Below are 69,023 nucleotides of genomic sequence, written 5' to 3'. Positions count from 1 at the left end.
CCTTTGTTCCACATCTCAATCTCCGCTGCATTAAACGTTTAGCACTCTCTTCTGTGCTCATCATGGTGTTGTTTTGGGGCAAGTCAGGAGCACTCAGCGTGCTGTAGCATTTCCAAATAAACCAGAGTCAAGGGTGTGGACTGCAGTAAAGAAATGTGTTACTCTGCACCGTGCAGGCATGTGGGAGTTGGGCAGCGCTCGGTACTGAAATGCCTTGTTTCACTTTTCTTAGGAGCCTCTTTAGATGTTTCTCAGTTTGTGAGAGCTTGTTTCCCACTTATATGCGTTTTATTTTTTTTCAAAAGCGAAGTACGCATGCCATAAACGATCCCTGAAGCACAGTGAAGGTGCTTGTACGTTCAGTTGGGTGTGCAAGGACAAGGGCAGCTCTTTGCCCTAACTCTGGGAGTGCCATCGGTTTGCACAGCTGAAAGCAGAGCGGGGAGCGCGCACACAAGCTGCTGCTTCTTAGGGCCAGGTGTAACATAAACATTTTATTTGCTTAAGAATGAGAAGCAAGACAGATTGGTATTGAAAGCTGCTAGATAACGATAAATGCATGAAAATAGCATAAAACTATTCTACACAGACTCTTACTACATGAGTAGTGCTGAACTAAAAAAAAAAACAAAACCCTTGCCTTCTTGTCTGTCCCATAGTGTAAAACGTAGCTGCATTGTTATAAGCAGTTGCTCAAATGCCCTGTGAGTCTTAGTGCTGATTTTTTAGCACAGACTGTTTATTCCAGTGCTTCCTATAGAATGTAAACTTGATGTAAAGCCTGAAGTCCCGAGCACGCGTAGGTATAGCGCTTGCCCACCCACAGAGCTGCAGACCAGCACGTGCACATGCGTGTGGATGTCTCACTGACAAGTTCAGACAGCTGCATTCTGCAAAAAGCACCTTCATTCCAGCTGCAGAATTTGGTTTGCTTACTCCTTATTAACTACTAATATCAAAAAGCCTGTGTGTTGTCAAGTGTCAAAAATAGCAAGTCCTCAGAAAATGTCCTGTAACAGCAAGCAGTTGTACTTCTCCACTAAATGATTTAATTCGCTGCTCTGTAACAAATTACCACTATGAGGCTTTCTTCTAGTTTCTCTGGGCTACAGAAGCTCTCTTTTCATACCTTTTAGTAAAAATCTTTAATAATAAAAAAAAAGCTTTAATAAAGCAGCGTAGTTGACTTAATGGTCAACTAGTTTGGCCTTCTTGAGCATAAATCCTGACTCTGCAAGCTACCAGGGTGACTGCTGATAATTCTGACAGCACGTTAGATAAAAGGCTATATGTGGGGTGAGTGGGTGTAATTTGGTTCTACTTTCAGTGGAGTAGGCTTTAGAACCTTACCAGTTGCTTGCAGACGATTATTCTAGGCTTTAATCTGGCTGGGATATTTTGTTGTTTTGGGGAGCATTGCTGGAATGAGGGCAGTGTGGTCCCCACGTGCACTGTGCAGCACGTCGGGGCGGCACTGAGCTGCGGGACGTGGCTGCTGGTGCAGGGCTCTGCCAGGGCACTGCCCAAGGCCCTCGAGGGCTCTTGGGTTATGGCACTGAGAAGTCAGAGCTCTCAGCTGTAATCTGTGGAAAAAGGGGTCTTGGATGTCATGCCGAACCCCAGCGGTGCGGTGGGGTAGTATCACTGTCATCTCCGTGTCGGGTACTGGAGGGTGTAGGGGTTGGGGCTCTTCTCCATGCTGGTCTTTGTAGGCTAGGTGTTCAGCTTGTGCCTGGCTGATAACCTACCCGGTAGTTCACCAAACAGAGATGTGGAAGTGTTGGGCAGTGAGCTGATGATAGCAAAGAGACACTTAATTAATAACTCCATCCCAGTTAAAAAAATGTAATTTCCTCTCTCGTACCTCAAGAGCTATTAGGCTTTGAATTATCCTTCACTGCCTCTGCCTGCCATGCAGAGAGCAACATCCTAACCGAAGCCCAAGTTAGATGCTTAAAATTAGATGTCATGAATACCTTTAAGGGACAAAAACCACAGCTTGTACTGACAACTTTGGACATATGCCAATGAATCCGAGCATATGCAAATCACTTTGGTACAGCTGGCAGTGTCTGTCCCTGCAGCACACCTCTGCTGTCCTGAGTGCTGCCGGTGATGCTGCAAGCCCAGTGTCTCCCAGAGGTGCAGTTTGTTCCCTTCCCACAGAAGGGCTGGATGTAGCTGCGGCTGTGCTCAGCTCAGACTTCACACAGATGCAGCTGCCTTTTGCTGCTGGATGTAACTTCGGAAGCGCTCCTTTCCAGAATAAACGGTCTTTGCAAGTTATGTTTTTCTTATGCAGTCAGCATTTTTATCTTTCTGTTGTTGGTTCATCTTCTGTTTGGTGATGGCAAGAATAAATAAAGTACATTGAAAAGTCGATGGTTATCTTGATTCCATTTTTATCAGGAAGCTGATTCTAGGTAATCAGAGCAGTGTTTGCAGAACTCACATCCCATTTACTTCTCTAGCAGCAAACGTGTCGTCAGAATGACATGGAATTGTGCAAAACCAACGGCAGTTAAGTAAAAGAGACATTTTAGTATTCCAAATGTTGTTTTGAAATGCTTTGTTCTTCTTATTTACAGCAACTTTGAAACATTTATATTTTCATCTTCAAAAGTCAGACTTCTAGGGACGTTCATTCATTCTCCAGCAACATCTACTCTTTGAGAAGAAGCACGCTGCATTTGACTGGAGAGGAGCTGTGTGGCAATAGAGAGATCAGTGTGACTTCCTGAATGTGAAATACCTTTTCAAGCTGTTTTCACGCACTGGTTGTAGTTGCCTTTCAGTGCCACCAGCTCTCCATCATGGACAGCACCTCAGCCCGGTCCCACAGCACCCTTCAGTGCCTTGCAGGCTGAGCAGAGGTTTCTGCCTCCGCTTTTGGCCTGTGCTGTATTGCACCAGATCTTGCCGGTTACCTTAGTGTTGTGTCGCATAGCTGGTATTTCACAAAGAATAACATTTCAAAGGATGCCTTGTCCATTTGAAGCTATTGAGAAGTGAATGAATGTCCTTTCACAGCTTATTGCAGCAATAAATAATTTCACTGGGCTGCCCTCGCCCTGCCCAGCTGATATTAATTTTAATGCATGCCCTCAGTTTCTGTCCACTGTGCTTTGTCATGGTTGCTAAGCTTTTCTAGAGTGGGGACTTGAGCACTCAGTATCCTGCTTCCAAAATCAAGATACTTGCACGTACTACTAAAAGCACTTCCATACCTATTTTTCAGAAATGGAAACATTGGGACTATTTAATATCCCTCATTCTAGGACATTTCCCTCCGTTCTGGAATAATTAATTTTCTTTTCCCAACAGCTTTCTATTTTTTTTTTCTAGTCTGATATCAGTCCTTTTTGCAGGATGTTTACATAATGGACCTTTAATCTACACTTGCTCCTAATGTTTTATTTCTAGAGTCCTCTCCAGAGAGAGCACTTTTCCATATATTTCATAGCAGTCCAAACAGCAAGACTTTTTAAAGAGCTGTCATTTTTCAAGGCTCTATTTTCCTCTTCTGAAGAAACAGTTTCAAGAAAATAAACTGACAGCATCGCGTTATCGCTTCCATCAGTGCAGCTTATTGTAGGAAATGGAGAACTCTGCCCTTAAGAGCAGGCGCAGTGCTCTGGGAGGGAAATAAGCATTTCAAGCTGCGTGTAAAGACTTGCAGATTTCGGTCAATATTTGCACGTTAATTCTCCTCCAGCCGGAGCTCACGGCGGTGCGTGGGAAGCATGATGTTGGCCGCAGCAGGCTGGCCCAAGGCAGCAGGTGGCCACCGCTGCTCCTGCGGCAGCCACAGCAGGAGAGGAGGGGACGCACTCGCAGCTGGCACCCACAGCTCTCACAGGTCAAGGACTGCAGGTGCCATACCGCTGTGCATAGCAGTGTCTGTGAAACTGTTGTTTGTGGAAGTGAATTTGTCTAACAACTTGTTTGAACAGGCCAACACTGCCTCCCAAATGTCGGCAATAAGACCTCTTGGGGAAGGGGCAAGGGGGAGTGGAAGGGAGGAGTGCTTCTTGCTTGCTGTAAAATTGCTGTCCAGAACATCTGTGGTGCCCGGAGCTTTTGAGGTATGGGAAACAATAATCAGCTGATCCCATTCGTCTTCTCAATACGATGCAAGGTTTCTGCATGAAGCTACACAGAAGAGCCTAGTTTCTAAATTCCTCGTTCCCCTTGCCACCTGCCCGGTGCCTCCTCCCAGCTCCCCGGTGCCCTTCGGAGTGGAGCTGGGGCTGCCCCCAGGTGCTGGGCGGTGGCGGTGGGTCTGCTGGCACCTCCTGATGGCCAGCCTTCCCTGTGGCAGCAGCAAGATGCTGTACAGCCCTGGTCCTCTCCCCTCTGGTTTCACTCCCCTCTGGCTGCGGGTTGCTTGGCATGGTGAGGTTCCTTTGCGATGCTCTGAAGTCAGGTGTAATTTTTCTGTCCTCAGCAGGTCTTACTGCTTCATTATCAGTGCCCCTTTCCAGATCACTGGAGCACGCTGAGCACCACGCATTTCTGCAGAGATAACAGCCTCTTGCTGTGAAAACTGACAGCTTTTCTCCCTACCTTTTATCTTGGCTGTTACAAGATAAACAGGATAACACCCGGTTAAAAGATGGAAACAACTCTGCCTCATGGCAGCAAAGTTCCTTTTCACGTAGTCGATGTTTGTTTTCAAATTTCATTTTGATATGCTCTCCTGCCCTATAGTCACAATGTGAAACTGCTGACTTTTGTGGATAGGGATGGATTATGACTTAATGGAAGATTAATGCTGCATTAATCTGTACAGTAAAGAGTCAGTATTAAATGTAAAACCTGTGGTCCAGAGGAGGCAGCAAGTTCCATCTTCCCTGTAGTTCTTAGCTTATACTTCTAGCCCCACACTATTAGTCAGTTTATGCCAAATATGTGCTCTATTTTTTCCCTTTAACTTTTGAAGTTGCACTACATCCATCTACTTGTTTCAATTGTTAGCTGCTTTCATTAAGCTGGTGCCTAAACTCTTTCTTCCATCTGTTGTTTACGTGTAACATCATTCTTGTTCCTTAGATATCTAGTGATTCATGTATTTGAAGCTGACACTTGAGAGAAAAAAGCCTTTTGTGCATCTTTGTGTTAATTTGTTCGGAATCCAATGCTGGTTCAGTTCTTCCTGCTGCGTAAGTTAGGTTCACAGGGTGTTTGCCTGTTCTGTGCATTTTCTAAAGGTTGCCCTGAAAACTAAAAATAAAAAAAAATAATGTTTTTTTCTTATATAAGTCATGTAGGTTACTTTCTGCTCTGATGAGCAAATAATTCTGTCTTTGATTCACAGTGGGTCTCATCCAAGAAATTACTGTATAGCCTCAATTCCTATTGCAATAATGGGAGAAAAAAAAATCCTTAAAAACTACTGATGGCTTAATAATTCTAAAAGAGGGGACACCTGTTCTGTGTGGTCTCTGTATCTAAAACTTTCTTTCCTTGTGTACTTGGTGGTCTGTGAACCAACCTGCCTGTTTGTCCTGCTGTTGGTGTGGGTCTGGACAAGCACCACACTTCTCTGCGGAGGGCAGGAGGAAGCACGTGCCGCCGTCGGGATCCCTGGCTCTGCTTCCCTGCCCATGGGCACAGGGGGACTGGTGGTCCAGGGAGCCCCGGGGAGCTCCCGGTAGCCATTGGCAACCCTGCCTGGATGCCTGGCATAGCTCTGCGAGGCTGGGAAGTGTTTCAGTTGTCCACTTTCTCCCAGTTTCTCAACAGGAGAATGCAATGTGTTAAGGGAAATGTTGTCACGCTTGAGTAAATAACGGAGTCACGTTCGCTACTGCGTTGAGTGCCTTATTTTGGAATGTTGGGAACACATTTTCCTCCTGCCTCTTTGATCCTTTTCCTTTAACTCCTTTGCCATCCCCTTGTCCCACCTCTCACTGGTGTGGCACCCCGGCAGCACCCCAGCAGCACCGCGTGCCTTCCCCGGGCCTTCTTGGCAGCCCTGGCACTGCTGTGCCATCAGCTGGGGGCTTGGAGGAGGGAGCACAGCTCAGGAGCGAGGTCAGCTCGAGCACTGGGTGTGATGGGCAGGGCAGGTCTGTGGTCTGCTGCCCCTAGTCCATGGGCTGTGGTGAGCGTCCTGCCAGCCCATCTGGGACAGCCGCGGGGCAAAGGAGGGCAGAAACTGCATGGATGTGTAACGAGAGAGCTTGACTTCATGTAGCCACTGAATATGGACATTTTTTTTTTCTTCTCATAAAAAGAGAAGGATAATAGAGGAGGTTGTCACAAACAGAGTGGATCAGCATGGATAGCTCACGAATTCCAGCGAGTCGCCTGTCCCTGAGCGTTGGTGGGGGGGAGGCTGAGGAGGCTGCACGAGGCTGTGACAGACGTGGTGAGGGCTGAGGGCTGCTGCTCTGCCATGCACTGCTGTGGTTGTATTTTAAGGTGATCTTTCTGCTCTATTAGCAGTGGATTCTTGGTGTACATAAATGTTGGAAATGAGGTCAGATACTTGAGTCTACTCTGGGTATTCTATCCTGATCTCTAAAGGAGAAATTAGCTAGTAGTACAGGCAGGTATCTGGGGAATCTTGCATGTCTTTTTCCTCTTCTCTTCTCTTCTCTTCTCTTCTCTTCTCTTCTCTTCTCTTCTCTTCTCTTCTCTTCTCTTCTCTTCTCTTCTCTTCTCTTCTCTTCTCTTCTCTTCTCTTCTCTTCTCTTCTCTTCTCTTCTCTTCTCTTCTCTTCTCTTCTCTTCTCTTCTCTTCTCTTCTCTTCTCTTCTCTTCTCTTCTCTTCTCTTCTCTTCTCTTCTCTTCTCTTCTCTTCTCTTCTCTTCTCTTCTCTTCTCTTCTATCAGTTTTTGAGATATTTATTCCTTCTTCTGTAAACGTTATGGATGACTGTTCAAGAGATCAGTGACATTATCACTTTCCTATAATTTCAGACTGTTACACTTGACAGGCACTTCTTATTGTAATGTGTGCCAAACACAAATTTCTTCTCAGTTTCCCCATGTTGGATACCTGCTTCTGGATGAACTACATTTAAAAGTGATCTATGTATATTTTCTAGGAAGAAAGAATATCATCTTGCTCACAATTCAGACTCTAATCTTGTCTCTGAATAGATGTATCTGGTTTGGTTGTTGTTTGAGCAATGGCTTGAAATTGGGCAGCATTTAGACTCAGGTGAGCTGTGGCAGAAGACATAACACCAGGGAAAGTTGAAATGCAGGCAGGAGGGAGGAGGCAGTGCAGATTTCAAGCCTCAGTAGAGCCCCTTTGCATCTGGTCAGTAACAAAGATGTGCAGAGCCTTCGTTCTTGCTGACCCCTCTGTTGCTCCAGTTCTCACCCAGGACATCCGACAGCACAGACTTGCTCCATCCTGGGGCACCTGGCTTTAGGGAGCCTCGGCTGGAGGAGCTGGCCTGCAGGCTGGTGCAGAGCGGCAGGACGTCGCTGAAGGCAGGGAAACCTCTCCCTGGAGCCTGCCAGCACATCGCTCTGCTGCCCTGCAGGGAGAGCACCAGACCTTGTGTGGTGGGGAGTGATGGGACTGGGCCTGAAGAAACGGGGGCTGACAGGTCGAGGAGGCTAATGCTGCAGCTGGCAACCTGGAAGGAAAGAAAGAGTGACTGAGAGCGGGGAGTAGAGCCGGAGCTGGGAGATGGTGAAGGAAGAGTTGGACTTGATGATCCTTAAGGGTCCCTTCCAACTCAGGATATTCTATGATTCTATGATTCTAAGAGACGTGTGGACTGGGAGGATGCTTCGATGAGTCTCTGGGAACTGGTGGGGTGTGAGCTGTGAGCGTGAGCCCTCTTGGGAGGAGCAGAGGTGATCAGAGGGTGCCACGAAGGGGAGCTGCAGGCAGTCCCTTGACAAGGTCCCTGTGACGAGATGGCAGTGGGGGCCTGCAGCTGTCTGAGGGGGGTGAATGGGACAGGGAGGTGGGGATGGGCATGGGCTGAGAGTCGGGACCAGAACAGAGAGCTGGAAGGAACTGGGAAGCACTGGCTGGAGACTGCTCTTGCTAGAGCAGCGGTTCACAGCTTTTTCCAAAGGAGTGCTGAAAAAGGCAGCAGTGCTCGTGTGGCAGGACACACGCATGTTGTAATGTTTTTGTAGGATGTAATGTTTTGGGTGTGGACAAGTTCTGCTCTCTGTGTGTCTCTTCCAAATTGAACTTAGTGTTCCCATCAAACCTTCGTGTGTATCTTCCGTGACTTCTGCATGCTTGGTATTTCTGAATGAGGAGTGCTGGTAGAGCTGCCTCAGGCTCCAGGACTTTGTGGTCTCCAGAGAGCAAAAAAATGCTCTGAAAGTATCGAGTTCCCTGTGCTCCTTTCCCTGTTCCTCCCAGCTGGTCATCTGCTTTCACTTTCAGAAGCAATGACATTGTGGTTGGGCTGTACTGACAATATTTACCAAAAAGCTTTTTCTTTTTGTTCTACTTAGTATAATGGCTTCTTGCAGAAGCAGCTCTGTGGGGAATAGCCCTTATTTCCATAGGTTCGTGAACTTTCAGTTGTGGGCAGTAAATTGGACAAGTCAGTTTCAAGCAAAATATTCAGAAGAAATAGGAAAAATGGGCCTAGACTCTTTCTTTCGGGCAGTCTCTGAATACAGCAGGAGGAAATACTGATCTTGTGGTGGCACTCTTTGCTTTCCCTGCAAGCAAGCTGACCGTCAGACTGGTCTGCACGTGTGACTTCCAGCCACCCCTGGTTGCAGACAGGCTCGAGAGAGAAGAAATAAAGACCTTTTATTCAGGAAATAGGAGACAATCTTAGCTTGGTCAAAGTGGGGCTGCAGAGCCTCTTAGACACTCTTTTCTCATCCTGTGTTCATGGTGCTCAGAGGAATGCCCTTGGAGCTGTTCAGGAACCGCAGTGACAGTTTTGATTAGCTCTCCTTTCAAGCAATCCACAAAATGTCAGGATATAGATAAAGCAGTTATCTGCTGTGGATGACATTGGAAAGACCGTTTCCTATTTTATTTTTAGCCCATGAGAAGGTGGGGGAAAAGAGCATAATGGCATATCTGAATCACTGAAGACACTTGCAACAGTCATTTATTTTCATTTCCTCGAGTAATCCTTTTATTTTGCAGCATTGATGATGATGTCTGTTTCTCTTCTGCCAGGTCTCTTATTTCTTTGGACCTGATGAGTCTTGCTCCTGGCATCTCTTCCAGGACTATGTCTTTACCGAAGATTCACCTGTTCCTGTTGCTGGGTGATTGTGCTCACTCCCCTGCACAGAGAGAACACTGAAACAGACACGCAGTGATACGGTTCCTGGCATACCCTGCATCCAGGATAAACATGAACATATGGTGCCAAGGAAGTTTGTTGCAGGCCCGAGATGAAGATAAACACTACAAGCTGTTATTTCAGAAGGGTAGCATAGGATGAAGATTGTTGTAAAGAAAACAAATAGTGTTACAGAAACAAAAATGGGATTCATACTGACATCTGTCAGGGCTTCTTGGCTCACCCGAAGAGGCTGCTTGAGCTGCGAGTCCCTGTTAGTCCTGCTGCAGCTGTAGGTCACCTCGCATTCGTCCTCACACATGAATGTGGGACACTTATCCACATATCCATATTGCACAGAGGGCTGGGGCACTCTCATAGAAATTAATCTTTTGTCAGCTGCCAGCTTGGGGCAATGGCAGAGTCTGATTTAGCTCCCAGTTTGGACAGGGAAATGCAACATAATAAAAAATGCATCATCTGTTAGCCTGCACTGGCTTGTTGAGCGCTAGTTAGCAATCAGAGAAAGCCCTTCTGTTCCTGGTGGCCCTTCTAGATTCTAGTCACCTCATGACTTTCCTTTCTGAGATGTCTGTTATTGTTCAGTAGAAGAAAAAGTGTTCCGTACCCCCACCTAGTTCCCAAAGAAACAGAATGGATGCTTGGATATATATATATATATATATTTTGTAGACTTTGTCTCCTGTCGGTAGAGCAGTGTTTGATCTTGCAGAGTGAAGATGGTGGCCTTCCTGGTGAAGGCATGCAGAATGCATTTTGGGGACCCTGTGGTAGGGTAGGAATTAAGTCAAAAGAAGAGATCAAGTCTCTGTACTCTAATTTTTCTTTTCTTTTCTTTTACCACAAACAAAATAATCATATGAAGTGCAGTTAAGGAAGGGTTTCCTGTAGAAACTGCGTTCAGCCCAAGATTAAGATGCGTTGCTTGCCATATCACTGCTAATATGGGTTCCTAACCTTGTCCTGAAGAGAGCAAAATTTGTTTGTTATTAAGCAATTGAAGAAAACAAGGAAGGCAAAAAACCTGTCAGCATCTGGTGTTTCATTGAGATGATGTGGTTTGGGTTCCCTGCCCTTCCAAGAAAGAGCCGATAAAGCCTGAAAATCACAGAATCACAGAATTTCTAGGTTGGAAGAGACCTCAAGATCATCGAGTCCAACCTCTGACCTAACACTAACAGTCCTCCACTAAACCATATACCTAAGCATCTTCAATGTGGTAGTTACTGATTAAATGTTTTACAAAATCAGATAAAAACTCATGAAGATATGGTTAAAAGCACGTAATACTTAGCAGACACCTGACTTCTTCACAAACAGAAATTGGGCAACTATTTGCACGTTTGAAAAAAGTGCATCGTTTCAGATGACGTGGGGGAGAAAAGTCTGTCATTGCTGCCTGTGTGTGCCTGTAGGGAGGTGCATGCCAGAATGTCCTGTTGTGCCTCGGTGCTTCCTTCGTCCCATTGCTCCGAGCCAGCCGGTTCTCCATCAAGACTGTGTGTTGGAAGCCCACAGGTGCCTGGCTGGCACAGAGGAGAAATGAATGCTTTTTTGGGAAGTCCATAGTTACATAAACAGTGGCTGTTGATATTATTTAAAGTTCAGTACCTAATGCTGTGTCTAAATATACGTTCTGAAACTGAGCAGTGTGTACATGTGCTTGTCGTGAGACTTATAGGAGATGTTGCACCAAGTCTGTAAGAGCTGAAGACTTGAATCTTTGTCTCCCCATCTAAACAGAAGACAGCTTCCCCTGAAGCTTGTTCAGAGGTGTCAGTCTTCTCCACCATGCGGGAGAGATGCTGTAAGCTCTCCTGTGACTGAGGGCACATGGTTCAAATGCTGCTCAGCAGTGGGTACTGGAGACATCTGCTGTTGGGCGCCTCCTGCTGCCCCAAGCCCCTTGACCAGCGTGGGCTCCTGCTGGTCGTGCTTGGCCCTGACCACCCGTGGGTGCTCCTGACCAAAGGGCCAGCCTTGGTGAAGTGACCCCAGTCTTCTCATGGAAAATTGAATTGTATTTTTCAGGTCTCAAGTGTGTGTGCCAGCTGTGCGAGCACACAAACTTCACCTGCCAGACAGAGGGAGCGTGCTGGGCTTCGGTCATGCTGACCAACGGGAAGGAAGAAGTGGTCAAGTCCTGTGTCTCCCTCCCGGAGCTGAACGCTCAAGTCTTCTGCCACAGTTCCAAAAACATCACAAAAACCGAGTGCTGCTACACAGACTTCTGCAACAACATCACCCTCCGCCTGCCCATAGGTACGTACTGCCTGAATGCAAAGTGATATGCAAGTGCTTTGTGATGGCATGGGAGCTGCAGAAACACTGGGCAGAGAGCACAGCTGTGAGAGCAGCTAATTAAGATTTTAAAGGCTAGCTGTAAAGCAAAAGCTGTTTTTTTTTTTTTTTTTTTTTTTCCCAACTGAGGAAAAACTAAATTGTGACTATGTTTGGGGAAAAGGAAACTTCTTGCATTGCCTAAATTTTCCAGACACTGTCTTTTGCATCCCAGGAGCTGTTAACCATGAAGACAAAAGGTGTGTGGAGGAAAAAGCCTTATCACCTTACAGATCTTTATAGGCTGGGGCATCTTAAGTGAGTTTGTGGTTTGAATTGGCATTAGTTTAGATCTTGGGAAGGTTTTGGCTGGTATACAGGGGCTTCTCATGTGGCATGGATCAGCAACCCACTGCAGCTGCAAACTGGTGGTTGTGGGGAGCGGAGCACCGTGCGCTGCTGAGTGAGTGGATCATGTGTTAACTGGTGCTTTGCCAGGAGATAATGAGGACCTTACAGCCTAAGATTTACAGCCTAAACTGTCTCTGCAGCTAATGTAAAAGATCTGCATTAGATGGGTTGGGTAAGAATTCAGACTAGGGAGGTGTGGAAAGAAGGCAATTGTAGACGCTTGTTGTCAATGGCATGTGGGAAACCCAGCCCATGATTTTGGCCAGATGAGGATGTCGATGCTTGGTGAGCCTGCACTGGGATGAAGCAGACCCAGCATGTGGGGAGCTGCTCTCCCCGTTCCCCTTGCGCAGTCTGCATCCTGCTTCCTGGCCTGGACCGCCCAGCAGCTGCTGCAGGTTGTGCAGGCACATCGCTCTGCTGGAAGCCGTGTCTGCAGCTCTGTTGTGATGGGCAGGAGTGACATGGGCTTGTGTGGTACCTGGGGCTGGCTTGGCGGGGGCGAGGAGGGACACAGGATACAAAGTCGTTGCTGGGGGAAATACTTATGTTTCAGCAATTTTGTAAGTCTGTCTTCAGCTTTTGGCTTCTGCAATTCATTTTAGCAGCTTGTAGTGCAGCTTTTGTTCTGTGTTAAATCAGTATCATTGATTTTTGCCCAGCAGACACAGGAAGGTGTGAGATTCCTGGTTCCAATGAGAGGGAGGAAAAAGATTTATGCTTCTGGGAGCTCTGTATATTACACAGTCAGTGCAATACTCAAGTCTGGCAGATTCAGAACTGTGTGGTGAAGTTGATTTGGTCCGTTTGAAAACATATATTTATGCTATTTTTAGATTTAATTATTGATAATATACTTCACCCTTCTCTCCAGTAAAACTTGTGCTTCATCCAAGCTTTTTGAATAAGCTGTCAACTCTACTACTTCAACAAATTATACCTTTTTATGTATAGTTCCACTAGTGAGAGATGTTACAGATAAGAAAGATGTAAAGTAATACATAATTTACAGTTGTAATTTGCACTTCAGCTGCTATTGTAGAGTAGCTAACAGAATTAAAACCATCTGTTTCTGTGAGCATTTGATACTTAAGATACAGGAGGGCAGACTCAGCTGTCAGGGAGGGGAAGGACTCCTGAAAAGTCAGTTTCTAGAGGGGACACTGAAGGGATGGGTTTGGGGAGGGAGGGCTAGGAGACTGCAGGTAGGGTGGGGAGAGGGGAAGTGATGGTGTGTGAGGAGACCCATTTAGGGGACACTTAATGCCATGTCAACAGAGACACTTGCTACTATGCGAGTAGTGGTAGTACGAGTCGAGTCGACTGAACGGTGTCTAGATGGATGGATGAGCATTTCAAATCTCTTATCCATGGAGATGCAATCCATTCTGCTTTTTCAAGCCCATTCACATGCTGTGCTACTTCTCTTCTTCGGTTCATTGTTGCCTTGCTGTTGTCTGCATGCTGAAGATGTTTTCAGGAACAATTTTACCTCAGGGCCTGCAGACCCCACAGGACAGTGCCCGTGCCTGCTGCAGGTGATGTGTGTGTCCCAGCTGCCCGTACCTGAGGGGAGCGGTGGTGGGAGCCTACAGAGCACTCTGTGGGATCACCCAAAGGGAGTGTGGCTGGGCTGGCCCTGGGGATTGTTGGAGTCTGGTGCTGACTGAGGGGCCAGGCGCTGCCAGAGGGGGCTTGGCCCCTGCGAGCATCCCCTGAGCAACCTGGGCTGGGTCATGGCCTCTTGGCTGGGGGGCTGCTCCCCTGTGTCCAACCTGACCTAAGGAGTAAGGGTTTTTTGGGTATGTGTCTTTTGGTCAACAACAGAAGGGAGATACTAATAGTAGTTACCCTCTTAGTAGTTACCCTCTAGATACGTAGAAGCAAAAGCCACACCTGTTCAGGTTGGGATGCTGGAAACTTGGGAGACAGCTGCAATTTTGAGATGGAGTGGAGGATTGTCTGTCTTCCTAACACTTGAACTGGTAGTTGCAAAACCTCCGGTTATGTGTTTCAGTACCAGCAAAAGTTACTTAATTTTTAGCCTGAGCCCTTTGCTCTAAACATTTGGGGGAATTCACGTTAGTCAAAAGTTTACAGTGCCAATGTTACTTGCTTGCTGGTCTTGCTGGACAGCCCTTTTCCAAATAATTAACATTATTTGAAAGCTTTATTTAGGCTCCAGCAGGAATAAACTTTCTTAGGGGTATTGCTGAGTATGTAGGTGAAAGAGCTGGGCAGCGGGAGATGGGGTTGTGCCGGGCCTGCTGTGCTGCAGGAGGCCTTCAGCTGGAGGGAGGCCCGCGGGCGGCGGTGAAGGCTTTGGCTGCTGCTACCTCTGCTGCCTCGCTGGGGGGGGTCCTTCGCTGAGCGAGGTTCTGTGTCCAAAGCAACTTCTAGGCTACTCCTTGCTCAGCTTGCATCTCTTCTTCTTTCATTCCAGTCCTATGTGATACTTGGACATTCTAACTGAGGTCTTGGACTCATCACTGAGGAAAGAAATGTAAAATGGAGGCACCGTAGCAAGTAACCAGTAGGCACTGCAACTATCAGCTGGTGTGATTAAAAAAAATAAAGCAAACCAGAGACAGTTCTAGGTTTGGTAATCAGTCCAGGATCTTGCTGAAGTGGTAAAAGTTTCATTCCCATTGCTGTGTAAGGATGAGGCCAGGATTCATGCAGCTGGGACTTGTGAAAGGACTCTGCTCAGGGTGTGCTCATAACAAGTCCCCAGGGAGAAGTGGTTGGTCCAGCAGCCCATGTGCAGTGTCACTTCATCCTCTGGCATGTCACCAGATACCTCCTGGATGGCTGTTGTCATGTTGGCTGTCAGTGATAGCAGGTAACCAAGCCACAGTGTCTGTCCATTGGTGCCTCACTTGGCCACACAGGCTCTCTGGTCTTTAACACATACCTGCTTTGTCAAGATGCTAATTTAGGCCAGCCCACCTACAGCCACCCTTTTTTTAAAAGCGTAATAGTTGGGTACTTGGTGCAGGCATCTTAATACGGGAGTTAAATGTATATCAACATATGTTTCCACTATGCAGATCCTAGTTTAAAAGTAGAGTGCATGGATATGGAAAATTTGCCATTAGGCAGGATTGAATTTCACTGAGAAGTGTTGGGAAGGTCCAAGGCAGGGCACATCCCTGCCAGAAGGCAGGAGCTTCTGCAGGCTCTTGCCACCCGGTTCCTGCAGCCCCCGCCAGCCTGGGGGCCCAGGCCTCTCCAGCAGCTCTTCTTTGTGCCCACCCGCTTCAGCTCAGCTCTGTGTTAATTACCAAGGGCTCACGGTGTGTAATACCAAGAGTGACTGGGAAACAATGAAGTGATGTGCACTGTGAGGATCTCTGAAGCAGAAAGCAATTTGTTTTTTATGATTGCCCATGCATGAATTTCCACGGTAAGGCTGCAGGTGGCATTGCGTGCCTCATTCAGCAGCAGAGCTGTCCTTGCTGTGTCGTGTGCAAGAGGAGGTTGCTCTTGTTCTGAGTTGGGTTTTTTACTATGTGTGAAGAAAATAAACATCTCTAAGGGCAGATGCGACCTTCATATCTGCTTTTGATATACTTGTCGTGGATTTCATCGCAATTTTTTTGCGTTGACAGGTCATATGTTCCAAAGTGCAGGACTGGTTTTCAATAATTATGGTTTTTCTGTTACCCTGAATTTATTTCCAGTTTTCTACTATTTAATCTACAACACTTTCTGCCCAAGCCAGTGACCTGAGAGGACCTTTCTCTGTCAGTGTGGTGTCATATCAGGTCTACAGAAAATGGCCTGCATGCTGCTTCCATGCTGGTTCTTTCGATGAATGTGTGTGTCTACAAGAAATCGCATGTGTTCACCTCAGCATGTTGCAGAGTGTTTTAAGGGCTTGCTAATAAGATCTTGAAGATTTCCTCAAGTTGTAAACTGGTGCTTCACAGGGCTATCAGACTGTATTTCAGATTAGGGAGATGGTCCTTGTGATCTGTCCCCACCCCACTTGTGAGAGGGTTTTGCCCCCTCACAAGCCTATTTATAGCTGACAGACCTCTACCTGCAGCCCCAGGGCAGGTGGCTGGAGGTTCTCATAACTCAATGCTTGCATTTGGTTATGGTGGAGGGCGGTGTTTGAGCTTAGCATGTCTCAATACAAACAGGCTGGGGAACTTCTTTCCCATCTCTTCTCCAAAGCAGCAATGTTGGTGTTGGCCTCAGTCACCTCCTTCGGTGGAGGCAGTGACTCAACAGCTGTTGAACCCAAGCCTGAAGGTTCAGACTTCTTAGGCTTGTTACCAGGTGCAGTAATCAGGGCCTTCTTAACCTCGCATATCGTCTGTTTATAGATGCGTGGGAAAAGTTTGTGTGACTGTCATTCTAAACTCTTGATCTCAAAACACCTAGTGATGCCAAATATTAAGTCGCTGTCTTTACAGATACTGAAAATTGAGGCTGGATGGGTGCTGGTAGGTTTGCTAATGTGTCATAGGGCTATGGGCTTTCAGAGCAGCCTGCTTTCAGTGACTGCCTAAAGAAAACCTTGACCTCTATGAGAAGGAAATTGGTGATGTGTTCAGACTGTACAATAATGCACCTGTGAGTTAGTGGGAAAATCCAACACAACAAAAAGTCTTTGTAAAAGCTTTAGTTCTATTTTTTTTTCCACTTTTCCTCTTCAAATTTACCCCCATGATTCCACCAAAAAGCACCACACTGCTAGAAAGGTGTCTGCTCACTCTGGGGTCCTGGTGGTGCAGCATCTCTAGAACTTGAGATGAAAAAGTTATTGTTCTGTATTTATATGATGGAAAATGAGTCAGAGGAGTGAGGAGGCTTTATGGAACAAGATTAAGATAGCAGTGGGATTAACAAACTGTATTATAAGTAATTTGCCAGCTCTTCTCTTTACTGTCATTGCCTAAACTGTGCAGTCACAAAAGGCACTCATATCACCTACAGAGGTACACAGCAGGATGAAAGAAAGTGGAATATAGAACAAATCCTAAGAACAAAAAATCCTTGGACATATTCATATTGATAAGAAAGATGATTTATACTAGGTAGATTAACTACCAGGCAATATTTTCAATCTCTCTCTCTCTCTTTTTTTTTTTTTTTTAATGAACAAGTAATTACTTTTCACTATATTTACCTCTTTGAAAATCCCTAAAAACATTAAAGCCTTTTTAGGTGAATGGAATGCACAGATTTATTAATATTCAAGAAGTCAGATACTGCTGTTCTAGTTTATAAGGCACATAGTAATACAGAAAATTAGAAGAATCAGCCTTCAACTAATAATTTGTGGAATGAAATCAAGTGTTTGAAAATATATTATAAGGGAAATACATTCAATTGTTTAAATGTAAGAAAAAGTAGTAACTGTTTTCTGTAATTTAAAGCAGGGGAAAAAAAAAAAGGAAAAAAAGATCCATATTAAGGAACATGATTATAAAGGATCCTGAAGGGCAGATGGGTGAGCAGGCTGCCCTGCTGGTCAGGGTTCAGGGTAAGGCTCTGGCTTTCCCTTTTCTTTATTCTTGGCATTCATTGTCTCTTATTGAACACCATGTAAAGGTTTCTTTTTGTTTTCCCAGTACTAGCATCATCAAGAATAGCTTAGAAGGAAGGTACAGAGAGAGTGAAGAGAAAAAAGACAATTATTTCACTAACTTTTCTAACTTTTCTAAAATGTTTAGTGATGGATAAAAATAGGGAGGATGGGGAATGCGACAAAAAGAAAAGAGGAAGTGAAATATTTTGGTATATATTTTTGCTATTCTTTGAGGCCACTTTGTTTCTTCTGAACTGGTGGGTTTGGAAGCCAGTGCCAGAGTCCAGTGCCAACACTAACAGCTTGCGTTACTACTCTGCTGCACTGCAATAGTAGAAACTTCATTTAGTTGATTGTTTTCTGCTTTGAGTTTTTGATGAAAAAGATGATGTTATGGCACGGATGTCAGGACAGAGGTTAAGACTGGAAAACGAAGGGGGAAGAAGAGCTGCTGCTGACCAGCTTCCACCTGGACCCGGGGTCCTGCAGCCTGCTAGTGGCCAGCTGAGCTGGCCAGGAAGCTCTGGAGCAGATGTGATCAGTGGGACCTGTTTGGACCACTGTGAGGAGTGCCACATCCAGTAGCAGCTGTCCTGAAGACCTTAGCCTCTAAATTACACACATTCTATGCCTGGCCATTAGGAGGTTAGCTGCGTGTGACCCAATGACAGGTTGTCAGCATGGGTTGTAGCGTGGTGCAGAGCTGCTCAGAGGTTAAAATAACTGTGTGAGCTGTACTAAACCTGTTTCCTTTCCATGTTCACCCAGTTTGGTGCTGTACCACTGATGCAATTCTTAGGATAATCTCCCACTTGGACTGATCTGAAGTTCTCCTTGAAAAAGGTTCTGTAGGCAGAGCTGCAGCCTGTCATAGCTGCTCTGTGAATGTGTAACTCGGCAAATATTTCACATACTGTTGAACATCTTGGCTGTCCTAGGTTCGTGTTCTCCAGAGGAATTTGTAAGAATACAGCCATTTGAAGAGAAGGCAGGGGAAGGGACAGGGAATCGGGGAAATAGGAATTTAGGTAATGTATCTGTTTATCTTGCAGCTGTATCCCTGATGGCTTTGCTTGAACCTCCAGATCCTTCAGCAGGCCTTTCCCAGATGATTTCTGAATGTCCTGAAGGGGATGGTGGAGTCTGCAGTCATGGTGGAGGCTGGAGAAACTTGATTTTAGTCTCTAGTCCAAATTATGTGTTTTTGAAATTGTTTAAAAATATTCTGTACATCTGATTAGAGCTCTGCATTAGATACAATACATTTTCTTACAGCATTGGAAAGGATACATATTTTTTTTTCCCCCTAGGTAGTTTAGGAACTTAAATATGAATAGTTTAGGACTTTTATAAATCTTAAGGTTGCCATTATATGTTAAAAAACAGGCAAATGCCGTGTGTGAGAATGTCTTTTCTGTTGGAGGGAAAATAAATTTTTTTTTTTTTTTTTTTTTTTTTTTTTTTTTTTTTTTCTCCTGCCTAAAAGCACTCTTCTATTTACACAACTTGGAATATAACTGTACCATATTGTGAAATTGCTAAAGATTGCCAGATGTGCTATTTTTGTTTCATACATGGCAACATGTCTTCAGGGTCTATTCTTGATCAGTAAGACATTGAATAATACATTAGACATAAGATTGCAAAACATTTTGATTAATGGTGTTGATTTAATAGTTTTAGGTAGTCATGAGAGATTTTCTTATTTCCCAAAGTGTTTAACATTGCTCAACTGCCGTAAACATTACCACACTTATTTGGTGCTTTTGTCTCAAATTACTGTTTGTACCTTGTGTGCTGTGTGTTTTGCTCATCCCTCCTCCGGCACACGGCGTTGCTGTGGGAAGCCCCAGGGGCTCGCGGTGTCCCAGCCCACAGCAGCACGCTGCAGTGGTCGCGGTGCTGCTGCAGGATGCCATGTGGCAAGGGGTCAGCACGTGAAGACGACCTGCAACAGAACGCGAAGCAGAAAGCACAAGGCTGGTAATTCCCAAGGCTCCCGTGTGTGCTCTGTGAAGAACTGGAAGGGGTTTGAGTAGTTGCCAGCAGCCTCGATCTACGCTTTGGTACAGCCAGGAGACTAAGGGAGGACAAGTGTGGTCTCCAGCTGACTCCTTCCAAGAAACTTCTCTAGACAGTCAGGATCTCTTCATTTCCCAGGAACTTGGTGGAGACCCCATGCAAACCGCCCCGGATGCCTCAGCTCCCAGTCTCACTGCTACCTCGCCTCCTGCATCTGAGCGCTCTCAACTTAAGCAGCATCCCAGAGGAGTCCTGTAAGCATCACTGAACTTGATTTTATTCTGAACAACTGTTACTGCTTAAGTCATAAAGTTGGCATCTGTTTGTATTCCTGATTCTGGATGTTACCTTCTTGAGTGGATGTGAGTGTTTGAGCTTTGCTTCTGCCTCACTGATGTCCCACTCTGAGTCCCCAGCATGACCCCGAGTGTCTTTGTCTCTGTGTCCCCTTGCCCATCCTCCTGTGCAAGGCAAGTTTTCTTCTGCTCTGTGCCCAAGGAGTTAAAATGTGCCTGTTGGCCTGCTGTACTCGCTATGTCCCTGCTAAACCTGCTAGCTTCTGCTTTCCTGGCTCCCAAAGCACCATACTGAGAGGGAAATGTCTTTAAAAATTAAGTTATGCAAAGTTCTCTCAGCCTGCACTGCTATTGTTTAACAATACAAATTATGCTTTATATTCAGTAAAAATGTCTGATCACTTTGGTGCTACAGTTTGAGACTTTTTTTTACCGATAATCATAGTTTTTTTTTTTTTTTTTTTTTTTCTTAAAGACATGCTGAGTGTTTTTTTAGTGTCCCAAAAATCTGCCATAAAACCTCTTTCATCAGCACAAACACTTGTACAATGTACAACCCGTGCACTGAAAGTTCAGAAAGTTTCATGTCCCTACTCCAGAAGCCCCAGGTGGATTGCTGTGCCATTTAATTCTGTTTGCAAATCCGTGCACCAAACCTAGATTTGCAGAATGTATGACATAGAATCGTAGACATAGAGACTGCCGTAGTATGGCTTTAATATTAAAATCCCATCAAAATGGGTGCTTTCTTTTAGGTTCATTGGGTGAGTCAGGAGCATGCCCTGCAATGAGACAAGTGGCTGTGGGTGTGCACGTTTCACCACTTGCCTTGCTCAGACATCAGTATTTTGTGCTTGTTGTCATCACCCAGTTTCAGGAAACCACGGAAAGTTTTTTTTTTATATATACATAGATAAGTATATAATTTTAAGATTAAAAGAAAGCCAGCAGTAACTGTTATCCTTTTTGCTTGTACAGGTTTGCCACCTGTGACATCCAAGCTTGCAAGGGAACTCACAAGGCTTGAAAGAAAAATAAAATAAAAAGGAACCAAATGGAAGATTTTGAGGAAGTTTGCTTCTGGCAAGCATGGTGCTCTAGAATGGAGGATGCTGTGAAAATGGACAAAAGGGAAGGACCAGGAGGGGGATACGTGGGAGCAGTGAATGTACTTGATGGAAAGGGGCAGAAGTGGGCTGGCAGGAGACCATGTGGTGATGAAGTAAAACGTCTGTCTGGCAAAAGCAGGCGTGTGCATGCGATGGAGATTTGCAGACAGGAACAGGAGGCGCAGGTGAAGAACGTCCCATCAGGACTACTGCTTGCTTTGCCTCCCGTAGCCATTCCACGTGGGCAGCACCCACAAGCATGGCAGGTGCCTAAGGTCACTTTCAACTGGAGCAAATATGTCATAGGAGGACCACCTGTCACCGCTTCTTGCAGGAAGGGAGCATTGCCACTTCAGCTCGTGGGCACTGAGTTTGTGTGCCCGTCTCCAAAGACCGCACATGGAAACGCCTCCTTGCTGAAACGCTTCTCCTGCTGCTCGACTGTTGCTGTTCAAAGCCTCATGAGTTGTTTTTTTTTTTTTTTCTTTTTCTTTTGATCTTATTTGCATGGGCCTAAGGACAATAAAGTTGTATGTTTTCTCATTTTATGTTGTTTTTCAGCAGTTGGTGAAGGAATGGGTATCTCAAAGTGCCTTGTGCATGTTTGTCTTTACCAGCCCCCGCTGACAGACAGTGAATGTGCCTAGGTCTGTGCGTGGGGGCATCGATTCGGGCAATGCACTGGAAGTCCTGTGTTTTGTATGCCAACCACCCAAGTCACTGCTCCTTGCCCTGGCTCTTTGCACCAGGTGCACAGCTTTCTGTGCAGCTGGGCAGCCCTCGCCAGGGCCCAGCACACACAAAGTCATACATGGAGCAGTGTGCCTGAGCAGCAGGAATGGCCCCACAGTGCCCAGAGCCAGCTGCGGCACCAAAGCTCATGAGATAAAGGATACCTGCTTTCTGCACTTCAGCAGTCCTCCGGAGGAACTTTCTGGCATGTGGATGCAGTCAAAAACAGCTTAGGAAATCACAGCACATCGGTTAACAAGCAGCAGCCACAAGGAAGCATCCTGCCTGCAAATCCTCTTATGAATCTGCCAGCTAACCCTGTGAACATCCTGTTGAAGACTATTAAAGGAAAAGCCCGTGGGCGAGATGTAGTGACTTTGCTTTCAGAATGGTTTGAATTGTATTCTGTGAATAGACACGGGTCTGTTGTTAACTTTTTGTTTATTTTCTTTTCTTTTCTCACTTATTCAAGTGCATTGTGTTAAAAATGTAAGGGAGAGAAGAAAAAGGACCAAATTAACTTTGCACAGCTAACTGCTGATCCTGGCACTTCTGAATCATGGAGTGCATGCCTTGAAACTGTCTTTTGAAGAAAAACTGCTTTAGTCATAGTACTAACTGGAGGAAAGTAAGTGTCCGTACTGAGAGCCAGGGAACTCGTCAGGCTTCTGAGACTCCAGAGCAGTGAGTGAGCTGCAGAGTGCTTCTGTGCAGTGCCTCAGCTGCTCCCAAACTGCAGCACACTCACTGCCTAGCACTTTCTGAAAGGGAAATAGGGCCTTTTTTTTTCTAGAAATACTACAGGAGTGACGTTGTATGGTATGAGGTTGATTATTCTTGAATCTTCTATAACCTTTAGGCCCACGATTTGGAACTTGTGATTCGGTGTGCTTTGATTAAGTGGTTGTTTTTTTTTTTTTAGCTTACTCACAATTTTGTGGGCATTAGGGAGACCATGTACAAGTAAACACCGTAATAACGTATTCCTGCAGCATCTTGGTATGTTTTTTACCCCTGTAGTTTTAAATGGAAATTGATGCAGAACAGTCCCTTTCCTTGACACTTGTAAAATATAACTTTGTGAACACAAGTTTCAAAAGCGTTCTGTCTTAGAAATCCTTTTGTTGCCTCATTACTAGATCTCTGTATTCCCCTATGCATTCAGTATTAGGGAAGCAGCTTTTCCAAGGATTCGGTTTTGGCTGGGACAGTACATTGAGAAATCTGTACACGAGCTGTTAGGAGAGGGAAGGGCATGGTGCTGCTGGCAGTGGAGCCAACAAGCTGGTCTGCCCTGCTGCCAGCTTGTTGGGCCAGTCCTGTCTCCTCATCCATAGTGTTTGTGGTGGTGCTGGTCAGTGGTAACGCGGCATTGGCCTGAGCCCGAGGTACACGCAAAGATGTGTGCAGGGAAAGCCTCAGTAGCGTGCAGAGCCTTGGTCTGTCCTGCTGCCAGCAGGACTCGGGGAAATAATTAAACCTCGATGTCTCATCTGCTCAGCAGTCCCTCACTCACTGTCTGTTTTCCCCCACCCTTTCCCTTGTCTCTCCCCAAAGCGTCCGAGTCCCCCAGCCGTGCCAGCGCAGGGCCCGTGGTGCTGGCGGTGACGGTGGCCGTGCCCGTCTGCGTCCTGTCCCTCGTGGCGGTGCTGGCTGCCTGCGCCTGCCAGGGCCGGCGCTGCGCCTACGGCAGGAAGAAGCAGCCCAACGTGGAGGAGCCGCTCTCCGAGTGCAACCTGGTCAGCTCGGGCAAGACGCTCAAGGACCTCATTTACGACATGACCACGTCTGGATCTGGCTCTGGTACGGGGGTGTCCCTGGGTGCACCACGTCTCGTGTCCACCAGCACCGTGGGGAGCAGGGCTGCCGTGCTGGCCCTGTCTCTGGCTCCCTGTGGGGCTTCAGAGCAAACGCTGGTGATACTGAGCCAAGTGCTCACCTGCACTGTAGAGCGGTGGCAGACGTGCTCTGAGCGTGGCTGCCTAGGATCTGCTGCAGGGGCACCCACGGGCTCCCATGCCTGGCACACGCTGTGCTGGGGGGAGGCCAGGAGGGCTGGCCAGGCTTTGGTTGCTCTCCTTCTGTCAAGTAGCAAAAGCTCAATTCCTTCCTCCGACGCAAAGGTTAAGAAGGTGACTCAGAAGTGTGTTGCCTGTGCTAACAGAGCCATTGGTGGCTAATATGTCCTAGCTGGCTGCAGGAAGTACTGCTGTTAACTGGATGAAGCAGAAAGCCACTGCTGACGTCCTCCCGACTGTGCCAAAATACAATTACTCCAAATACTTATTTTGAGCAGTATACTAACATTTTTAACGTTTTTCCCATTTGTAATATCCTTTCTGCTATGAGGCCCCCACAGCTATTGAGAACTTGCCTAATCACAGAATCACAAAATCCCAAATTCCAGTTCATCGTGTTGGTGGCACATCTGGTGTGTGTGGCCCAATTTGCTGTAACTATAATTTTTATTTATCTGAAAAATACATAAATTATGCTGAATTTTATTTGTAGGTGAAAAATGTGCAAATGATGCTTAATTTAATTGACTATACCTTCCATGGACTGCATACCTTCAGGCTTAATTTATTATACTTCCCCAATCTTTCTTTGTGGATATAATAAACTTTGTATACCCTGCGGGTTTAACTGCTCACACGCAGCTGAGCTAACCACAGGGCTGTCTTTGTGCCAGCCTGCAGTGGAGGCAGAGGAAGAATCTACCGGCACTGGTGCAGTTTATTCTGATTTCAGGCAAATAACAAGTGCATTCCTTGTGGCCTGGCCACGATGCTTGCAGGGTGGCCACCAGCAGCCAGGACAGGGCTGTACAGAGGCAGCAGTGGGTACAAGGTGCCAGGGAAACCAGAGGAGAAATTTGAATAAATTTGAATAACCTGACCTTCAAACTGTAATTTTTCTTGCTGATTAATATTCTCTGTTAAAAGCCAGGCTGTCTGGATTTAAGAAAAATAAAAAGTTTTGCTTTAAGATGCAGTATCAAATCAAACAAGGCAGGGCTTTATGGCTTGAAAAAACAAAGGGAAAAATATGGTGAATACCATAGAAAAATCCCAGATATGATAGAAAGTTCCAGATATGTTAGAGCAAGATTTTGAAAATGAGACATGGGACATCACATCAAATAATTAGGAACAATAAATAAATGAATAAATACACACACACAAAAAAAGCCACAAACAAACAACAACAAAAAAACCCACAGTGTTACAGGTGCTCAGTAAACGAACACTATTTGGGATATGTACTGACTGAGGCATGGGCTGGTGGAAAACTAGGATCATAAGTACAGTTATGTATGTGTAAAAATGAAATGCTTCAAAAATGAAATTCTTCAGAAGAATACACTTAAGAGACCAAGTGGAGGTTGAGTGTTATTAATTCTGGTGTGTTTAACACCACAACTGACATTGATAAGGCTGCTGCCACAAGGAGAGAATGTACATGTATGTGCATTCCAAGTGAGGAAAATGTTAGTGTTACTGTTCTCAATGTTTCTTAGCACCTGGGTGTATGCTCCTTTTCTGAGAGGAAGAAAATGCTCTAAACTTCATACAAATCTGAAAAGTCAGTTTATGTTTAATATATTTGAGAAATGCTGTGGTAAACAGTATACGGGACTTAGCAACATCTATTTATAAAACAAACAAACAGAAAAAACGCCTTCTTGCAAAAGTTGTGAAATTGCTGACCTATTTCACAGACGCCCATCTTTTCCTTTCAAACTAGGCTTACCTCTGCTCGTACAAAGAACAATTGCAAGGACTATCGTTCTGCAGGAAATCGTGGGAAAAGGCCGCTTTGGCGAAGTCTGGCATGGAAAGTGGTGTGGGGAAGATGTTGCCGTGAAAATCTTCTCCTCAAGAGACGAGCGGTCATGGTTTCGGGAGGCAGAGATTTATCAGACAGTTATGCTGAGACACGAAAATATCCTGGGCTTTATTGCTGCTGATAACAAGGGTATAATTGCATTTCCTCATTCAGTTTCACAATTTAAAGCTGGCTGGCCAACAGCATACCCATACCGCGGGGCACTCGGAGTGTCTGCCTGAGGCTGGGCCCTGCTGCCCCGGTCCCAGCTGAAGTGAGTGCCAGGGAGGTCCCCAGCCAGGGCTGCCACCGTCTGCCCAGGGCAGGGACAACGGGGCCAGGCGGTGCTTGAGGCGTGCTGGGACCCTATCTGGACCTGCCAAGGGGGTGGGTGCTGGCCAGATGATGGGGAGGACTTTTCTTGGTGACATTTCTTATGAAGCTGAACCATCTCGCATCCTCTTGGCAGATAACGGGACCTGGACCCAGCTGTGGCTCGTCTCTGAGTACCACGAGCAAGGGTCCCTGTTTGACTACCTGAACAGGGGCACAGTGACAGTGGAGGGCATGGTGAGGCTGGCACTGTCCATCGCCAGTGGGCTGGCACACCTGCACATGGAGATCGTGGGCACGCAGGGTAAGCACTTCTCCCCCTCTGCCCTTCAGGTATGTGAAGGGACTCGGTGGTGCTGATAGAGCAGAGCATGTGTTATTTGCACCACCAGAAACTGTATTAGCATGAGCATACATGGTACAGGGTAAATAGAGACTAGCAATATAATCTTCCCAACTGAGTTTGTGGTCCTCGTAGCTTTTAAAATGCAGATTTTCAGATTTTTGGCACTGTTTCTGCTGTAATTTGGGATAACCTAACTACACCCCTTCCTTGCCAGTCAGGCACAAAGAATATTGGGCCGGTCTGTGTTCGGATAAACAAAACTCTCCTCTGTTATTGATGTGATAATGAAGCAGCCACTTCACAGAGCTAACCACTGCGTTTGGGTAGTGCTGCAGCTAATTGTGTCTGTTTCAAAAAACACTCATTGCCTGTCTGCTCCAGCCTTTGTAAGTGAGCATCTGTGGGAGCAGCTCTATTAGAGGGGTATGCTAATGAATGATTCTCTAAATGACTTTGGAGTGGGAATTTACAGTTTTGTTCCTGAAACAGACATATTTGAACAAAAATGCCTTTTTTTTTTTTTTTTTTTTACTATTTATTTTGATAGCATTGATCAGAGCTTTACTTGGAACAAAATTGCCTGTCGTGTTTTTTACAAGGTATAGCACCAAAACTGAATAAAAATGTTTTTGTTTTACTTGCTCATTATACTAAAATTTGTACTGCGATCACCAGAACAGACAGCAGTTCTTTGTTGTGAGCAGGCAAGCCAGCGATCGCACACAGAGACCTGAAATCCAAGAACATCCTGGTGAAGAGGAACGAGAGCTGTGCCATCGCAGACCTGGGGCTGGCTGTGAAGCACGACTCCGTGCTCAACACCATCGACATCCCACAGAACCCACGGGTGGGGACGAGGAGGTGCGGGCAGGCAGCACAACGAGCTTCCCCGCAGGCTCCCAGGCTCCTGGAGGGGTGGTGTGGTGCCGTGCAGTGGGTGCCGTGCAGTGGGTGCTGTGTAGTGGATGTGGTGTGGTGCAGCATGGTGGGTGCAGCATGGTGTGGTGGGCACAGGCTGGTGGCACTGGGCACAGGAGGCCACTGGGCACACTGCTGGGGCAGCCCGCACATCCTTCCCGGTGCTGCAATGACTTGAGGTGGCCATGGCATCCCTCTTTCCCGTCTGTATGTCTGTCACGTGGCAGCGCAGCCGCAGTCATCTGTGCGAGCTGGCTCTAGCAAACTGACCTGTGTGTCCTTTAAAGGTACATGGCTCCTGAGATACTTGACGATGCGATGAACACGAACATCTTCGAGTCCTTCAAGCGTGCAGACATCTACTCTCTTGGGCTAGTCTACTGGGAGATAGCACGAAGGTGTTGCATTGGAGGTGAGCTGTCTGCCCTTTTTATTCTGCTGTCCAGATTGCTTTCATCCTAAATAAACCAAACACAATTAAAGGAACTATGTTCCTGGCCCCGTACTCTCAATTACCCTGGTAGAATGTGGAGGCAGAAATCTGTTGTTGAGCACTTGTTCTGCACCAAGAAACAAGGTGGCCCCAAATGTCCCCGTTCCTTCTCATTGCCTATAAAAACAATCGGAGTGTATTCTGGAGCAGCGATTATGCATTTTGTGTGCCCTAAACGATAAATCTTTCCTAGGAATCACTGAGGAATACCAGCTGCCTTACTATGATGTTGTGCCTTCTGATCCGTCGATAGAAGATATGAGAAGGGTAGTTTGTGAGCAGAAGCTCAGACCAAATATCCCAAACCAGTGGCAAAGCTGTGAGGTAAAAGCAGTTTTCCAGTTTGTTATAAAACATATCTAAATAAAGACAGAACATTTCAGTGAGACAGAGGGAAGCCCGTGCCCAGCCTCCACTCAGTTTAAATGCATTCAGATGTCTAGGCTTGTTTCAGCTCCCAGATCAATGTGTAGGAAACTGTCTTAGCACCAAATTCCAAACTTCTTTCTTTCACTGTGGTAGATAGGTCTTGATTTATGGCATTGCTGTTCTGTCGTTTCAGCGAGCTATATTTTATCTTCTAGCATTGCATGTAAGCAGCTGAAAGCAGCAGGCGGTGGTTCTGTTCCTGACCTGTTTTCCTAACTTGTGATTTGAAGGCACTGCGAGTGATGGGCCGGATAATGCGCGAGTGCTGGTACGCTAACGGAGCCGCCCGGCTGACTGCGCTCCGCATCAAGAAGACAATTTCACAGCTCTGCATGCAGGAAGACTCCAAAGCCTAACAGAACTCCTTGGAGGAAGACGGGAATGCATTCTTCTGTTCATCTTTTAACATGTGATATTATTTTTATTTTTGGTCTACCTCACATAATGTGGTTCAGTATTTAAGTGCCCGGACCAGAGCACTGACATCTAGCTTCATAGTTGGCCGCTGGGAGGGGCAGCTTTTGACCTGTAGTTCTTGTTTTGTACAGCAAGTCCCTGGGTTGTGCGGGTTTTCTAAAGTATTTTAGATACTAGGTTGAATGGCAGAAAGGAGCTTTAAACACTACCACGGTGTAAAAATACCTTTTGCTATTGTGCTTTTTACTTTAGTCAAAACCCAAAACTTACTGCAAACAGCCAGGATTGGTTAAAGTGTTTGCAAGAAAAACCACACATTTTAACCTCAAAAGAAGTAAAAGACCAAATTTAATCAAGCTTTTTACATATTTCTACACAGGAATCTGAAAAGGGGCTATAAATAAAATGAATTTTTAAATACTGTATTTATCAATACCTAAGTGAATAAGATGAAAATTCTACTAAGCGTGTATATTGTGAACAAAAGTATCTAGTTGTTTTTTTTTTTTTAAATAACTTTTGTTTTTATTGTCTCGATTTCATTTATATTGTTATAGTTAGGATTTGGAATTATTTTGTTCTTTTCATCTGTGTTGAACATATTGATCAAGGGCCAATTTTTCTTTTTAACAGTTAGTAGGAAAAACAATGCAGGCAATAATATTCTGATAGGTATGTAGGGATGGAATGGGAGAAATTTTACTGTAGCTGAGAAAATGTATATTTTTAAACAGCATCTTGCCAATCCATCATTGGTAACGTTTTGTAGTGCCTTTTGATGTTTTAGGGAGAAGCTTTGACAAAGCTGGTTCTTGGAAAGCAGCAGAAACCTGGCAGAACAGCTCGCTTCCCGTGGTGGCGACGTGTGCGATGAGCCCACCTCACCACCGCTGCCGCCACCACCATGAAGCTCAGGTGTGTGGCCGTGCACTGGGCTGTCCTGTGGCTTTGGGGTTAGTGTGCTCCCTGCCACCCGAGTTTTGACGCTTGACACTGCTGTTCCCGATGTACCTGTGCTCTGGACTGGGTCGCTGTTTTCTGTCACAGCCTAGATACCTGATCAAATGTAACTGTGAAGTGCTGATGTGCTTGCAAAAAGTCAGTGCAGCCTATTCAGAAGTTTCCTATGAATTTCTGTAGTAGCACCAGGTTGGTGTAAAGTGTCAACGTCCCTAATCTTATTTCTGTAGTACTGCAAACTATGGAAAGCAGGGTGTCTTCAAAATGCCCCCAAGTTCTGGCACTGTGTGACTTCTGTCACAGTCTGTGGTCCACACATTTGAATATATCATTCTAGTGTTTTTAGTTGCCAGCATTATATATTTCACAAGTACTTTGTTTCTTCAGGTGTTTAAATCTAGGCAGTCCATGGAAGTTAAACCCAGAGATGTCTCCAGAGTAAAGCTTTGCAAAAATTTGGTGTAGCACCCACTTCCTTCTGTGGAAGCAAGCTATTAGCTGATGGTATTTAAGATCAAACTTTGATATGAAACTTCTTGAACAGGGGCTTCTACATGGAAGAATGGTTTGAACTTTCAGTGATTGGGACGTTGGTAGTATCAATGTCACATGGTTCATCCTGATGCACAAACTCTAGGATGTTACGGACTCTTAGGGGTGTTAGTTTCCACATAAACAGGCTCCAGTGAAACTTACCTTCTTGTATAACTTTTATTCGTTTCTGCTTGTGTTAATGCAAGTCTTTGCCTCATGTTATGGTCTGTTAGCTGAATGGTGAAGAACATTTCTACCAGATTACTAGTGGATTTTTTTTTTTCTGGTATGCTTTCTGAGATGTAATCAAAGTTGTCTGATTTAATTCTTAAATGCTTCAACTGCATGAGGTATACCAGGAGAGTTCAACAGGTGTATACAGTGGGAAAAGGCAACTTCTCATACATTGAAATCAGCTTGTGTTGGAATTGTAGAATAGGGTGTCTGAAATCAATAGCAGTGGAATAGAGTAACTGCAAGCACTGTGCTGATAGAGGGCTGCTTCTTCAAAGCATTTAGGCTGTGCGGGTGAGATGAACTGTTCAGAACTGCTTTAGCACTCGGGAAGGTGCCTGGATGAAATGGTCAGTCTTTCCAAAACTCTCAACACTGACAGATCCAGTTAGTTTCTGTGCTGAGGAAAGAGAATCAAATATTTGTGACTAACCAGAGCAGTGTGTTAAAATGTGCACTACGAACAGTGTGCCCGAACAAATAACAGCGAGGAGAACATACCAAAGAGTAAAGCTACTGAAGTTTCAGAGCCGTCTTACTGGGCCACCTGATGTTACAGAGTGGATGTGAACAATTACCATAGGAACTTTAAAAATTGCTGCAGTGTATTTTTGAACATCTGCTACCCACAGGATGGTGTGGCAGCACAAATTGCAGCACTGCTTTCAAATATGGAAGTTGTAAATCACAAAACACAAATAATACTTTGAAATAGCACTGAAATAACTGAAGGAAGCAATCATAAAACAAAGAGTTCCATAAGTAAAATGCAGCAGAAGCCCTTTTGTGTGAGGCACACCCAGCCCTGCATTGGCAGCAATACGGTCTCACATTGGCAGCATGGTTTGCAGCTGAGCGGGCTCATGGTGGCAGGGAGCAGCAGTGTGAAGGAACCGCCTCAGCAGTGGTGCTGGTGGTGTCTGCAGCAGCCATGAGAAGTGAGGACTCATGAGTGGAAAGTTGATCAGTTGCTGTACAAAATGTACACGATGCAAGATGACCAAGGGAGACATTAAGGTTACCTAATATGACATTTAAAATACATATTTTTTTTTCCCTAAAGTGGAGACAGTCATTGAACTTCATGGGGAGAATGATCAGAATACTCTGTAAGGACATTTCCTTTGTTTCAAATTCACTAATATGCACTTTTTTTTTTTTTTTTTTTTTTTTTTTTCTATATTATCCTTTGAAAGTATCTGCGCCCTTGAAGCATATCAGATCACTGTTGCTGGGGCTTTTTTCCCCTGTAAGTTTGATTGCACACTGTTAGAATTTGGTGTCTATGCAGAAGCTCCTCTCAGTCAGGACTTGTGCTAGACTGAAGCCTCACAGTGAAATTAAATATTGGGCTTTTGGGTGTTAGGCCGCTGGGCAGCCCCTGTGGTGACCTGCTGTGGGGCACAGCAAGGAGATGCTTCTGCTTCTCCTCTGTCATTTGCCCTGGATCACAGCCTGCTCCTCCTACTTGTTTGTTCCAGCCTGGCTTTGGACAGCAGAATAACCAACATACACAACTTTTTATTAGTTGAAAATGCCACTTTCTCCTTGTTTTTTTCAGGCATATGTGGTAGTGGATCTTAATGTTATGGTTTTTCAGTTTTCCCCATAGAGTCCCTGCAAATCACTGTCCTGGAATTTGAAAAAGCCTGCTTTGGAGCCCGGGGAAGCTCTGCTGGGCTGGATAGTAGGTTGGCTTGGTTGCAGCTCCAGCCTGTCAACACTTCAAATCTTGTCCTGTGTGTATCTTGTGGCACGAGAAGCTATGGTCTGTTTTTCCTCGCTATTCATTTTGCTCAGTATTTTTGCATTGACTTTGTTTTTGTTTTTGTTTTGAGAGGTAAATATATATTTTAGTAAACCAGAGTTAAACATAACAGAGCCAAGTGGCTAATACTGTTGTATTGGGCTTCAAAATATTTGTAAACCATGTGCTTCTTTTAAAAACAAAACAAAACCTTTGTTTTAGTTGCCTTTTCTCTCCATGTAGATGTGTCATGTTCAAATTTAAAAATAGAACTTATACTGAGCTATTTCTTTGCTCATTTAGGGAGCCTTTGGTTTCTAAAGAGAGAGATTAGTATGTTTCCTGCTAATCTCCAGTTAAAGCACAAATTCTGAAGCTCATAGAATTTTTCAAGCTTGATGATGCTCAAGGCTAGTGACCATAGTTAGCCCTTCCTAAATGATTCTTCTAGTTTGGGGAATTAATATTTTTTAATTTACTTGTAATAACAACCTAAAACTTAATGCATGGAACAAGAATTGAAAGGGAAAGCTAATTAATGAACTTTTTCTCTTGAACCTAATTTTTTGTCTCCTTAAGTCTTCCCCCCACAAAAATACCCTATGAGAAATTCAAACTGTAATCTATTTTGCACTTTGCTGTTTTAATAGTCATTTGCACTTAACCAAGATCATTCCCTCATGTAATCCAATATTTTAGCCATTGTTAGGTCACTTTTTTTTTTTTTGGGAGGGGGGCATACATTCAGGAATTATAAATAAATGTGTGTAGAAGCATATCTAGTCCCCACAACAGGTCTTGACATTGGACAGCACAATATCTTCTTGCTGTCTGTTCCTGCCAGGATCTCCTGTGACCAGTGACGGGCTCTGGCTGCCCTCAGTCCCCAGCACATCCTAATGGGAAGGAAGGTTTTTGTTTGTTTGTTTCACGTGTTGTTGTTGAGGACAGTATCCTACAAAGTGCCTCAGCACGACATGGAAGTGCTTAGCACCAGTGCTCCTTGCTGTGGCAGGTATTGCTTGGGTAGGGTGTGCAGTGGTCTTGCCAATGCAGTAGAGTCCCTTGAGAGGGCTGGTGGGAAGACACACGGGTCTCAGCCAACAGGTACAAATGCGTGAGTGTGTTTTTGTGCAGTGGTGTGCGTTTATGAATGCCGAGACTCAAAGCTCCTGCCCTGGTTTGGCATCAGTTCCGCAGAGCTCTCCTTGGCCAGCCAGCAGAGCGCCGTGTCCCCTCCCGCTCCTGGGGAAGGGGCATTGTGAGCGGTGTGTCTGTCATCTGAAGCCATACGGTGGGCACCGTCGTGTCGCGTTGTGGTACTCCGGTAGGTGTAAGCCTTTAGGGAAAGATGTCCGTGTTCTGTTCGAACAGGCAGCACAATTTATGAATGTATGGGGAGGGGGGAGGGGGTAGAGGAGGGTGAAAGCATTAAGAGGTACAATATATTTCTACAGAATATAAGAAATGTGCAATAAATTGTAACCAAAGGCTATGAATGTATTTTTGGCATAAATAGACTGAATGTATTTTGAATGTAGCTATCACATTTGTGTCTAAATCTGCTGTGGTTTTCTGTCCCCAAAGAGAAATGTGTAGTGTTCTGTCAATCTAAAAAAATCCCAGCTTGACGTCTTTTTTAAAAAAAAAAAAAAAAAATGTTTTTTTTTTTTTTTTTTTTTTTTTTAAAAAGCATTAATATTTTATCTGGAAGTACTGTAATATTTTAGAACTTAGTATAGCAGTAAAGGAATGAAATTCAGTCTACGTATTGTGAAATACCTAATCTAGTGTATATTGCAGCAAGTTATTTTTAAAACTATTGCTCAAGTTACTGCTTGAAATCTCAGCTGCCCCTGGATGTAAATAATTTGTTGAAATGTTGTATTTTGTATGCATATTTTACATACCAATATACTTTCAGAAAAATGTGGAGATTTTAATAAATTAAGCACACTCTGTTGCTGTGTTCCCATGAAGTGTAAGCCTCTGTTTGTTATGTCCATTTTGCGAGGGCTCTGAGGGCTGTTTCAGGTCGCCTGTAGACAGCGAAGGTGTCAAGCGTGACCACAGCTCTCCCGCAGCATTGCATGCCCCCAGCCCCGGCTCTGCTGTGCTGTGGTTGTGCTGGCCGGGGGTGCCCCTGCCAAGCATGGTGCTCCTGTCCATCTGCAGGAGAAGCTGGGGAAGGCCAAATCCCTGCTGCTCACCCTTCCCTGAAGCACCCGAAGGGGGAATTGGCTCTGTCTGGAGGGGCACCTGCGTGCCGTGGGGGCTCCCACGTGGGGAGGTGGCGGGCGGCAGCAGTGGTGCAGGAGTGCTGCCTCCAGTCCTGCACGTGGCGATGCATGGCGCGTTGCATCCACCTCTTCTCCATACAGGAGGTGGACAGCAAGGGAGCCCCGTGGTGAACCACTGTGCCCCGTGTGTCCTGGCACAGCTGGCTTGAGATGAGGGGCTGCCTTCTGGCTCCTGTGGGGAGGAGACCCTGTGCATGGCCTTGGGCCTTGTGCGTGCTCCTGTGCCATGGCACGCTTTGCTGGGCTTCACTAAATACAGAGGTCACTGGGCCCCATCCTCCCAGCTGTTTAAGTTCTTCAGTTCTGAATTCTTTGCTTGAAAATCCCTGTTACATAGCCATAACCTGGGGTTTTAAGTCCAGCCGTGTTCAAATTGAAGGCACATCAGCATAAAATCCACCATCCTACTACGAAGCAGTAACGAGATGTTCATGACACTTGAAGGGTATTGTGGCCTTCTGTTGCTCCCTTACAGTGAGCACTGTATTGTAGGCAATTGCTTGTCAGTTCTGTCCTGCAAGAGACAGGAACTCAGGTAAGTGTGCTCTTACTTTTTGGCAACTGCCCATTTCAAGGATGATTTTTCAAGTGTCACGCTGTCTGTGATGTACATGTTGTGCTTGCTTTGAGGCACACAGCAGTAGCCACCTTCAGCTGCATGGGTGTGGGCTGCTATTGCCCAGTGGGCGCAAGCCCGCTGCCTGCCAGCAGAGCCTGTGGACAGCCGTGGGACAGGCGCAGCTCATCCCGCGAGACAGGCAGGTGCTCCCATGTGCGGGTGCTGTGCCCCGGCCTCTGCAGCCGTGCTCAGTGTCTGGCTTGGTGCTTGCCATGTCAGCAACATGCTGGAGGCTTTCATGTGGGGAGGTGTTCAGGACAAACTAGTTGGTGTGCTTGAGGTCTAAGAGAAACTGCTAATGTTCCGTGTCCTTGTCTTCAGGTAAATCAACTGCACTGGAGTCATCGGTGTACACCTGGAGTGAAAGGTAAAGAGCCAGCTCTGCAGATGCATGGATCTACAGGTCGACATCCTGCAGAGGGTACCTCCCTTTGCTTTCCTCCTGTCTGGGTAACGAGAGTGCAGGCAGAGCCCTGCCGGCAGCTCGGAGCTGGAAGGATGGGCTCTTCAGCAGAGGGTGGCTTCACACGAGCTCTGATCCCAGGGATGCTTCGCTTTGCATTCTGAGTGTTTCAGAGTTAGATTAACGGTGAGCTCAGCTGCAAAGCCATGGTGAGATGCTAACCACTGCTTTTTGTCCACGAGGCTGTGACTCCCTTCCAAGATCTGTAGCTGGTGTTTCCTGTCCCTGTTGATCACACAGTGAGCTGAACGCATAGCAGTGACTGACTAGAAATCACCATGGTGCAGCATGCAGTGCGTGGAGGCTTTGTTTTGTAATGGAAATTGTTAATGAACAGCTCACCAGGGGAGGTTTAGGTTGGATATTAGGAAAAACTTCTTTACCGAAAGGGTTGTTAGACATTGGAATGGGCTGCCCAGGGAAGTGGTGGAGTCACCATCCCTGGAGGTCTTGAAAAGACATTTAGATGTAGAGCTTGGTGATATGGTTTAGTGGAGGACTGGTTAGTGTTAGGCCATAGACTGGACTCGGTGGTCTTGGAGGTCTCTTCCAACCTAGGCAATTCTGTGATTCTGTAATGAAGTGTAAAGATTTCGGTCTTTAAGAGGCTGAAGGGTGGTGTGTACATGTGCACTAATTAGTGTAAGGAGCTTGCATGCCTGTGCACAGGAGGAGCAGTTCATGTCTGCACAGCATCTGCCGAGCCCCTGCCAGCCGCTGGGGGCTGGATACAGGGGTTATCCCACAGCTATGGGAATGGCACAGTCCCACCACCAAATGACTCGGGCTTTTAGAAAGCTGTAGTATCTCATTTGATTCTTTCCTGGGCCAGCTGGACTGTGGGAACATAGGGAGCATGTCAGTTCAGGAGAGCCAGGGAAATGTGTAGGCAGTCCATAAAGAAAATTAAAAGGAGGAAAAATAGCAAGAAAACAAAGGCAAAACCAACCAATCAACCAAAACCCAACAATCCCCAGTGAAGAGGCTGTAGTGTTATCATGTTGTGAAGGGAGGGCCTCTTCCTCTCTCATTGTGTTTGATTACATCTTAGTTGTTTGGTAGCAATTGCATTTCAGTGTTTGTTGTTGCCCATGTGCCCTGTGTCTGCAACAGTCTGGGTGGGAGGACACTGCTTTATCCATCTGCCTCACAGTTTGAGGGCTGTCTTTGGAAGCAAGGGACTCTCTTTTAAGACTCTGTCACTTCATATTAAAGAATACACTTCAGATATTGCTGTCATTAATACCATAATGGGAATAGGATCTGGCATCTGACTAGAACTTGGGTTCAAAGTACATGTAAAAGAACCCGAAAGATGCTTGGATTTTTTCCTTGCAATATTTTTATAAAGTTTTTTTTTTTTTTTCTTCTTTGCAAATAACATTCTAAAGCTTTGCAGTGGACTTTAAGTATGCTTGTAATAATTCAATAAGCTCATGTTCCAGACCTGATATGATATGTCTTACAAATAATTATTCTCCTGCTTCATGCTAATCCTTTCAATAAAGCATGTAAGGGGAAGGAAGGGATGAATTTTGCACTCTGAGTGTGATGGTTATGGGCTTACTGAAAGATTTGCTTCAAGTTGCTCAGTGCTGGGCACGCTTGCTATAACTCTAGAAGCCTCCAGAGGTAGAGGAGTACTCTTGAGAAGCACTCATTTCATAGGACTACAGAATCAGTAGCAGCTATGTTTGCCATTTAGAACTTTATTTCCAGTGAAACAGGAAAAAATCATAGGGTAAAAATGTGTGTTAGCTTTTCAGGCCCTCTCGTGGATGAACAGTCCACTGCAGCAGGAGTAGAGCAAGTAGGAAAAGGCCCCTAAAGCTACTCTGTGCTGATTTTGTCGTGGTGATAACATGAAGGACAACAGGAGGTTTGGGGTTTAACGAGATTTACATAATTTGCCTAGGCCTTCTCCTCTAGTGTGGAATGCAATAGCTAAGAAGCTGCATTTTCAGAACTGTGCCATAGGAGGCATTTGGTTCGATGTTTTGGTACTAGCAAAATTATGGGAAAGTTTAGTATGAAATTGATACTCAACTGAGCCAGTGTGTGTGTGTGTGGGGGGGAATGTAACACTGAAAAATCTGTTTTAAACACTGAGGTTATTTTGAAGAGTATATAAGGTAGACGTAGTTAAATTATATTTTAATGAAACAAAACCAGGTGGAGTACTGCAATACAGTGGCACTGAAGTTGTCTGGGGATCTTCCATTGCTATAAGCAGTTATTTACACAGTCATGCAGCTGAATGCCTTGAGAGCTGGTAGTACTGTGAAGCTGTGTTCCCCAGATGTACTCCAGTGACAGGTAGCAGAAATCTCCTTTAACATGACAGCCTTGCTGAGAAACATATCAACCTGCGTTTTATCCCTGATATCACAAACGTGTTGTTCTCAGATACCCAAACACCTGTGCAGTGGTGCACAGCCATTGTGAAATCCTGGTATGCCCAGAGGTTTATTACAACGGTCAGATGACAGCAGACAATCAAATTTGTCTTTCAGGATTTCTCTAGCATGGATTAGCAAAGCTCTTGTTGCTGTCACGGGGAGGACACCAAGGTCAGCATGAAGCTGCACACAAACTGTGTATCTTTGATGCGTCATCTTGTATGAATATAAAAATCTTCTCTATGTTTTTATACACATACACCTTAACATATATCAGATGCAACTATACAAATCTCTATACTGCAGTGAAAAAAAATGTGGATTTTGTTTTCCTTCAACTAGTTATTTTCATTAAATATACTGCCAAGTACTTGGTATGTATTTGTTTAAAAATTAACTGTACAGATACTTGGCATACTTCTGGACTGCTGCTCATGCAGCTGAAGCTGCATTCAATTAGATCTGTTGTAAAACACCTTTTTGATTTAATTGGTAAATTAAATGAGAGGTGCTGGAAATTTACTGGCTATAAAAAAAACACCAAGACTATTGCTCAGGATCACTGTCTTCCATTTTTTGCAAGTATTTGAAAATCTAATGTAAAATCATGGAAACAAAGGTTAGGAATCTAAGCTTTCAGGACAATTTCAACTCTCAGCAAGAGGGCTGTTCAGGATTTCTTGAAAATCAGCCTTATGTTTCATGAGTATTGTTAGTATTCTGCAAATTTCATGTGTTGGTTAGGAAAGCAGAGAAGAGCATATGGGATGGATTAGCAGCTAAGGGGAGAGGCACATGGGGTGATACTCATTTGGGTATGCAAACCGTTATTCTGAGTCATTGCATGGCTTGCCAGCTACTTGTCAAGTGGAAAATCTGGTGGCACAAAGGATTAGCCACTTATACAAAATGGCTTTTGTGGTTTTTCTATATTTTAAAGTGTGAAAATACAAAACTTAGAAAACTGTCTTAGAAAAATATAGAAAGAGACTATTTGTTTGAAACCATGCAGCAGATTTCATGCAGGCCCCAGGATGGTCTATGCGTGCTCATCAAACCAGTCTGTGTTACTGCAGGTGAAGTCACTCAGCTCAGACTACCTCACAGGGACACCCTTCTGTTGCCTTTTCAGCAAGAACCAGTTCTGCTTTTGTGATATGCATGCAAACCCTTTCCAAGTCAGTGGTGGTCCACCTAATTACCGAAATGCAAAATCAGTCCCTTAACGTCATGTGAGCTTGTTAGTTTCTTTTCACAACAGCTAGAACTTTGCAGTGAATTAGACCAAGGAAGCAGGGTGAAGAATATGAGGGGTAGATGTCTGCTGGAAAAGGCTGAGCCTGGATGTGCCTGGGAAAGCCAGGCCAGGCCTGAGGAGATGGCATTGAAGAAGCTGCAGGCTCTGCCCTTTCCATCAGCACGGAGGAACCAGTGCCATGTGTCTGCCCAGGCCACATGCAGGTACAAGAGTGTCCCATGTCCTCACAGCAAATGATGGGTAGGGTGGAGGGGCTGCTGGTGCAGGTCCCCCGCACCCTGTCCTGATGGGAGATTTAATTTGTTTCTCTCCTTGGCTTGTTTGGAGATGAGTCACTTGGTTTCAGAAACGTAAAAGAGGGTTGCCTGAGGAACTGAAATGCACTTTGTTTGTTTTCAAAGGCACCCGGCAGGGTGAGGGTGAGCAGCGAAGAAGGAAGAGGCTTTGAGTCACCACATCCCTGCATTACTCAGCCTGCTTCAGGCACTGAGCTATTGTCACCCCTGGGGTACAGATAACTCTGCTCAGGAAAAATGGGAGAGCTTTCTCCCCCGTCATACTTTCTTTCCCTTTTCCCCTTCTTTCCTCTCCCCGTCCCCTTTTTCCCCCCTCTTCCTTTTCCTTCCTTTTTTCTCTTTCTTGAGCAAGCTCCATGGGAGGAGGTGTGAGATGCCTGAGCTGCCAGCCCGGGCAGAGCAGTGCTGCACCGGGAGAATCCCCCCTCTGCCGGGATGTGCAGCCATCCCGGGCAGAGCATGGGGCAGCTCGTGAGGTGAAACTGGGATGATAAAGAGGGAATGATGACTGGAAAAACATGAACTTCCACAGAACTTTGAGCTTGGGCCATGAAGGTTTTGTTTGTTTGTTTGTTTGTTTGTTTGTTTCCTTCCCTCCAGGGCATTTGATTAGTTTGTAAATACTTGCCAAACATAAAAACATTTCAGTGGCCATGTTTTAAACTGGTTATACTAAATAGTACTAATGGTAACTCCACCACTGGCTGAAGATAGAAATGACGTTTGTCAAGGTCCCCAGGGAGACGCAGGTGGGCACCATGCTTCTCACAGGCATTCGGTATCACAAGGGCTAACTCCACAGAGCATTACAGCTCATTCATTACCAGAAATCCTGAAAATAAAAATCCTTTCATTTACCATTGTATCCCAAAGCCTTGTCAGTACTTCTTTAAAAGTGGAAGATATTGTGTTCCTGCCTGCTGTATCACACGCATCACCTGCAAAATAGGGGGTTTATTTGGCTTTCGATAGACTAGAATTTTGGTCTTGGGAAACAAAAGTTTTGGTGTGCTGATAGCCTTATCTTTCAGGGTTGACATAAAAACCTCCCCCTAAAGCTGGGATATGTGCACCATTTAGCTGCAGAAGCCCATGCACATGGCCCAGGAATCCAAGCTGCAGGGCTGGGAGGCAGCACGACGTGTCTCACAGTCAGCAAACGTCATCAATGCGCTTGTGTCTTTTCTTGTCATCCCTGTTTTTGGAGCATAGGAAGGAAGAGTCTCGATTGTTCAGTGTTACTTGGAGCTTAATCATGCAACTTCTGCTGGGCCAAGAGGAGCGCTCAGGTTGCTCCAGCTGGCAGGGCTGGTAGAAGGGGCAGACCCCCTGCATCTCCTGGGAGATGCTCCAATTTTGACAAAAATGACTGGTGCAGCTTAAGACCATGGCAGCTTTTGCTTTTACTTTTCAAACTAGCCATTGTCTTTAGTAAGCGTAAGATAAATGACAAGATCAGAATTCCGGGTGCGTCAGGCAGGTGGAGGTCTGCCAGGCTGCGGGGGGCCAGCGGGTCCAAGCTTTGGCTGGTGAACCATCGGTGTCACCTGGCGGTGGTGGATGCACCCTGGCAGTGTCCCCCAGCCACACGCTGTAACCGCTGCTGCCAGCCCGGTTCTGGGAGAGTTCTGTTTGGTGAAAAAAACAAGAGAACAACAACCAACCAAAAAAACAAACACACACACACACAAAAACAAAACAAAACAAAACAAAAACAACACCCTGTGCTAGGAGTTGAATTTTACTTTTCTTTGAGTTTGAATAGCCCATCCTACCATGCTCGTGGTTTTACTCACCCTGAGATTCTGCTCAGATCCTGTGTGATTTATAGTGCTTCACAGTCCAAAAATGAACTTGTTTACAGCTTAAGAGAAGACACTTTTTTTTTTTTTTTTTAATGATACTTATTTTAAGAACTCATACCGCTTCTTTCGTAATCCTTTACTTCAAAGGTTTTATTTTTTCAGCATGTGAACACTCGCAGCCGCAGCCGGACACCCATACACGTGCTCCTCCTCCGCAGCCACTTGTGAAGGCAGTGTGCTCGTGAAGGCATGCAGACCAGCTCCGAGCTGAGGTGCTGTGACTGCTCACGCCGGGCTGCACCCAGCCTCCACAGCACCAGCAGCAAGCAGAGCTCACTCCAACGCCGCGCTGCTGCACCCCTGCCTGCCTCGTCCCCGGGAGGGACTCTGTTCTCAGGGTCACAGCTCCCCTCAGAGCTTCAAATGCCAGCTAGGGTTAATTGTGACACACTCAGTTCCTTTGTAAAGTTATTTTCCCTGATATTTGTCCAGCCTTCTCAACTGACAAATCAGGTTTCCAAGTGAGTGTGCGGATGTGCAGCCCACCACTCTTGCTGGTGCTGGCCACCAGCAGCTGGCAGGGGCAGAGGGCTCCAGAGCGGCCCCACAGTCATGAACTGGGGCAGGGAGGGGGCTCTGGGCTCTGGGCTTGGGCTCTGGGCTCGCTGCCTGTGGCCCCAGCTGCTCCTGGGCTGCCTGCAGGGCTGGCGGCCAGCACAGCCAGAAGAGCGAGAGGGCAACTCTGGTCCTCCCGGGCTTCCAGTTCTTCTTTTGAACCACTTCTCTATCGCCAAAGGGAAACAGAGACAGACACTGCTCTGTGTTTCCTCACAGGCTTGTCCATAACACCCACGGAGCAAGCAACCCACCTGAAGGTTATCAACGCCTCAAGGGTGCTAACAACCAGGCTGAAATGGACTGCAGGTTGCAGGTTGGGGTGAAAAAACAAAACAGCCTCAAATTCCACAACAGTCCTGAGTCCTCCCAGATGTGTTTGCTGCTGAGGTAAAACCTTTCAAAGAAAGGAACCTTGTGCAAAGCTTGATTTTAAAGCTACTGCATGATGTTCTGCCAGGGGCAGGCATTGCCAAGGTGCCGGTTCCACCTTGCTCCCACGGGGCACCCTGCTGGGGCATCGTCATGTGGTGTGCACAAGGAGGGGTGCAGGCATTGCCCCCTTTTTGCTCAGTGTGCGGGGCCTCGCAGGCACGGTGCTTCTGCTGCTGCCCATCGGTTTGCCTGCACGCAGCCCCCGTGGCTCTGCCTCGGCCCCCAGCCAGCACCGTAACAGCCAGCGAGGAGCCGTGGCAAGGAGAGCTTCTGGCCACACTCATCCTGGCTCCATGCTTGTCCCTTGGTTCTGGGGCAGCACCTCGTGTCCCTGTCCTCCGTCCCCGTGCTTTTGTTGCTGTTTGCTCACTAACCCCCTTTGCTGGGTGCGTCACCGCTCCTTACCGAAGCATGAGCGCTCTGCTAACACTGCGGAGCACGAGCAGAGCAGTGGTTTCAGCTTCTACTTTCAGGCTATGGGCTGAAAGTAGAAGAAGTTCTTGCTTCTCTCCCTGTGGCTGGAAAGTCACACATCAGCATGGCTGTCCAGAAAAAACATTATTTTCCTGTCTTTGCCAAAAGGTAATTTGAGCAAAGCAAGGGATGGCGAGCAAGGGAAAGAACGAGGAAGCTGAATTCAAGTAAGTGTCTAAAGCAAACAGTTGTTTAAGGACAAACTATTGCAGAAAGTAGAAGCTGTTCAGAGAAAATTGTTACTGTGCGCAGGAATGGAAAAATTAAGCAGATTTCTGTAGCTGCCAAGCTGAGTTCTTAACTCTGTTGTGAGCACAAAACATGCCGAGCAGCCCTGGTGATCTACAAGAAGAGGTTTATGTAATGTGCACCTAAACCACAAGTCACATGGCCCGCTTTCCGTTTTCATACTTGTTGATCGCTCAGAGTGCGTATCTGAGCTCCCTCGGACATGCCAGCGTTCAGCAATGCCTCTTTAGGAACCCTTCTGCTGGCATGTCTTTAAAAAGGCTCATTCAGCAAAACCATAACGCCAGCACCGTGGGCTTCGGTGCGGGGCCGGCGTGCATGCCCCACGGGGAGCCGGGGCCGCAGATGGACAGCAGGCGGCTCCAGCACCTGGCCAGCACGGTGGGCACGCTGCCGCGGGGCCGCAAGCAGGTAGGGCACCTCGCAGCCCACATGGAGCCCTGGGGCACGAGCTGGGCTGCCACCAACACGGGGCTTTGCTGCTCAGTCCCCCTGTGCCGGAGGGGTCGCCGCAGGCTGAACGGGTTTTGGGGCTGTCATGAAGTCTTTCCTGCAGTGACCTTGCAGGGTGCTCTTGAGAGGAGATGCGGGAGGAGGCTGCCCACGGGCACCTGGGGGCCAGAAGAGCTTCTGCAGCTTGTACCCTGCCCAGGCTGCCTTTCTTCTCCATTTGCAGCTGTGCTGTGAGGCACCGAGGCTCCTGCTACTGGGGGTACCCTTAAATTTGGGTTTGCTTCAGCATGGTGTCCTGTCTGGGCTTCCCTTTGTTCTGCACCTCTGGCAGGGAGCTGATGTATCCTGAGCTGCTTCCTCCCAAACTTTGGAGTATTTTGCTACTACTATTGTAGCTGCTTTGGCTGTCTGTTTCACTGTGTTTTTCATGCAGAACAGTAAAATTCTGTTGTTTCCAACCAGAGTCCAACAAAACCCTTTTGCTGCTGCTGCAAATTGCCAGCTGAGCAATTCTAGCTTGTCTATTTGTCAAGTGTGAACTCGCTTAAATAGAAAGCGATTGTAACACATAATTTCAAAGTATTATCAGAAAACCAGCACACAGTGTCTGTGCACTTAAGGCTTTGCTTAGCACAGGAACAGAAGCGCACTCCATCCGTCTCGTTGTACAAGCCTGGGACGATAAAGGAGAGCCAGGACCAGGCAAATGCTGGGAACGCTCACTGCATTGGTTCAGCCACTGCCAGCAGTGACAGAGGAGCACTTTGCATGGCGATTGCTCCAGATGTAGAGATAAACAAATGATAATGGCCGTGACGCAACTGTGTGTGTTAAAGATAAATTACAGCACGTACATTAGGCATGGGAACTGCTCCACAAAGACCTTGCCTAGTGGGGCTGAGCAGCCCGGGTTTAGGCCTGCAGTTAGCTCTCCCACCTCATTCAGTTTCTTACTGCAGTCACCTCTCCTTCCTCTCCTTTTCTCTCTCCAAGTAAATGCATATTTATGAAATGGAGGTTTTATAGGTGGTCTTACAATGCATGACTTTATACCACTGAAGCCTGGGATGTTTTATGTATCGATAATGTAATCCCTAATTTGTTGTTCACTAAAAGTGAAGGGAAGAATTGATATTTAGCACTGATCCTTTATTTTTTTTCTCCAGACCTCTTTAGTCACGGGTCTGCCTTGCCTGAAACAGGGATGCCAGGTGCCTGTTGCCATGGCCATGCATCAGCTTGGAAATGCTATGTGGCCACCGCTAGAAACTGCTGAGAGCTGCCTGCAGTTTTCTTAGTGTGTGTCTGTGCACTTTCTGCTTTTTCTTGTAGGTGTTAAGTTTATAAGTGCCCACAGATTTTTAGGGAAAAGGTGTGAAAGAAAGGTGAGGTCTTAGCATAACATAAACATGATTTAGGCACCATGTAGGTAACCGTTACAGTTTTAATGGAAGTGATGGCAATCCCTGGCTTTTAGTCTTGGAGCCTCACTCCTTTAGAGTTTTGTGTGCTAAAATACGATGGGAGCTCCATCTCTGAAGCCCTACTGAATGCAGGGTTTCTCTTCAGTGGTTGTGCCTCTTGTTCTCCCAGTTTCTACTGTCTTGAGTAGTTACACTGATTTTTTTTCAAGTAAAGGTGGGACTGGCACTGCAGTACTGTCTGTCAGTGAGGATACCTTGATCTTCACTGGAGGAGAACAACTGAATCGATATTATTATGTACTAAAAGTATCTGTGTGTTTTTTTTTTTTTTTTTTTTTTTTTTACTCTGTAATGTTAGCACCTCAGTAGTGCTTCATTTTGCATTTAGAAGGTTGGAAAAAATGCGAGACCTCATTTTTCCAGGGCTTAATTTCCAACATAATACAAATACACATGAATTCCTTCAACTATGGCCCCATGCAGGCGAGTGCCGTGCTTTGCACCAGAACGTGCTGTGGCTGCCTGCACCTTGCTGAGCTTGCTGCCAGCACTGAAGAGGGCTCTGAGAGCGGTGCTGAGTGCTCTTGCAGTCCTGCACTTGGCTCTGCCTGACACTCTGAGCATTTATGCTCACGTTTGACTGATGACAGTTTTCTATTTTAAAGTGCAGCCTTTTATCTGAAGTTGTGCCCCGTTTGCTCACAGTTTCGTCGTGCTGCATGTGTTTCAGTTTCAGGAAGCCTCCAGAGGCTGTGCAAAGTGGGGAGATGCTTCTCCTGCCCCCGATTTTATCTCAGGGCAGGGCTCCGTGTCCTGCACCTCCTCCAGAGCACCTGCTGTAGGGAGAGCCCCATGGACCTGCGAACCTACTGACCCTTTTCCTCTCCCATTTCTGGTTCCAGCTCGCTTTAACCAGATCCAGCTCGTTGGGTGACTCCTCCAGGCCACAGAGGTAGGAAGATTCCCTTCTGTAACAGCCACGTGTTTTGGGAGAAGCGCAGCCCGCCAGGCTAGGGCCCGGGGAGCGCGGTGGCCCCATGGCTGTGGCTGCGAGCGAGGCGTGCTGGTGCCCCTGCCAGCACGGAGCGGGGCAGCGAGGGGACAGGACCCTGCTGGAAAGGGAGTGCACCCAGGGGCTGTGCGTAATTCTGAGTGTTTTCCTTACAGACACCTTGTTGCTATATTCAAGGATGACAAAGAGACGTTTGGGTTTGAAATACAGGTAAGGCCTAAATGATGAGTCAATTCATTTGAAAATAAAATCTGGTGCAAACTCTCAAGTGTCACATACTCCAAATTATGTTAATAGAGCAGCGATGCAGAAATGGGATGCATTTCTGATGTTTTTTTCATAGCAAAGGTCATAGATACGAGTTTCTGACCTATCAGAAGTCAGAGCACTGAGAGCAGGAGAAATCCCAAGTGTGCAATGGTAACATGTTCTTTTCTCCCTAGCTGAATATTTTTTAGAGAATTTTGTATGGAAATATTTTTATATAAAGAGATAGAGATCAAACAGCCCTTTTCCTAAAAAACACCTTGTGCTTGCTGTACAAGGCAGTGTGGTTACTGCCTCAGGGCACAACTGAGGGTGTGAAATAAACCACATGGGAACATCTGCAGAGCATATGAACAACGCATTTTGAAGCACCCTCAAGGAAGCATTAGGCATCTCCGCTGAGCCACACGCCTCTTCTGTGAGAGCAGGAGCTGTTCTGTCCCGGCAGTGCATGAGAACACCTCCCACGCTGCCCCTTCACTCTCGTTTACTGCTGCTGCAGCGTGTCGTCAGAGCACTTGCCCTTATCTATGCACAAAGGGAAAACACTAACTTCAGTGAAATGAGTGCATTAGGAAAAACCTAACTTTTTACGATTTGGTTCTGTGACTAATGAATGTGGAAGTGTTCAGCTCAGGAACAGTAGAGAGCTTTCAGAAGTGAATATAATTGAGTCAATTATTGGGCTTTTGTATAAATTGTCAGGGTGGATTTTCATTACATGTGACATTCTGATTAAAACTAATTGTTCTTGGCATATTTCTTCCTTAACGTACATTCAGTGTAAGCATTTCACTAGAAAGTCCAGGCTCTGAAAAGACAGCATCTGTCTGGTACTAAAAATAATCCATTATTTAGAAGTTGCAGTTCCATTACTATAATTTAAATTTAAGCAAACCAGAATAAGACAATGTGAAACTCTAGGTCCACCATCTGCAGGGAATTTATGAGAATTACAGTGATGGCTGAGTGCCAGAGTTTCTCGTGAGCTGCTGCTTCTACTAGGACTTCCCACCCGTGAACTGGAGTCTGGAGGCGAGGTGGATGCAGTATGGATCTGTACGTGCCCAGATGTTTGCAGGAAGGCACTGAGCCCCATGTCTCTCCCCACTCTGCAGCCACCTAGAACCTAGGTATCTGCTCCAAAATAATTGGCCTGCTGTATTTGCTGTATTGAATGTGAAGTCCTTCAAAATCCTCATGTTTCTCTTGGAGTCCTTAGTTTAACTGAAAGTTTTACTGTTGGTCTCTAAGTCTGAAATCACTGAATTGGTGTAATTTAGCCTGATAAACTCTGAACTCATTCCAGTCTTCATTCCTATTTGTTCCATGTGGACTGAGAAATTTGAGAAACTAACATGACTTCTTATATCCAGGATAGATTTGGCTGTCATAGGTTTTCAGGAACTTCAGCTTCAGTACTAAAATTTGGTAGAGGATGTGGCTGAGTACTGATATTTGCATGTAACTAAAAAGACATTTCCTGTCATGGTAAGGATTGCTGGGGTTACATCTCCTAGTTTAGCATTTTCTAAATGAATGTCAGAGTTGATAATCAGATGATGGATTTTGCTTACAGTTATTTAACCTACATTTAAATGCATAAGTCAAAAATGTAAAGCACTTTTTAGGGGGAGGAAGGCACAGATGTAGATAATGAGTTTCAGAGACCAGAAGAGCAAAAGTTGGTTAATCTTTTCAGTTGTTATTGTTAACTTTTCTGTCTGGCAACAGCCGATGGCTTAATGCAGCGTTCACATTGAGGAGGAGTCTATTGTTTGAAAAGCCAAGGCCATGCCCTGCCATGTCGTGACTGGGAACGTGAAATATCCTTCCAGTTGTGGGGAGAACCAGAAAGCAATTTGTGTAGATGTTCTTGACTGAAGTTACTGAGTTTTTGATAATGAATAATCAACTTGCTTTAAAACTAGATTTTGCAAAAACAATGTACAGACATTTGTCAGGTGCCTGCTGTTCTCTAATCATAAGAAAGCTATTTCTAATATAATCATATCATATAATCTGATCAACACAGCCTTCCCATTTTAAAAAGATGTAAAAAGACTATGAAAACAAATTAGTCTGGATGACAGTATTTTAAGTATTAAATTGCTATCATGGCTTTAATATTGGTTACACTGTTGCTTTGTTATTACAGACTATTAGATTTCCAAACCAAAATGATTACTCCTTGGAGGTATGCACTTGTGTCTGCAAAATTCAAGAAGAAAGCCCTGCTCATTTATCTGGCCTTCAAATTGGTAACTATTAATGTTTTTTTTTTTTGTTTGTTTGTTTTTTTTTTTTTTTTTCCCACTATGGATGGGTGGCCCTATCTTGCTTTTTATCCCCATTAGTTTTATTTTAGAGAAAGTGGAAGGGATACGTATGCTGAAGATGCTCATTATAGCCTCTGCTTATCTCTAACAGGTGATATCCTTGCCAATATCAACGGAGTGAACACTGATGGGTTTAGTCACAAGCAAATAGTAGACTTGATAAAGTCTTCAGGGAACTATTTAAGGTAGGCACCTGTCCTCCAGAGTGTTTGTACTTCAACAGTCTGTCCCACTGGAAGCCAGGAAACCTTCTCGTGCTATCCAGCAGCCCCATACTGCCCCAGACGCATAGGTCTGTAATGTGCGTGTCTCTTGCCCGCACCGTGTTTGCCCCTCTGGCACCAACACCACTGTTGCCGAAGTCAGCTGTCAAGGAGAGGTGATGGCACACGGGGCCTGCCCTGTCCCACTTGCGTCCCCTCCCCGAGTGCACCGCGGCACCACGTGCTGCTGTGGGGCCGCCAGTACCCAAAGCACCTCTCCCTTCCAGGCTGGAGACTGTCAACGGGGCCATGTACCTGAGGAAGATGGAACTTGAGACCAAGCTGCAGCTGCTGAAGGTAACGCGGTGAGCCGCTTCTCTGCCGTGCAGCACAGAGGCTGCAGTGGGTCTGAAGTTCGTGGTGGTGGCTGGGCGGTGTGGCAGGGGGATGGCACCCGCGTGTCCCCTGTGCTGGCACTGCCAGCCACAGCACCTCCAGGGGTGGTGCTGCAGCTGCCATGTCCCATGGGTGCACAGGGACGGACGGTGCCAGGACTGCCTGGACGGAGCACTCCTCCCCGAGCCCCTGGGTGTTTTCTGAATGGGCTTGAGTGTTCTCTGCCTGGGGCGCTGAGCTTCTCCAGCTCTTTCCCTGCCCTGGTTTAGGGAAGAAAAAACGTTCATCTTGACAGCATTTCATGGCCTTGTTTTGAATTAGGTCAAATGAAAAAATGATTAAAAAAAAAAAGATGTCTGATAGCTTTAATCTCTTCTTAAATTTTGTCAGACTAAAAATTAATGAGTGCTCCAAGTAAACAGTTAAGTTTACACAACATTTTGAAAATGTCAAAACATTGTGTGTAGAAATTTTGGAGTATTTTTCCCCCCCCTCAAATATCAAATTGTAAGATTGATGAGGAACCTTGATCTGGTTGGCACTGAATTGATGAGAATATAGCACAGGGCATGGTAGCTTGGTATATGATTTTTATGATGTAGCTGATGTAATGGCTACGTGGAGGCTGTACAGCAAGGATACAGCGAGGAAGGACGAGGCCCTTCAGTACTCATTAAACTAAGCTTGGCTATGCAGAATACTTCTGGAGATATCTGGGCTGGGTTTAGGTGTTACTGCCCCACAGCTGGCTGTTATTTTCTCTCTGAAGGAGGTAAAATTAACTGTGGGCTGTGGGATGCTCTCAGCTTTAGGGTGATGGGGGACACAGGACTGCTGGCAATACTGACACCTGGTCTGGACCACCAGGAGGTTGGGACACCTTTGTTAGCCCAGAGTGCTGCTCGGTGTCTGGGTGCTGAGCTGTGTTCGTGCAGGAGGCATGCAGGGGAATGCATTCGCCCTGCCAGCCTGATGGAGCTGCCCAGCTGAAGCCTCTGGGAGGTACCAGCACCAAGAGGACCTGCTGCAACACCCAGGGGAGTTTGTGAGGACAAAGTGCTGGCTGAAGCGGAGGCACTGCTCTGGCAGAGGCAGCGGTGCCAGCCACAGTTTGTGCTGTGGTGCCCCCAGTCCCGCTCAGCCCCACTGCTGCCGGCACCTGGCTGCTGCCTGCCCACTGGTCCCAGCCCCACCACCAGGAGAAGCCGCCTGGGCTGCTCCCCTTAGGCAGCTTCATGAAATAACGGCACAGTCACAAGACACAGGCTGCCTCCCATTCCAGAGAATTTATAAAACCCAAATCTCCTGTGAAATGCCCTGCTTTTGGGTTTTAGAAAACAGTTGTTTCCCAGAAGTGCCAAATCTTGGCAATGAGAGTTCTTGCAGTGCAGAATTTGGGTGTGGGCCTGGCCCTGCGTGATCAGGAGTGTGGCGGCAGTGGAAAGAACCTACTTTCGGTCATGACCGTGTCTGATGTCTCACCGCGGGACGTGTTCAGCAGCTGGAAGCCGTGTAACCACACCAGGGAGCAGCGTGCTGTCAGCAGCGAGCGGGAACACGTACCGTGTGCCAGTTATTTGGGGAGCCCAGCTGCTAATGAGACCTAACTAAATGGGAGAAACCATCACTGGGAGGTTGCTTTGCTTGGGTCCCAAAGGTGGCAAAGAATGTCTTTGGCCAACTCCCCAGCACCGCTGCCCCACAGCAGGCACATCGTGGCGCTGGGTGCGGGCACCACCAGCCCTGCCCTGCAGCTGCGGTCGCCCAGAGGCAGGAGGAGAGCACGGCGGTGTCTCAGGCCCTCCTTGACAGCAATCACTGCTCCCGTATTGCAGGGGAGGCTGTCTGGGTGCTGGATGGGTGGCAGTGCTTTGCCCTCGGGAGGCTGTGTGTGTGCTGGGTTGGTTTTTCTGAAGTGTGGAACAGGGGAGAAATGTGCAAGCAGTAGCAAGATCGTCCACGCAAGCTTAGCCTGGGCACTTTGCAAGTATAAATATAACTTGTCAGGGCACCTAGCTGCATGTTTGAGGTGCACCGAGTTCATGAAGATCACTGAGGAAGCACCTACTCCAGGCAGAGGTTAACCTGGCTGGTTTTGAATCAGTTATGCAGCATTGTATTTGCTATATCAAAAGATCATCTGCAACAGAGGAAAAAAGTTAGGCGTTGCTCATTGTTAGGACGGTTTGTCAGCACCTGCAGGCTGTAAGGACAGTTGGGGGGATGTGTTCCCTACTGCAGGATCGGGGCACTGCTGACCGTGATGTGCCTGCACTGCTGGCAGAGCCAGGAGCAAGGAGCACGGGGCCCTGGCAGAGGCAGCCGGCTCTGGGTTGCGGCAGGTTTCTGACAGAGGTCGGCTGTGCCTCCCCACTGAGAAACTGGTTTTCTAGCTTTGCTGTCCGAATGCATGCTGCATGCTCTCCAGATTTCAGCCTTCTGCTTTCACAAATCTCATATGTGAAGCGCTTCGGTCAGAGCGCTCAGGGCATGAGTCTGTGCTTTGTGGGGGAAGGTTCCCAAACTCCAGGACAACTGCTGTTGTGCTGGTGAGAAGGGGGTGCACAAATACTTCCTGTAGGTGAAACGTACGGCCTGAGAACCCTGTCTGTTAAAGCGTTCTAAGCCTCTGTGAAAGCGTGTGAGTGACAGGTAGTCCTCTTTATCCTTCACAGAAAACTCTGCAGCAGAAATGGGTGGAGTTCCGCTCCTTGCACTTACGGGAACAGCGCTTGCTGCATGGTAAGTCGTCTTTTCCGGGTCGGAAACCACAGCACTGCTGAGACCTTCCGTGGAAACTCGGGCTGATCAGTAGCAAGCATTCCTTTAACCTGATTTTCATTTGCTTGCTTTTTCTCCTGTTAATGAGGGCATGGGGCTGGCCCACGGGAAAGCTTTTTTTTAGTGACTAATGAATTTGGATGCTGCTTTGCTGATGCAGACTGAAGGCTCTTTTGCATCAGTTCTAGGGAACGAGTTTTGTGTGGGTTGTAAAGTTTCTTTTCCATTCTCTTTTTATGGACTTAAAAACAAACAAACAAAGCCCTCCCCTTATTTACGGGTTGCCCTGGGAGCAACTTTGGTTCTGCATTTTGGGGCAAGGCAGGGGTAGAGAGCCCCACACAGCTGGGAAATGCGGGGTGAGAATGGACACTGGGTGTGATCCTCCCCTGTTACCTCATGGTGTGGAAACACCACAGCACCCCTCAGGCTGCCCCGGCTGGGAGGGTGGAGGGGAAGGGTGAAACCCATGAGAGACACAGCTGATGGCCTCGGCTGAATAGATGGATGGGAATGGCCATGCTGACCTCCCTGCAGTGCTGTTTTGGGACAGCTGCTGTGGAGCCTGAGGCCATCTCTGCTTGCTCAGGCTTCCAGCTCTCTGGCCTTGAGCAGATGCCATTGACTAATGCTCCTCTTTGACCTCTGCTTCCAGGAGAGGTGAATGACAATGCTCTGCTGGACACGCTAGAGCTGGAAGAGGCCAACTTATTTGGTGGCTGTGGCACACCGGGACCTGTCTCTCCGATCAAGCCTCGCTTCTCCAGTGAGAGCAGCTCCCGCAGCCGGCTGAGCTCCATGACCATCGACAGTGAGGACAGCTTCTACCAGAGCAGTGCCTTCGATGATTCTGCTGCAGAGAGCCTGAGCCGCCAGTCCAGCATCGACGATGAGTGCTTCTTCCCCAGGGACGGTGACGGCGCGGTCGGGAGGTCCTCCCTGCGCAGGAACCGCAGCATCAGCCTGGCCAGCAGCGGGTCCATGTCCCCCCTCTGGGAGGGAGGCAGCTGCTCGAGTAGCTTTGGGACACTCCCACGGAAGAGCAGGAGATCAAGCGTACGAAAGCAGCTTCTGAAATTCATCCCAGGCCTTCACCGGGCACTGGAAGAGGAAGAAAGTCGGGTCTGACACAGCGCATGCTGTCCGTGATGCCTGGGGCTCTGCTCAGGAGCCCGCAGCGGGGCCAGAGACCACGCGCTGCAGCCCACCTGGAGGCTTGCAGCGGGTCAAACCCAAGGCTGCATTTGTTCCTCTCCTCGCACAACCTTACGGTGGGACTGATGGTATTTAAAATGCTCTGGGGTTTTTAATTATTTTAATTTTAATTTTTAACCAGAGTGCACTGTGGACTTCTTCATTAACATGAAAAACGACTAACTCCAAGATGTGAAGAACCTTTGCAGAACTTCCTCAGCATACTTTAGTGTTAATAATGGTTAATAACTGAATGCAAGATTTGTAGCTATTTATTTCCTGTTACTGAAGTCAGAGTCCTCAAAGGTGTCTAATAAACCAAGCACTTCCACTAAAGCCAGCGACAAAGTCCTGTTAGAAACGGGCTGGAGCCCGGAGCTTATGGCAGACCCCAGGGGAGATGTTCCAAGATGAAAACAGGCTGGTGGCAGTGACCAAACCAGCAAAGGGTGCGGTGGGGCTCTCTGGAGCCCTGTGGAAGCCACAGAGCTTTTCTGTGCAATTCCTATCATGCTTACTTGAAACAGCATGTTCTGTGCTGTGTCAGCTCAGTGACAGGTCATTTCAGTGCTGGGTGTCGTCACCATCACCCCTTGAGATTACTGCGATCAAATCAGCTTACTGGAATTTTAGCAGGTTGGAGAAAATGCTCGTCAGCATGCAGTGGTCTAAGCACACAGTTCAGGTTAATTTGACCTCTTTAAGGTGAGTGGAGCAGAGGATCTCCCCCAGGGACGACCAGGGCTGGCTCTGGTGTGGGTGCAGGCAGGCGCTGGCCGGGGTCTCCCTGTGGGCTGGTTTTGTTCTCCACCCCACAGAGACAACAGGCAATGAGGGCTCACCTGACAGCTCTTATGAGGTGCTATAATAAATATGGATATAAATGTGAAGAAACAGAGAACTTTTATTTTCCTCTCAGGCAACACAGAAATAGGCTGTTAGGCCAGAGCAAGCAGCCTAATTGTGTTTTTCAGGTACAATTGGAAGAATTTTAAATGTAATTTAAATGCCTTGTGTGCCTCGTTTATCTGTTGACCGAGAAGAATGTGCAGCTGTTTGCAATTCCGATATTGCTGTGGCAGGATTTCCTGGTCTTTTCAGAAACCTCAGACTGAAACTGATAGCTTTCCGTGGAGACAAACCCCAAATAAAAACAGCCTGGTACTGTCCTGGTACTCCTGTAATCAGTAAACGTTGCTCTGCGGGCGGCTGGAGGCCCGGCGGGGAGCCCCCGAGGGAGGCTCAGCCCCGGCACCTGGGCATGGAGCTGGGCTTGGGGCTGATCCTCATCAGACAGGTGGGCTGGGGCCTGGATTCACCATGATTCCCCTCACTGGAGCTCGTTTCTGGACACTGAATTTTTGGCCTGTGATCTGCCTCAAGAAACAGCTCCGCTTTGCCAGTCATGGTGGCAGAGACAACAAAGAAAGGCAGAGATTATTTCCACATGGACAACTTGGAGTTAAAGGCAGCTGCATGGGTGTCCAAGTGAAAGCAACCGTGGCCACAATAACCAGAAAATCTGGCGAAGGTTGATTAATACCCCAAAGAGAACAAAGAGATCCGACACTTAAAAAGAGACATTAAACTCAGTCATGTTTTTGCAATTTGGTACGGCAAATGTTATGATTTTGTAACTCATGCCAAGTAACATGCCTAACTTATTAGTGGAAATATGTCTAATTTAGCTAATCTGTTTGCTTATTCTTACCAAGTTATGCCTGAGCTAACTGTACCTGCAAAGTTCTGTGTCCATGTCGGAGTCCGAATGAAATGCTTGCAATACTCATATTTCAGCAGGGTCAAGATTCTTCCTTGCTGTGTAGAGTTGCTAAGAAACAGACTAGGAATTCTTTAGATGTGTTAATTTTCATTTGCAAGTAAATGTATGTTGTTATTTGCTGGGCTTCCTGGAAAACACAGGCATCAGCAAAGGGCCCTCGCGAGGTCACACGAGTGAGTACAGAGCCAATGCCAAACCCAGAGGTGCAAGTGCTCAGAGACCTGCACACAACAGTGTCGGACACAGTTACTTTGCTTTTACCCTAAGCCACACAGACACTGTTCGAGGTCTTTACCAGACCTCAGAGAAAGGGAAGAGAGCTGTACAGAGCCTGCGTGCTTGCAGATGGGGTGCTTCCAGCTGCCCATCGCCGTGAGCCATGGACAAGTCCTGCTCTGCCACAGCAGAGCACACCTCTGTCCGTCTGGCCCAGGACTCAGGGCCGTGGCTGTTGTATGCATTTATGTCTGAAGAAACAAATATTCCTAGCCTTGGGAGATACGTGCCTGCTTTTAGCATTGGGAAGGCCCATGAGCCTGGGCACCCAGCAAGCGTACGAAAGGCAGTTAGATAAATGGTGCTGTTCTAGTGGTGGTGAGGACACTCGGGTTGCTACAACACGATGTGTGACAGCAGCACGGTGTTTTGAGGGCCATGAGCTGCGCGGCTGATCAAAAACAGGATGTGGGCGATCGGCAAGCTCTGTGGGGCTCTGCAGTGTGGCGGGGGATCAAAGGTGCCACAGCCTCTCGAGGGGAGGAAGAAACACACGGGCAAACTAAAGAGAGAGCAAAAAGAAGGAGAAAGCTTCTAGAACTGCATTGCTTCTTGCAGGGAGCAGCTGGGAGCAATTCCTGCTGTGCTCCCGGGATGTGCACAGGGATGCTGTGGTGGTGTGGGCTGGGTCCGTGGTGAGGCTGGGGCCAGCACGCCCAGGGGCACGGGGCAGCACGTGCTGGTTGAGGAGGGCAAGCCTTTGTGCCAGCTGCAGCTCCTGGGGACATGCTGGTGCTGAGCACGGCGCTTATGGGGCTGCCTGGCTTCCTGAGAGCCAGGGGACTGACTTTTCTTATCCCCCGTGGATAAAGGGGACAATCCCAGCTGCTGACAGAAATAATCAAAGTTTCACAGAATCAGAATACCCTGAGTTGGACGTGACCCACAAGCATCACTGAGTCCAGCTCCCGGCTCCACACAGCACCACCCCAAAATCAAACCCTGTGTCTGAGAGCATTGTCCAAATGCTTCTTGAACTCCAGTGGGCTCTGGGCCATGACCGCGTCCCTGGGGAGCCTGTTCCAGTGCCCAATCACCCTCTCAGTGAAGAACCACAGAATGGTTTGGGTGGGAAGGGACCTTAAAGACCATCTATTTCTAGCCCCCTGCCAACGTCCCTCCAGACCAGGTTGCTCAGAGCCCTATCCAACCTGGTCTTGAACACTTCCAGGGATGGGGCATCCTCAGCTTCTCTGGACAGCCTGTGCCAGTGCCTCACCACCCATACAGTGAAGAATTTCTCCCTTACATCTAATCTAAATCTCCCCTCTTTTAGCCTGAAGTCTGCCCCTCCCAGTGACCGGGTCAGGGTGATCCCTCTCCAAGCATAAACCACAGGAAGGACAAGGTCGCCATATCAGCCCCTGGTTTAGCAGCAGATGGGCAGAAGTTCCGCGTGAGGTGACAGTGATGGGACCGAGCACGCGGTGGCATTTCCAGCAGCAGGGCTGGCACAGCACCTCCGCGCCCGGCACTGCGCATGCTGCTAAGGGGGGAGCAGGGCGCGGGGTGCAGCAAAGTTCCCTCTGGTTACACGGGTCGGTCCCTGCTGCTCAGGCACTGGTGGTTGGCAGCTCAGTGTGGCTTTTCAAGGGCCTGGCAGTGCCTCATCTGCTGCTCCTCAGACCTGTTCGTCTCTTCCACGCTCCTGCAGCTCTCCAGCCAGCCGTGCCCCTTTTTAGTGACCTTCCCACTCTGCAGTTATTTTGCTCGGCTCTCTTGGCCTGTAATTCATATTGCTGAAGTTTTTTCTACAAAGCCATGAAGCGTATTCTGGCTTCTGCTGGGAAAATTTCAAATACAGTGGAAAAGCATGCTGCCTTCAAGGCTGTATTGCCCTGCACAAACTCACCCCTCGCAGATTACAGGTCCAGGCCTGGAAGCTACTGACAGACGTGAGGCTTTTGCATTTCCCTGTCTCAGACTCGACTTTCTGCTTGCCCTTGGTTTTGTTCCGTTCCACTTCAGCTCTGCTCGGGGCAGGCACCTCTCATGTCGGTGGCCAGTTCACTGTTTTTCAGGGATGGCTGCATTTCTTCTGCCTTCGTGCATGTGGTTCTGCTCTGGTAGTTTCTGCTTTCAGACCAGACATTTCCTTTCTCGTGCAGCTGTTGTAGAAGTGTTCTGTAGCAGCTGGTGGCACCTAGCTCTTGTAGCAGTGAGAAGAAGATCACGAGACGTGCTTATGTGGGGTTACTCTCTGCTGCCTGCCACTGCAACTCAGACAGCAAGCACGCCTCGCACACGCATAAAGCCAAGAATTCATTGTTAATATCACTCAATTCTTAACACTGTAATTTGATGTAATTATTCATCTGGACCCAACTGATACAAAAAGAAGTAGGATGTCTGCTATGTGTGGTGCCTTTAGCACATTAGATACTAATTCCTGTTCTCTTTGCAGCCCCTAAGGCCAGCTCTGCCCGGCTCCTTTCTTTGGCTGCCTGCAGGTGAGCTGTGCACAGCCATGGGGTCCCTGCCTGTGCCCATGCATCCCCCCATGCCTGCTCCTCTCTGCACCATGCCCCATGCCCTGCTGCATTCCCTGGCACTGCCGCACGTGTCTCAGCACCACATGCCTGCTTGTTCCTGCTAGGTGCCCAACCTGCGGCTAAGGCAGCACCCGGGGCTGCTGCTGGCAACGAGGGACTACCCCGGGCAGGTGGGGACAGACCTGGTGGAAGTGCTGGGGACCACAAGGCAGCGTGGCACCCGATGGTGTTCTGCCTCGGGGGATCTGCAGCTGGAACAGCTTCAGTAAGGTTCGTCTCGTTCATTGGAAAACATTTTTCTTAAAAGGTTAAAGAGGCAGAAATGCGATGGCTTTCAGTTTGTGCAAATGAAATGTTGTTGTAGGCTCAGAACATATTTTTGCCAAACTCTATTTATAAACAGCTGCCAGTGGTGGGAGGAACCTGCAGCTACTTCTCCCTCGTGCCCAGCTCCGACTCCATCTGCATAAAAATTGGCTGGGACCTCACCGGTGCCTGAGCAGCACTGGGCTCTTGGCCACCGTGGCAGGACAGGGACAGGGACAGGGACGGGGACAGGACGGGCAGCTCCTTGCTGCTGGCATGGCTCTGGCATGGGTCCTGTGCCGGCGGTGCCTGCGGCTGGGTGGGATGCTCACCGGCCATCACTTTGGTCTCCTCGCTTCCCAGAAAGCCAGCGGCAGCTGTTTGTTTTTCAGGCTGTCAGCACCTGAGTTACTCTGCCTGTGCCCATTGTCTGCAGGTAGTGTGCCCCTGCTTTGCCACTCCTGAACGCATTCCTGCCTGGAAGGGAGGCAAAGTGCTGCTCCTCCTACGGCATCATGTGGGGACAGAGAGGAGCAGAAACTGGAGGATAAGCAGTTAATGACAGATGAGCCTAAAGAACCCTGCAAATACCCTGCAGCACCTGCTTCTTAGTATTTCTGAGATGAATTTGAGTTATTGTGGCCCTAATGAGGCTCACCGACTTTCAAATTCCCGATGTGCTCTGGTGTCTCTGCAATCACAGGTGCTACTTACGAAATTTTAGAAAATGGGACTTGTTGAATGGAAACTTCCTTCTTAAAAGGTCACTCGGAAAATGGTTTATAATAGATTCATGCAAATAGAGCTTCAACCACGGGCCGCTAATTTGGGACGTGAAAGGGGGAGAGCTGGTTGTGTCACCAATAGATGGCACCACGAAGTATTTCAACGTGTTCCCAGAGCTTTTTGCACCAAGAAGAAAGGCAGGTGCTGGGGAGAGGCGGACAGGACCCGTCCCTGTCCTGTCCCCACCGGGACTGGGGGGCAGCTCGGCTCCCAGGGGCTGCCCCAACCCGTGGGACACCTCGCTGCTTGCAGCGCTGCCTCCCGCACTGCGGATCAGCCTTGCTGCTCCCCGTCCTGAGGTGCTGAGGAGCCTCCCAGCTGCCAGACCTTCCTCAGTGGTGTTTCCAGACCGAGGGAACCCTAGGGACAGGACCTGGCAAGCAAGGAATCGCATGCAAGGGCTTTTCGGATTATTTCAGAGCTAAGGAAATAGCTTGGGAAGAACAGAAAATGATCTCTCTGCCCTCCAGCTGTCAGCCTGTGCCACATACCCACCCCTCTCCTCATGAGGGTACCTGCAAGTGGGTGCTGCCAACCAGCTTCCAAATGTCATCATCCATTTGTTTTGGACATTTTTTTCCAACAAAGGATTGATTTTTGAATCAATTACACCAAACTCATTTACAGCACAGTGAAAAGTTGTTGATTAAAAGATGCAAACTCACAGATGAACAAGAACAGTCAAAGTGTTTTGGCTCTGTTTCTAATCAAGGTCTGATCTCAACAAGAGGATTTCCAAATCCCAAAGCCCAAAGATGTCAAAAATGTTGTATTGTATGAAAACAAAAAATCATTCAGAGCGGGCGATTACATTCTTATGTAAACCTGGCTTCATTCGGCAGGGTTGAGATGAGTTCAGCTGTGCTCAGGAAATGACCGGCGCTGTTCACGCCACCCTTGCCCCCCTGCGAGCTTGTAGGTCCGTCTGCTGGCTCACGATGTGTTTATCTCATGCCTTGCCCCTTCCATGTTCCTTTAAGGAGTATTTCAGCTGCTGTGGCCCAAAGCTGCCTCCCGGAGGCACGGTACATTCTGCAGCCACTGGGCATCGTGCAGGATGTGTCCAGACCCAGCCGAACCACTCAGACAGGGCGAAATGAGGCCCTGGTCCTGCGGCAGCCCATGGGGCTTACGGGGCAGGAACCGGGGGCTGCGGTAAGCCGGTTACACGGTGGTGGTGGGAGCGAGGTCACCCTCGGCGGATTAGGAGGCGAGAACAGTCGGTGCTCCTGTCGCAGGGGGGGAGCACAAAGGGCCATTGTGTGCAGAATACAAAATCCCTGTGTATTACCGCGGGCTGACATGCTGAAAGACCCGCTCTACATGCCAGCACAAAAGCCGCCTTGCTTCAGATTGTTTGTTTATGTAAATTTCAGCGGTGCATCTAATTACGAGGCCGAGCAGCCCGAGCGCCGGGCGAGGTGCTGATTGGGTCCCGGTGGCGGTGCCGGCGGACAAGCCCCCGCCAGCCCGTGGCTGTCACCGCCGGCCCCGTCTGGCCGCAGAGGGGACACGCGGTGATCGCGAGGACGTCCCGGGAGCAGCGGCCCAGCCCGGGAGCAGCGGGACGGGGCCGGCAGGTGCACGGCCTGAGCCCCTGGGCACGGTGCTCAGCATGACCGAGGACGTGCCGGCGGTGCCCAGCATGCCCGAGTGCAACGGGAGCGTGGTCCCTGAGAAGGGACCGCTCCAGGTCATTGGCATCATCGATGACATCGCCAGGCCCATCGGGACGGGGCCCTACACGAACGCAGACACCAGCCCTGACGCGCCGCTCGCAAAAGGAAATGAGGAGGAAAGTAGAAACTTGCTGGTGGAGGACGTAGTGTGTGCAGATTTTGACAGAGAAAAGCGATGCGAAGGTAAAGTATGATGCTGCCTTTATTTGGGTATTTGGAGAGAAAAGCCTCTATTTTGTGTATAGTCTTATGAATAATGGCATGTATTGTGTGTGTTATTCAGAACTGCAAAGCTACAGGCATAGTAACAATGGCTCACAGTAATGGGGAGTCAGGGACAGATTGAGCTAGAGGTTACAGAGACTGAAACGAAAAGTATATGACCAAAGGAAAAAGCAATTTTTTTCACTTTGCTCTAAAATTCTGCTGCCAATCTGCAGCCATTAAAACCTAATTATTGTCACTAACTGCTCCATAAGTACATTTCTCGTGCTTTGTATTTCCTAAAGAAAAGCAAGAGGAAAATGATGTGACGCTACTGCAGGGATCAGTTGATCTCCAGGACACAGGAACCGGCAGCCAGGAGTCAGAGGAAGGTAATGAAGAATGCCGTGTGATGTGACTTGTTCTTCTGAGGCATAGTGATGAGTAGCCTTCAGAGATGAGATTATACAGATGTTTATCTTTTTCAAATCCGTTCAAACCCTCACGCTGCAGAGGAGGGTGACTCACTCCCATCCGTAGGATTGCAGCAGCTGCTGCCTCTCCTCCCGCGGTCTGTGCATGACACCTTTACTCTGGGGTCGAAGCACCCTGGGGCCTTGACACACGGGGTCTCCAGCCCTCCTGTCAGGACGGGAGATGCTTCATCTTCTGCTCCATGCAGGATAACGTTTACCTGCTGTTTTGTTGGATGGCTGTAAGTCTAAATTTTGCATCCTCAGAACCCAAACTCTTCCCTTCCTGATTTATGAAGTGTCTAAAATGCCCTGATCCCTAAGAGCAGAAATTTGTCTGCCCTCTGGAACATCTGTTCCTGTGTTCTTCCACTTGTACCTGGATGGAAACAGACAAGCATGCTCCGGCCAAGCCTGGGCCCCCCCTGCCCCTGCACAGAGTGGGGCTGGGGGCACCGTGTGCTCTCTGTCTTCGTGGGCACGCCAAAATACAAAGTCAGTGAGCATATTTAGTTATACCATGCAAAAGGTCACTGAAAAAGGAGGGGTATTTTATGGCCTTGGGGACACACCTGCATGCTGCTGGTGCAGGGTGAAGTCCTCTTGAAGATTTGGGATATCCTCTTGGATGTCCCAAATGCCGGTGGGATGCTCTCCTGGCCACGGCCATCCCGCATTTCTCCCTCCATTGGTGCACCCACCAGGCTGCGATAAGCTGGTGTGTCTGTATGTCAGCTGCCACATAAATATTGAACCTCTCCTCACAGAAGAGCAGATTAACAACTCGGAGTAGTTGTTGTGGTGTTGGCAAAGCTAAAGTCATTTGAACAGAGCTATAAAAGATATATGGTCGCGCCTTGTAAACAGAAACTGGTGCTGCTTTGATTAAGAAAAGAAAAAAAAAAAAGTATGAACATTTGTCCTGGGCAAAATAATATTTCCTAGCAACTGCATGGGTTTTGAGGAGGTGAATCATGATGGTGGCTTTCCCACTCGGAGCTGACATCTCCACTCCAGCTGTGCTGCTTTACAAGTGCACAATAAAACCTATTAAACGATCTTGCACAGCCCCCCATCCATCTCAGCCACAAGCACTTTATCTCTAAATTGCAGGCAGCTTTTTAGTACCTAACCAATTTAGTCTAATTAATACTCAGGACTCCACAGGCAAAATGTTGAATAGACCGTTTGTTGTGACACTGGAGCAGAGATGTGCCAAACAGGACAAATACCAGACAGCCATCCAAGTGTCGCCCGCCACCTCTGAAGCCAGGACGTGCGTGTGCCTGCGTCCCTGGGAAGGCCGCATGTGGGGTCCCTGCCCCACGGCCACGCAGACGGGTGCAGGCGGGTGAGCTGCAGCTGGGGGTGCCCCCCGTGGCACTGCAGTGTGTTGGGGGCTGTATCTGGTCCTGGGAGGGCAAGATGGAGCAGCTCGTCCTGCCAGGCAGCAGGCAGGTGGCATGGGGCATGCAGGCAGGCAGCCCCCACCTGCATAACTCTGTGTTGCTGCAGGGCCAGGCAGTGGGCAGCCAGCACTGGGGACAGCGGCCAGCCCCAGCGGGGAGGTGGTGGGGACGCCCGCAGGCACCGCTGAACAGAGAGCAGATGATGCTGATGAGGAGGAGGAGGAGGAGGTGGAAGAAGAAGAGGAGGACACCGAGGAGGACGAAGTGCAGGTGATAGAGATGCAGAAGGAGACCAGCGAGGCGTCCCATCGGCAGCAGCAAGAGAGCGGCAAGGAGGTGTCGCCCCCCACAAGCCCCGGCTGCAACGCCCAGGCTGAGAAAGCTGGGGAGCAGCCCAGCCTGGGGAAAAAGAATGACATCTCCAGACACAGCTACTCCCGGTACAACACCATCTCCTACCGGAAGATTAGGAAAGGAAACACCAAACAAAGAATTGATGAATTTGAGTCCATGATGCACTTATAAACTGAGGCGGAGGATTGCTTACTGAGACAGCAGTTCACTTTGGTTTTTGTTTTGTCTCCCTCCCCCTGCCCCCCGACATATTTCTTCATGCAACATGAAGTCACTGCTTTTTGGCTTTTTGTATGATTTCATAAAACATTGTGAAAATGTAACTTCTATGCTTCACTTTGCCAGCAGGCAGAGGCACCCATAGAACAGGAGAATAATCAGGTCACTAAGTGTAATACCATTTGATTTGAAGTTTACCCTTTATTTTCTATCTTTTGTTTGTTTGTTTGTTTTGTAACCATATTCCAACTCTGGTATGTCTAGAATGAGCTGGGGCTTCTGTAGCTGCAGGCACGCAGGTGATCCAGCCGTGCTGGTACCGAGTTGGCAGTGCAGCCATCCCGGTGGTGCTGGGCAGCACAGGGTGAATAATAAACATCACGACTGTTTGCAACCGCAGCGCACTCCCTTGCTGTTTGTCCTTGCTGCCAGCCGGTGCCTCTCGTGCTGCGCTAGGAACCACCAGTGTGTCTGTGCGGGCACACTGGTTTGTCCAATAAAACCAGCCGGCACCAGAAATCTGTTCTGAGTGCCAGCAGTGTGGACGGTGAGTTTTTGCTCTCATACATTTCTTCTCAATTTCCAGGGTAAGTTTAGATGCAAAATTCACAGACTTTTTTAAAGACAGGGCAGATTTTTAACACGATTTATTTTTGTCATCTGAACACAGCCTTTCTCCATTTTTAAAAGCCTTTGCATAACTACAGTGCTGTTGATTTAGTCTCTTTCAAACTGTTTTACAGAAAGCTTTGTCTTGAGTTGGAGCTAAGCTTTGCAGATGGCATCCCAGAAAGAACTGGGGAAAGTTGAGAGCAGCTGAAAAGGGAGAGGAGGTAAGAATGGGGTTGAGGCTGTGACTTCAACTCCAGGCCTCCTTTAGCCACTATTGCTTTTTAAACTATTAGTTTTTCATTTCCAGCAGCACTGAATATTGCTTTGATTTTTTTTTTGTTTGTTCCACATAAAGGCAATTATTTATTGGCAACGTCAAACTAATAAATGGCAATTCTGTATTGTACAAACAAAACACAGTCCTCATTGTACTATTCAGAATTGTTTATTTGCTCTTTGGCTCGCAAAAATTCAGAGGTTTGCTTGTATAAACTTATACTGCCAGTTTGTTCGCCTGCTCTCTGACAGCTGCCCTGCACCCCCACCCACTTCTGCCCTCAGCGATTCCTGTAAGGATGACGGCACATTTCTCCCAACGATTAGATTGTTACTGGGCTGTCTGGGAGAGCCGAGGCGCGCCGACAGCTCCCCGTGACCTGCCGACGGTCACCTCCCGGCACGCAGCGCGCCTCGCAGTGAGGCCAGCTGTGCTCACTGCAACAACGGGCCAGTTGCGGATGGGCTCAGCTGCGGTTACAGAGTGTAATGGGGAAGAAAATGGCTAAGACCCCAGGCGAAACAAAAACCTGAGGGTAAGGTTGGTGCCTGGATGCACGGGGAGGTGCACGCAGATGTCTGCAGGAGGAGCAGTGGGGTTCAGGTGGGAGATGGGGCAGCTGTAGCACAAAAGGCAGACATCCCTTGAGTTACCATGTCTGTCCCTGTCAGTCTGCAGCATTGGCTCACGCTCCTGGAGGCAGCCAGCACACCACTCCCCGCGCTGTCAGGGCTGTGCGTGGCAGGGACACTTGCTGTGCTGACTGTAGAGTCAGGCTCCAGCTGAGCGTGGCCTCCCACTGAAGCTTGGATGAGTTTTTTGCTTCTGTGGAAAGCAAATGTGATCATCTGAGAGCAATGACCTCCCTCTCCCGCTTGGCTTGGTGGCTGGAAAAGTAAAATGTAAACTCTGGGGATGCTGTGAAGGCCTCTTCTACAGACAGACCTCCTGCCAAACCCTCAGGGGAGCTGGAAAATGGAAATCAAGGGGCATGCAGCAGAGAGTGAGCAGTACTGAGCTGAATGCTCTCCCATGGGTGCTGCCACCCAGCCCACCCCAGGGCACAGCACAGAGCAGGGGCTGCTTCTGCCCAAAGCACGTCTGCGGCGAGCTGGAGCAGGAGCTGTGAGCAGCCGGGGGGAGAGCATGCTACAGGGCACCCAGGGGGACACAGAGCCTGGAAACGCTCCTGCTCCACATGGGGAAGTTTTGCACAGAAAACAGAGTGGGGATGGTGAGTAGGGTGACCAGCTCTGGGATGCTGTAACTGCAGGCCCAGAGTTGTTCTGAATACAATTCCTCCCCATTTTCACAGTGCTAGGTTAGGGGATGGGCAGGAATGTGCCCCATGCGCCTGTGAGTGTGCCAGAAAAACGCTCTCCTTCCTGTAAACCCGGCTGATGGGGAGATCTGGGTGTTTCTGGGTGTTGTGTAACAGCGCAGCCAAGTTCATGGCCAGCGGTCCCCGAAGGCATGCTCAGGTCTGTAAGTAAAAGATACCAGCATGGAAGTGAGCATTTACACAACAGGGGATAAAAGTGCAAGTGACAAGCCTGGAGATGTGATGTGACCATGACATGAGAACACTCGCTGCCTATTCAGTGACAAATGATTGAATGTCAGCAAACAGCATTTAATGAAATTCATGCTCCTGATAAAACATGACTGCACAAACAACATCTGTGTAATTTTTCTGATAGTGACTGCAGGCGAGCAGCACCAAAGGAGGGAGATAAAATCAGGAAGACATTTGGAACAGGAGCCAATCGTGAAAATCTGTTAGGCCAGTCAATATTTTGGCAGACGCAGCCTGTCAAGTGCTGTCAGCATTGATCCTTGACGTGAGAGGTAACATTATGCTGGTGCCACTTGAAAAATCAAAGGAGAGATGTGAGTTGCTTTGTATCAGCCTGCAAATGCTGCATGGCGAAGGCTCGGCCATCGTGAGCAGCGGCGTCAGAGCCAGGGCAGTGCTCAGTCCTGCAGATCCCGAGGTGCTAAGCAGAAGGCCCGTCTTTGGAGAAGCCTGTTTGGTACCCGGGGACGCAGCACCACCTTCCTGTTGGTGACACTGCTGAGTGCGGGTGGCAGCTCCTCGTGGCGAGCCCCTGGGAGCTGTGTGACACGGGGCTGGCCATGTCCTTTCTGTGGCGCTGCAGCGTCACCTATCTCAGGGCTCATGACTTGTCACATCTGAATTTGCTCTCCTCTCTTATCCAGACTTTCAAAAACAGGGGTCAGCTTTTGGAGATGCAAGTTTCACAGTAAGAACAAAAGCTGCCTGTGACACCAAGTTCGGAGGGACTCGTGGTGTGTGGGGCCTGATAGTCTGGCCCAGCTGCACGAGGGCCGATGAGGGGCAATCTACCCGGTGCCACACTCCCTGTGCGAGGCCTCTGTACCCTCACAGCCACCTGTGTGCCAGGAGAAGTGCCCACGGGCTGCCGTGGGTGCCTGTCCATCCCGATCACAGCCGGGTTACAAAGTGGAGTGGGTTACAAAGCGTCCTGCTGGGGGCTGCTGCCTGCCCCAGGTCTCACGGGGCCGCCTACACCCTCACCACGCAGGGTTGCGGGCAGGCAGCACTGCCCCAGCTGGCTATCGACCCACACTTGCCTCCTGTTATCAAGAACAGGCTTTTTCGATGCACAATCAATTCCTAAGCCAACTCTGATGCTTAACTGTCAGAGCAACAGGTCGTGCTGGGCAGGATCCTGCCATAAGGCCCAGCATGGGCACGTCGGATGGATTTTTGTAATGCATTGCTCAATAAGCTTCCATTTCCCCAGGCTGTTGAAAAACAAATGGCCCAATTTACTGTTTACAGACTAGAGAGCCCTGGAATTATTTCTGTTAGCTTATATTGTTGTCTGGAGGTAACTACTGAACGTGTGCTTAGAGAAGGGGGGGGGGGGCTTCAGAAAATGTTTCCATTTAATAACACAGAAAAATTATTTGAGTTTTTGCCAAAGTGTCTCACAGTTGAAGGAAACCCACATTTCAAACGTCGTTAAACCAGATGTGCTACTCTTGGTATTTTGATCTCTCAATATGCCGGTTTAAATTACGGATTTCAATTACCATTTGGAAATGAACTTCCAGTTCTGTAATTGCTGTCACAAGTCCCGCAGATGCCATTGCTGAATTCACAAGATGAAAGCACGCTGCTTCTGATTCGATTGTGTTCCCTTCAGTCTGCATAGTAATTGCCAAACTGCCACTTCTGATAAGGATTTGCGGAGTTGCAGGCACTCACCCTCAGGGCCTGGAGAGATGGATCCACTTCCAGACAGGCGGGCGGCTGGAGGTGCTCTGAAACGAGGTGGTCTGCCTGCAGGGGAGAGGGGCGGGAGGTCCTTGGGCTCACGCAGCAAATGCTGTTTGAAGCCCAACAAAGCACGTTGCTCTGATTTTCTACCGACAGAGCTTGATTCTTTATGATATGCCTTTTTTCTTCTTTCTCCTGCATTTCCCTAACACGAGGTCTCTTTGCTGACTCAAAGGAATTTTGGGTGGGATCCAACACTTACACCTGTTGCTGAGCTAGGATTACACCATACCTTCTGTGCCTCGTGGCTTTTAGCTCCCTGGAAATTGAAGATTAGTTCTCTCCCCGTCCGAGTGGCAATTACCATGCAAAGGAAATCACTCCAGATGGTATTTGCAATATAGGGAAACGTATGTCAGGAGACGGATTTTTGTGTTTTGGAGTTTCTCTGCTAATGAACTCAAAGCACATTTACTGCAATGAAAAGGACGCTAGGTAATTCAGCAGTGAACTTCAAATGCTGGGGTAGTAAATTGGATTATGAAGGAATGAAGAGTTTGAGTGATATCAGTCCTTTTGGTTTTCACATCTGCTCATCTTTATCTACTTAACCCATGTGGCCAGCAAGGCAATATGATGAGTGCTGCTGAAGGTAAGGGATGCTCCATTTCACTGCCTAGCATTGCAATGGTTCTTACGATCATTCGGTTAATACCTAGACGGAATATTCCTGAAAGGACCAGTAAATTGTTGTGACACTGCCCCGCCACTTTGCTCACACAGGGACTGCCCCGTGAACACCAGCACAGCGGTCAGCCAGCTCCCCAACTTGAGCTGAGTTAAGTGACTGTGTGGAGATGGTAAAACTGCGGCACATCAGAGCCTGGCACATTCCCTTGGCTCCTATTTCCAGCTATGCCTTGCCCACCAGCCCAGGCAGGGCAGCAGCACTGGGTGTCTGGGGCTGCCCGCACCAACCCCTCCGGAGCAGCCAGGCTTTGGGGGGCACCACGGCTTTCCCCATGCTGGCCGGGACCTTCAGACAAGACTAACGCGAGCTCAGTCTGGAACAGGTGACAATGACTGACGGTGTACCTGTACTGCTGTCTGGACTCCTAAGTGGAGGACAATTTTCTTGTACTTTTCACAAAATATCATGGCTTTTGTCAGCCTTGATGCTGCAGTGTTTTGGCTTCAAAAGAATTATCTTTTTAGACTGAAGAGGAATGGGATCTTGCCTACAGAACGAGTGTGCTACTTAACTACTACTCTTTTTCTTTCCTAAATTAAGTGTTGTAAAGTATGCCATTTTATAGCTTTTTAGGGAGAACACCACTTACAGAAGGCTGACACAGATACAGCCATGACCTTCTGTCTTTTTGCAGTGCAGGTAATAAATGTAAGTACCCATTTTCTTCCTTTTCATAAATGTTTTCTGTTAGAAAAACAACACTGTGAACTGAATGCCGATCGATACCAAGTAATATCCATGTAAGTGCTATTGATCTCCTCTATGTAAAACCAGGACTTTCTGCTATTGTGCCACAAATGGCAAACCCCTGCTGGAGCAAGTGCCTCGGCATTGCAAGTTTCCATCTCGCCCTCTGGCCGGGCTGTGCAGCAGGATCTGGCTGCAGGTTGTGTTGGGTGGTGAAACCTACAGCAGAGCACAGCTTTACAGCCAGGCGGTGAAAGGCCGTGCGGGCAGGGGACCGAAGAGGCTACCTTCACCTCTGGGTGAAAGCTTTGGGGACACCAGTGAGCCCACAGGCTCTGGGCCTCACGGTGGGCTCGTGCCTTTGCACATACACGTGATGGGACCGCCACTGCCAAGGCCACTTACCAGCTCTGGCCGGGCCGCTGCCAGGCTGCTGTGCTGCCAGGCCAGGCTGCTCTCCCAGCCCGTGCACGGCCGCAGCTCCAGTGTTCCCGTGGTGCCTGCCGGGGCGATGCACAGGTCTCCGTGCCGGAGCAGCCGCAGCCACGTGTAGTTGAATTTCTGGTCCTGTGGGAG

General features: G+C 47.7%; 4 protein-coding genes across 6 annotated transcripts in view; 3 read left to right on the top strand and 1 right to left on the bottom strand.

The window, feature by feature from the left end:
* Positions 1 to 11,351: 11,351 nt before the first annotated feature.
* ACVR1C (activin A receptor type 1C) lies at positions 11,352 to 28,353 on the top strand. 3 transcript variants are annotated; one of them, XM_032190333.1, is made up of 9 exons: positions 11,352 to 11,520; positions 13,659 to 13,682; positions 23,238 to 23,453; positions 25,398 to 25,628; positions 25,948 to 26,115; positions 26,862 to 27,018; positions 27,363 to 27,487; positions 27,762 to 27,892; positions 28,228 to 28,353. In XM_032190333.1, exons 1-9 carry the CDS (start codon positions 11,367 to 11,369, stop codon positions 28,351 to 28,353), a joined length of 1,332 nt encoding a protein of 443 aa, XP_032046224.1. In that variant the 5' UTR covers positions 11,352 to 11,366. The 3 variants fall into 3 exon arrangements, with proteins under 3 accessions (XP_032046224.1, XP_032046225.1, XP_032046226.1); XM_032190334.1 differs by lacking the exons at positions 13,659 to 13,682; positions 23,238 to 23,453; XM_032190335.1 differs by lacking the exons at positions 13,659 to 13,682; positions 23,238 to 23,453; positions 25,398 to 25,628.
* Positions 28,354 to 42,940: 14,587 nt separating this feature from the next.
* On the top strand, positions 42,941 to 52,805 carry CYTIP (cytohesin 1 interacting protein). The gene is made up of 8 exons (XM_032190075.1): positions 42,941 to 43,213; positions 45,582 to 45,631; positions 45,847 to 45,901; positions 48,117 to 48,219; positions 48,389 to 48,482; positions 48,788 to 48,857; positions 51,572 to 51,638; positions 52,333 to 52,805. Exons 1-8 carry the CDS (start codon positions 42,941 to 42,943, stop codon positions 52,803 to 52,805), a joined length of 1,185 nt encoding a protein of 394 aa, XP_032045966.1.
* Positions 52,806 to 59,963: 7,158 nt separating this feature from the next.
* On the top strand, positions 59,964 to 63,251 carry ERMN (ermin). The gene is made up of 3 exons (XM_032190509.1): positions 59,964 to 60,376; positions 60,703 to 60,789; positions 62,386 to 63,251. Exons 1-3 carry the CDS (start codon positions 60,130 to 60,132, stop codon positions 62,802 to 62,804), a joined length of 753 nt encoding a protein of 250 aa, XP_032046400.1. The 5' UTR covers positions 59,964 to 60,129; the 3' UTR covers positions 62,805 to 63,251.
* Positions 63,252 to 64,909: 1,658 nt separating this feature from the next.
* GALNT5 (polypeptide N-acetylgalactosaminyltransferase 5) overlaps positions 64,910 to 69,023 on the bottom strand; it is a 14,924-nt gene continuing 10,810 nt past the window's right edge. Inside the window, exons 10-11 of the mRNA XM_032190074.1 lie at positions 68,853 to 69,014; positions 64,910 to 67,072 (exon numbers count right to left, since the gene is read on the bottom strand). Of these exons, the coding sequence (XP_032045965.1) occupies positions 66,932 to 67,072; positions 68,853 to 69,014 (303 nt within the window). The 3' untranslated portion in view covers positions 64,910 to 66,931. The remainder of the gene's footprint in view (positions 67,073 to 68,852; positions 69,015 to 69,023) is intronic.

This window comes from Aythya fuligula, chromosome 6, assembly GCF_009819795.1.
Source record: "Aythya fuligula isolate bAytFul2 chromosome 6, bAytFul2.pri, whole genome shotgun sequence".
Taxonomy (NCBI): Eukaryota; Metazoa; Chordata; class Aves; order Anseriformes; family Anatidae; genus Aythya; species Aythya fuligula.
The sequence above is the reverse complement of the archived record's forward strand: the minus strand, read 5'-3'. Positions and strand labels throughout refer to the sequence as shown.

What these genes read in the sequence shown, in the direction of transcription:
- ACVR1C (XM_032190333.1), top strand. Translation starts at nt 11,367, where the DNA reads ATGCTGACCAACGGGAAGGAAGAAGTGGTCAAGTCCTGTGTCTCCCTC. An exon ending in CACCCTCCGCCTGCCCATAG is followed by an intron (nt 11,521 to 13,658) that starts GTACGTACTGCC and finishes GGCCCCTGCGAG; the next exon opens with CATCCCCTGAGCAACCTGGG. An exon ending in ACGAAGGTGTTGCATTGGAG is followed by an intron (nt 27,488 to 27,761) that starts GTGAGCTGTCTG and finishes AATCTTTCCTAG; the next exon opens with GAATCACTGAGGAATACCAG.
- CYTIP (XM_032190075.1), top strand. Translation starts at nt 42,941, where the DNA reads ATGGCCCGCTTTCCGTTTTCATACTTGTTGATCGCTCAGAGTGCGTAT. An exon ending in TGCCGCGGGGCCGCAAGCAG is followed by an intron (nt 43,214 to 45,581) that starts GTAGGGCACCTC and finishes TTCTGGTTCCAG; the next exon opens with CTCGCTTTAACCAGATCCAG. An exon ending in TTTATCTGGCCTTCAAATTG is followed by an intron (nt 48,220 to 48,388) that starts GTAACTATTAAT and finishes TATCTCTAACAG; the next exon opens with GTGATATCCTTGCCAATATC.
- ERMN (XM_032190509.1), top strand. Translation starts at nt 60,130, where the DNA reads ATGACCGAGGACGTGCCGGCGGTGCCCAGCATGCCCGAGTGCAACGGG. An exon ending in CAGAGAAAAGCGATGCGAAG is followed by an intron (nt 60,377 to 60,702) that starts GTAAAGTATGAT and finishes TATTTCCTAAAG; the next exon opens with AAAAGCAAGAGGAAAATGAT. An exon ending in CAGCCAGGAGTCAGAGGAAG is followed by an intron (nt 60,790 to 62,385) that starts GTAATGAAGAAT and finishes GTGTTGCTGCAG; the next exon opens with GGCCAGGCAGTGGGCAGCCA.